The 72,089-nt window shown below is 39.6% G+C and overlaps 2 protein-coding genes across 2 annotated transcripts; one reads left to right on the top strand and one right to left on the bottom strand.

Moving 5' to 3' along the window:
• The first annotated feature begins 13,159 nt into the window (after positions 1-13,159).
• On the top strand, positions 13,160-19,108 carry LOC107816778 (ubiquitin-conjugating enzyme E2 2). The gene is made up of 6 exons (XM_016642523.2): positions 13,160-13,392; positions 14,015-14,148; positions 14,267-14,292; positions 14,760-14,849; positions 14,945-15,033; positions 18,741-19,108. The coding sequence occupies exons 1-6, from the start codon at positions 13,231-13,233 to the stop codon at positions 18,867-18,869; spliced, it is 630 nt and encodes a 209-aa protein (XP_016498009.1). The 5' UTR covers positions 13,160-13,230; the 3' UTR covers positions 18,870-19,108.
• An 841-nt stretch (positions 19,109-19,949) lies between these two features.
• LOC107816779 (uncharacterized) lies at positions 19,950-23,294 on the bottom strand. Its single transcript, XM_016642524.2, has 6 exons — positions 23,138-23,294; positions 22,933-23,050; positions 21,426-21,783; positions 20,589-21,057; positions 20,454-20,509; positions 19,950-20,316 (listed from the first exon to the last, which is right to left on the bottom strand). Exons 1-6 carry the CDS (start codon positions 23,160-23,162, stop codon positions 20,284-20,286), a joined length of 1,059 nt encoding a protein of 352 aa, XP_016498010.1. The 5' UTR covers positions 23,163-23,294; the 3' UTR covers positions 19,950-20,283.
• Positions 23,295-72,089: the final 48,795 nt, after the last annotated feature.

Genomic DNA, 72,089 nt, shown 5'->3' with positions numbered 1-72,089 from the left:
TAATTTTATAAAATATCTAATTTTGCAAAAAGACCATGGGTTCATGTGCCCCATATTTTAGCCTATAAATCCGCCCCTAACATTTCATTTTCAAATCCTATATGTTGCAGTTTAATTTTTAAATCACTATTGACGTAGCGAATAGTAAAGTGGAATTAAATTATGTAATGGAATATCAATCAATCAACTATCGTTTAACTTATACATAATATATACATAAAATTGAACCATACATACAACTAACTCTAATATGTTTTGTGATTCTCAATTTTCAAATGATAGATAATAAATACAACATCTAAATCTAGAAATGCAATAAAACTATAGATAATTAATTGTATTAGGTCTAAATTTTGATCGACGATTGACCAAGTATACATAATTACATGTATGCTTACTATGAACATACTAACACCACTTTCTCAGCTCAAATGCCAAGAATTTACAAGAAAATTGTTTACCCTCAAAATCGGATAACAATTAAATTTGTTAGTGGTTATAAGGACATGTGGATTAACATGATACAAAGCGATAAATTAGATTGCAATTTAAATAAATACCGATAGATTAACCATAAACCACGTGAGTTGGATGATTCTTAGGAAAGCAAGCCACCCTCGAATTGAATACACTTTATTTGACTCCAAAATATCAAAGAGTAAGAACTTAGAGAATGTATTGCTTATCAGTATATGTTACAATATGTTTAATAAATTGTCAAGTCCCCTTTATATATTAGGGGAGATCTACTTTTTAAGGTATTATTTTATTGTTCCATAAAAGGCAAAAGTCCTTGATTTGCTGACCGTTGGTTCCCTTTTTGAGTCGTTCCGTGATTTCTACCATAATAATTGGTATTACGGACCCTTGTCGGATGAGTTGGCAAATCTTTTTTTCGAGACCGCTAGAAACGGGGTCGGTTACGCCTTCGGTAGATTCGAGGGTAAATCCGATGGTCTCGATGGCTAGTTTTGATAATGCTTTGGGTCCGATCTCAAATATCATATTCCGATCTTTGCTGACAATGCTGGAAGTCAGATCGAAACTTTGATTTTTACCTGATTACAGATGTGACGATTCTGGCCTACCGTTTCAGATGCTCGATCGAATATTGAGCTCGATTTTACCCGTATACAAATAGTCCCCTTATTTTTTGGAGAGTAGGCGACAAGAAACGATATGAGCTCTTGATTCTCACTTCGATCAATCATGACGTAAGCGACAAAATGTAATTGAACGTCCCATCAGTTCAGTCTTCAAGGCATTAAATGTGTGTTAGTTAACGGTCAGCCATCTTGGGATGTGAACCGCCTTGATGTGAAACGCCGTTTGGAAAAACTATAAATACCCTTCAATCCATTTATTAGAACCTTTTCCATTCCAACTCTTGCTCTTGCATTTTAAGAAAACTTTATTATCCTCATCTTCTGGTTTTCTGGCTTGAAGCTTAAGAACTTCCTTCCTTTGTTAGTTCTTTGAAATTTCTTCATAAGTTACCTGCTAGTTACAACTCCTCTTTTACCAACATCTTCTTCTCTCCTCTATTTAGAAGAAATGGAAAAGACTTCAAAATCTGTTCCTCAAAAAGAAACCCCTTCTTCCTCGAAATCATCTGAAAATATTTCGTCTGCTGCTATTGAGGAACCAACACCGGAACCCCCTCTAAAGTCGTTTGTCCCTTCGAGGTGCCCAACCGAGGCCGACTTCAAGATAGATAAAAACCCCTTGGTACCAGGTCGGTGCGAGCCGGTCTCGATGTACATATATAATATTATTGCCAGCATCCTCGATAAGGTCAAAGAGGACTGCAACTGGAAGATAAACTCATAGTGGTCCCTACCCCCGAGGAATCGATCACCACCTACATAGAGGGTTTTTAAGTGTTTACACTTACCCTTTCACGTTGGGCCCTTTAGACCCAATTATCATAGCCTTTTGCAAAAGGTATGAAGTGACGCTCTGGCAGATCCATCCTTCGTTTTAGAGGATTGTTATTCTGCTTCGTTTCTTTGTGAGCAAGCTCGAGGGGTGTCTATTTACCATAGACCACCTCATGTGCCTGTATAGCCCTCGACTTTACCTAGGGGGATTAATCAAGCTCGCACATCGAGCCATTAAGGCCTTATTCTCGAGCATCAACGAGGATCGGGACCGGGGTTGGTTAGGCCGATTTGTTCGAGTGAGGACCTCAGACTTAATCCCGGCTGCGGATATGTCATTTCCTGAGAAATGAAACATGAAACGTAAGTGTAACTTCTCCTTCAAGATTTCTTTTATTGATTTTCTTTTCCCTCAATTCTCATCGATGTTATGTGATGATGCAGTTGTTGCCTAGATGTCGGATGTTGTTCCTCAACTCACCTTGAGTCGAGGACATTGTGACACAGAGACCTTATTTCGAGCGCTTATGTCATGAGCTCTCGAAGGGTCGATGGGAGGCCCGTAACCATGGTGAGATTTTTTTCTCTAAGCTATATTTGATCTTACTTTCACATCATCGATCTCTGAATCATTTTACTTTCTTTTTGCAGGTTTACCAAAAGATGTTGAAATGAGGCCTTCATCAGCCGATAACGACATATACGTCGACCCCCCTGCTCCAAAGCAGGATAAAGAGAAGAAAAGAAGAAAAGCTCTGAGTTCCTCGAGCCCTAAAAAAAAGAGACCGAGGAAGCAGCTGGCGCACAAACCTAAGAATGCCAGCGCCCGAGAACTCTCATCGGACTCACTCCATCAGTTGAGGGATGAGTCCGAAGAAGAAGAAGATTCTGAATTGGTGACCCGTGTGAGAAGCAGTTCCGAACTGCCTCAAGCCATGGAGGTCGTAGAAGAAGCAGTGGCTGAGGTCTCCAAACTAGGGAGGGTCGAGACCATTTTGCCCCGAGCTAGGGAGGTCGAAAAAGAGACTGTGACCGGTACTTCTCGGTCAGAAGGTAATGTGCCTATGGAGGCACTTGGGGTGATCAATCTCTCTGGATCGCATTGGTTTACCGATTCTATGATAAACGAAGCTCATACGTTGAAAGGTAACCTCGACGAAGGGGCCCAAGGAGCAGCTAATTCTTTCCATAATTTCTTCAATGGCCTGGATTCTACTACTTCGGAGAATGTCACCGGGTTGGGCGAATTACCAGTATAAAAGAAGATACCATCCCCGGGAACTGGCTGGTCTTCTTCAAGCCCAAAATTAGTGAATCAGTTCCTAGCTCCGAGTGTTGATCCTACTCGGAGACGAGCAATTTATATGTCTATTCTGGAGGACTCCCGAATTCTCTCTGCCTCAGTGGGGATTGCCAGTTACCTTTGGTGCTTAGTGACCGAAGATGATCAAGCTAGAATGACCGAGGTGGACGCGCCCTGCCTGTTCAATGAAGCTCAACAGGCGCTGAATCGGGTAATTTTGAATGTCCCTCCATTATGTACTTAGATTTAATCATGAATAATCGTAATATTTTCCTTTGTGCTTGCAGGCCTCGGTGCTTCATCACGAGACCTTTCTCTGATATCGATAGGATTTCAAGCGTCACGAGGCAGTGACTCGGGAGCTTGATGAGAAGAAGGATACTTACAAGCTTCTTAGTGAGAAGCTCCAGGCCGAGTTAGAAGCGGCTAGGAAGGAGCATGCCGATCTGGTCGAGCAGGTAAGACGAATATTCGAACTTAGTGGTGATGATTCAGACACATTGACTAACGACCCGAACCCACAGGTTCAAAAAAGACTTGACCAGATCGAGCAGCTCCAGGTAGAGGTGGACACGGTGAAGGTTGAGGCCAAAGAATGGAAGAAAAATATGGACCGCTTGGCCTCGAAAAAATAGACTGCCCGGGCATAGTTGGCTTCGGCTGAGGTTCAACTTCGGGCTATAAAGGAGAAAAACATAGAGCATGCCCAAAAGATCGAGGGGCTCGAATCTCAGTTGAACTCGGTTGTTTCTGATCAAGAGAATTTAGCCAAGGAGCTCGAGGCGGCCAAGTCAGAGGTTATTGTGGCTCAAGACTGAGGCTGATGAAAAAGTGGCCCAGTTCAAGGCCGATGTCGAGGCCATTCAGAAATAGGCGAGAAACATTGTGAAGCATGCGAGGTGGCAATCCGGGAGGCCATCGAGGGAGTCCATGCTCAGAGTTTTGACATATTGTCTAAAATAGACAATGCCAAGATATGTTAAGCCAAGGCCTGGAAGCTGGCTTATCCCGAGGAGGATTCCGAGGGGTCTGAAGAGTCCAGTGGGTCCGATGGTGGCGAAGACCCCGTAGGCGATGATGTAGCCCCCGATGAAGATTAGGCCATTTAGGACCTTTTTGCTTTTTGTACTATCTTTTTGTTGAGGCCGTTCGGCCTTTGTAAAATATATGTATCGGGGCTATTAAGCTCTTGTAAAGAAATTTTGATATATATATATATAAGGCTTTTCCCTTTCATCACTTTTGAATTTTTCCTTTGCTTTTTTATTTGTCTTCACAAAGGTCGAAATGCCTGAAATAATTAGGTTATGTTCGAAGGTTCTAACAAACCTTTCCTTTAACGTTACTTTGTGTTAAGGCATTGTAGGGATTCGGTGTTACCGAAAACTTTTCCCCAAAATAATTTAGGTTTATAACTTGCCGATGGTAGCCTTTAGAACCGGTTATAAATTTTTTTTGAAGGCCTTGTTTTGTTACGAGTCTCGGACGTATCCGAGCCGTGTTTATATGGCCGTAGCCCTTTTAGTTTGGGCAATGCCAAATAAGCTTCATTCACTCTAGTGTTGTTAACTCAGAACAACCTTGGCCTTTTAATTCGGGCAATGCCAAATAAGCTTCATGCCTTCGAGTGTTATTAATCCGAAACGGACTTAGCCTTTTAATTCGGGCAATGCCGAATAAGCTTCATGCCCTCAAGTGTTATTAACTCGGAATGACCTTAGCTTTCTAATTCGGGCAATGCCAAATAAGCTTCATGCCTTCGAGTTTTATTAACTCGGAATGGCCTTAGCCTTTTAATTCGGGAAATGCCAAAAAAGCTTCATGCCCTCGAGTTTTATTAACTCGGAATGGCCTTAGCCTTTTAATTCGGGCAATGCCAAATAAGATTCATGCCCTCGAGTGTTATTAACTCGGAATGGACTTAGCCTTTTAGTTCGGGCAATGCCAAATAATCTTTATGCCCTCGAGTGTTATTAACTCAGAATGGTCTTAGCCTTTTAATTCAGGCAATGCCAAATAAGCTTCATGCCATCGAGTGTTATTAACTCGAAATGGACTTAGCCTTTTAATTTAGGCAATGCCTACAGTCCCCGAGTGAAGTGAATGTTCGAACTTGGATTAAGGTGGCCCTTGAGCTCGATATCTTTAGCGGGTCGGGTGAAAGAAATTCCTTGAGAAATGCAAGAAATGTTTTTGAGGACAAGATGTTTATGTGCAAAGAAGAGTGTTCTTTTTTATTCTTGTGCATAATAGTTGTACATGTATACATGTTTTGTGCCAGGGCTCGAGCAATTTGAGCGGGCACAGCTCATTTGACCATTTGGCCCTTACAATAAATCCTATTGATCGAGACTCTTCAATCACGAAGTTTCTTCCCTTGCTAAATTCGATATCTGAGGATATTGCCCCCCAGTATTCGGGGTTGACCAAAGAGAGGCCTCGAATGTTGTTGTGATCATTGTCACCGATTCATAGCTGGCCTTTGATTATAAGTTAGCACGATTTACTTGTTATCTCATTAAAAACCTTGCCGGAAAATCCATTTGGGACAAAGCCAGTTTAAGGGAAAAAGAGTGCAATGCGTGCTTTCAGACCTAGGATCTCGTATCATCCCTTGTTGGTCATCTACAAGTGTTAGTTTGAAATGTAAAATAAAAGAAAGAACGGTGTTGTACCTTAGCAGTAATATCGCTTTAAGTGAGTTATATTACAGTTGTTCGGCAATTATTCGCCGTTCATTGTTTCGAGCTTGTAGGAACCTTTTCTGGTGATCTCGATAATTTGGTACGGTCCTTCCCAGTTTAGCCCCAATTTTCCTTCGTTCGGGTTTCGGGTGTTCAGTGTAATTTTTCTTAGTACTAAGTCCCGGTTATTGAAATATCGAAGGTTGGCCCTTCAATTATAATATCTCTCGATCTGCTGTTTTTGGATGGCCAACCGGACAAGGGTGGCTACGCGCCTTTTATCTAATAGTTCTAGGCTCGTACTCATAACCTCGTCATTCGATTCCTTTGTTGCATATCAGAATCTGATGCTCGATTCACCAACCTCGACCGGTATTAAAGCTTCGGTGCCATAAACCAAAGAAAATGGTGTGGATCTGGTACTGGACTTCAAGGTTGTACGGTATGCCCATAGGACCTCAGGTAACATTTCCTTCCATTTTCCTTTGGCGTCGATCAACCTCTTTCTGAGGTTTTGGATTATGGTTTTATTGGTGGATTCTGCTTGTCCGTTCCCACTAGGGTGGTAAGGAGTGGATGAGATCCTTTTGATCTTATGGTCTTCAAGAAACTTGCTTACTTTGCTGCCAATAAATTATTTTCCGTTGTTGCACATAATCTCAGCCAGTATTCCGAATCGACATATAATGTGGTCCTAGAAAAAATCAATGACTTCTTTTTCTCTGATCTTTTCATATGCCTGTGCTTTTACCCATTTAGAAAAATAGTCAGTGATAAATAAAAATAATTGAGCCTTACCGGGTGCCCGAAGAAGGGGGCCAATGATATCCATCCCCCATTTCATGAACGACCGTAGTGACAAGACCGAATGTAGCGGCTCTCCTGCTCGATGAATCATCAGAGCATGCCTTTGGCATCCATCGCATTTTCGAACGAACTCCTTCGCATCTCTATATCGATCCAGTAGTAATCGGCTCTGATTATTTTTTGAACCAGTGTTACGGCGCCCGAATGATTTCCACAGGTACCTTCATGGATTTCCCTCAAAATGTATTCGGTGTCTCCTGGTCCCAAATATATCGCGATCGGGCCATCGAATGTTCTTCTTACTGAGGTTCCATCCTCGGACAAACTAAACCGGGCTACCTTCGTTTGTAGAGCCCTCGATTTCTTTGGGTCTGAGGGCAGTTTTCCGGTCTTGAGATATTCCACGTACTTATTCCTCCATTCCCAAGTTAGGCTCGTTGAGTTGATCTTGGCGTGGCCTTGTTCCACCACCGATCTTATAAGTTGTACAATTTCTCCTGAGTTGATCTCGTTGTCTTCGACCGACGATCCCAAGTTAGAGAGGGCATCAACTTCACTGTTTTAATCCCAAGGTACATGTTGCAAAGTCCATTCTTTGAACCGATGTAATGTCACCTATAACTTGTCCAAGTATCTCTGCATTAGTTCTTCCCTGACCTCGAATGTCCTATTAACTTGGTTTACCATAAAGAGTGAGTCGCACTTGGCTTCGATCACCTCTGCCCCCAAGCTTTTGGCTAATTCAAGGCCTATAATCATGGCCTCATATTCGGCCTCGTTGTCAGTCAATTTCACAGTCTTAATAGATTACCTAATTATTTTACCTGTTGGTGGCTTTAGTACGATGCAAATACCGGACCCTTTTGCGTTTGAAGCGCCGTCCGTAAAGAGGGTCCAAATTCCCGAGGAAGTCCCCGAGTTAATCAATAACTCTCTTTAGACCTCGGGTATTAAGGTCGGCGTAAAGTCGGCCATGTAGTCAGCCAAAATTTGGGACTTAATGGCGTTCCGGGGCCGGTACTCAATATCGTAACCACTTATTTCCACGAACCATTTGGCCAATCGGCCCGAGAGTTTGGGCTTATGCATCACGTTCCTTAACATGTAAGTTGTTACGACACATATGGGGTGACATTGAAAGTATGGTTTTAGTTTTCTGGAGGCGCTTAGCAAGGCAAGCGCCAGTTTTTCTAGGTGAGGGTACCTAGTTTCGGCCTCACCTAAGGTCCTACTAACATAATAAATCGGAAATTGTGTACCTCGTTCCTCCCGAACTAGGACTCCACTTACCGCTATCTCCGAGACCGCTAAGTACAAGTACAGTTGTTCGTCTGTCTTTGGTGTGTGAAGCAATGGTGGGCTCGATAAGTATCTTTTGAGCTATTCCAGAGCTCGTTGACATTCAGGAGTCCATGAGAAGTTATTCTTCTTTTTCAACAGTGCGAAGAATTGGTGGCTCTTGTCGGACGACCTTGAAATAAATCGCCCCAGAGCGGCTATGCGCACGGTTAGCCTTTGCACGACCTTTACATTGTCTACGTCTGTGATATCTTCTATGGCTTTGATCTTGTCGGGGTTGATCTCGATTTCTCGGTTGGATACCATGAACCCGAGGAATTTACCCGATCCAACTCCGAACGCACATTTTTTCGGGTTCAGCTTCATATTGTACTTCTTCAATATGCTAAAGGTTTCCTGCAAATGTTTTAAATGGTCCTCTGCTCGCAGGGACTTAACCAACATATCGTCAATGTAAACTTCCATCAATTTTCCTATTTGTTCTTCGAACATCTGATTTACTAAGCGTTCGTACGTGGCACCAGCATTTTTTAATTCAAACGACATTACATTATAACAATATGTGCCATATTTAGTGATGAAGAAGGTTTTTTCCTAATCACCTGGGTCCATCCGTATTTGATTGTACCCGGAATAGGTATCGAAAAAACTGAGGATCTCGTGGCCGGCCGTGGTATCGATCATACAGTCGATGTTGGGCAAAGGCAAAGAGTCTTTGGGGCATGCTTTATTCAAATCTTTGTAATATACACACATTCTTAGTTTATTCCCTTTTTAGGGACTACCACTACGTTTGCTAACCAATCCGGGTATTTAACCTCCCGAATGGACCCTATTTTAAGGAATTTAGATACTTCGTCCTTGATGAAAGCATGTTTGACCTCGAACCGGGGCCTCCTCTTCTGCTTGACCGGATTGATTTTCGGGTCCAGGCTTAGTTTGTGAGTGGTTATCTATGGTGGGATCCCTGTCATATCAAGATGGGACCAAGCGAAACAATCTATATTAGTTATAAGAAATTGAATAAGTTTTTTCCTGAGCTCGGGAGTTAACCTCGTGCCCGGGTATACCTTCTGATCGGGTAGATGCTCGACCAATATAACCTATTCCAGCTCTTCGACCGTCGATTTGGTTGCGTCGGATCGGGGATTATAAAAGATCGGGGATAATCGTCTTCATAATACTTATCTAATTGGGTCGTGGCCAGTGTCGGTGACTGCTATTTGGCCTCTCGGTTTGCGCCCGAATTCGGTTCCTTCGATGTTGCGAGTATTGATATTGGAATCACTTCTTCGACTGCAAATACCTCTTTTGCGGCCGGTTGTTCCTCGAAGATTGTCTTAATCCCCTCTGGAGTTGGGAATTTTAACACTTGGTGAAGAGTTGAGGGCACTACCCTCATGTTGTGGATCCATGGCCTTCCTAGAAGGGCGTTGTACCTCATGTCTCCTTCGACCACATAAAAATTGGCCTCTCGTATGGTTCTGGTGATATTGACCGGTAACGTTATCTCCCCCTGAGTGGTTTCACATGCCATATTGAACCCGTTTAGAATTCGGACTATACTCATGATTTTGTCTTGTAGACCGAGTTGTTCCACGACCCTCGATCGAATGATGTTGGCCGAGATACCTGGATCAATCAACACATATTTAATTCGAAATTTATTTACGAGTACAGATATTAATAGTGCATCATTATGAGGTTGTATGATCCCTTCCACATCCTCGTCGCTGAAAGATAAAATTCCTTCTTGTACGTAGTCTCAAGTTCATTTTTCCCTAGTAATGGATACTTTGGTGAGTTTCAACATCTACCCTTGTGGGATATCGACTCCACCGATGATCATATTTATGACGTGTTGAGGTTCAATATCTTCTTGTTATGTCTGTTTGTTAGAATCCCTGTTCCTAACGTGGTTTTTGGCTCGGTCGCTTAAGAATTCTCGAAGGTGCCCATTGTTAAATAAAAGGGCTACTTCCTCTCTCAGTTATCGACAATCTTTCATTCTATGACCGTGAGTACCATGATATTTGCACATCTGGTTAGGGTCCCTTTGAGTTGGATCGAGCTGTAGAGGTCGAGGCCATTTGGTATCATTGATGCGCCCGATAGCTGATACGATGGCGGCAGCATCGACATTAAAGTTGTATTCCGATAGCCTCAACGCTTTTTTAGGCCCGATAGACCCGTCGAAGCTATTTTTGGTCATGAGCCCCCGGTTGCTTCGACCTTGATCATTTCTCCTTTTGTTTTCTATGGGGTTCCGCCCGGACCCACTGCTCCTCCGATCTCCATTATATGGTAAATATCGATCCTTATTTGATCTTTGTTCACGATCGATGTCTCTCTTGACTTTGTATAGGGTTCTGACGGGATATACAAACTCCGAGTGGGCCCCGAGTTAGTCATTTTCGACTCTGATTTTTGATTGATACCGGTTATGTACATCTGCCCAGGTAACGGCAGGGTATTCAATCAGATTCTGCTTCGGTTGGTGTGAAGCCACTGAGCTCCGAATATTGAGTCCCTGAGTGAAAGCTTAAACAGCCCATTCATCAGCGACTGGCGGCATATCCATTCATTCCATTTGGAAACGGGACACTAATTCTATGAGCATCTCGTTATCATTCTGTTTAACTTTGAAAAGGTCCGATTTCCTGGTTTCGACCTTGATGGCACCAACATGTGCTTTCACGAAGGAGTCTACATAACAAATGAATCAATAGAATTAGGAGGTAAGTTGTGATACCATGTCATAGCTCCCTTTGACAGGGTCTCCCCAAATTTTTTCAATAAAACCGACTCGATCTCGTCGTCTTCCAAGTCGTTCCCTTTGATGGCACACGTGTAAGAGGTTACATGCTCGTTTGGATCGGTCGTTTCGTTATACTTAGGTATTTCAGGTATACGGAATTTCTTGGGGATTGGATTTGGAGCCGCGCTCGGAGGAAAAAGTTTTTGCACGAACTTTTTGGAATCCAGTCCTTTTAATATCGGAGGAGCTCCTGAGATTAGATCTACCCTGGAATTGTAGGTTTCCACCTTTTTGTTGTTCGCTTCAATTTTCTTTTCCTCTGATTCTATCCGCTTTGTCAGCTCCTAGAGCATCTTTAAAATCTCGGGGTTAGTACTCGATTCTTTTTCACTTGACCTTACTACGACCGGTTCATTTCTGCGGGTGACTTCACGGGGCGGATCGGGTTCAACACTGCTCGACGTCTGGCTTTGGCTCTGCAACTGAGCTATCGCCACCTATTGAGCTTGCAGCATTTCGAAGATCATCCGTAGGCTGATCCCATTTTCTTTATTGTTTTGTGCGTTTCGAGCTACCGATCGGGACCCACTACTGATACTATTTTTGGGGTCGGTAGGCAAGTTGGCGTCGATAGCCACATGTGAATTAACATCAATCGGATCTGCGATCGAAATTCCTACGGGACCAGTGGGTAGACCTACGTTACCGGACGCTATGTTGTTATTCTCACCCTGATGACCGGACTCGTTGTCGATATGTAGGGGTGCTAATTGACAGTTTGACATTTTTAGCCTTAAATCAAAGATATTTCAAAGAGCAAATGTAAAGTAGTGTGTGTTATGAAGATTTGTATCAAATAACGACTATTATCCTTAGCCCCACGGTGGGCGCCAAACTGTTTACCCTCAAAATCGGATAACAATTGAATTTGTTAGTGGCTATAAGGATATATGGATTAACTTGATACAAAGCGATAAATTAGATTGCAATTGAAATAAATACCTATAGATTAACCCTAAACCACGTGAGTTGGATGATTTCGGCTTAGGAAAGCAGGCCACCCTTGAATTGAATGCACTTTATTTGACACCAAAATATCAAAGAGTAAGAACTTAGAGAATGTATTGCTTATCAGTATATGTTACAATGTCCTTCATGAATTGTCAAGTCCCCTTTATATATTGAGGGAGACCTACCCTTTGGGGTATTATTTAATTGTACCATAAAAAGGCAAAAGTCCTTGATTTGCTGACCGTTGATTCCCCTTTTGAACCGTTCCGTGATTTCTGCCATAATGAGTGGTTAATGGCGAGAATTACGGACCCTTGTTGGATGAGTTGGCAAAGCTTTTTTCGAGACCGCTAGAAACGGGACCGGTTACGCCTTCGGTTGATTCGAGGCTAAATCCGATGGTCTCGATGGCTAGTTTTGACAATGCTTTGGGTCCGATCTCAAATATCATATTCCGATCTTTGCTGACCATGCTGGAAGTCAGATCGAAACTTTGAACTTCGATTTTTACCTGATTACAGATGTGCCGATTCTGGCCTACCGTTTCAGATGCCCGATCGAACATTGAGCTCGATTTTACCCGTATACAAAAATCAATAGAATTCTTAATTTTAAAAATAAGCCGCGACCTAAAAACTTTTGTTTTGGTAATAACCATATGATATTCCAATTTTGTAATTATAGAGCCCGTTTGGACATAAAATTTGATGGAAGATTTTTCAAAAAAAAATTCACTTTTTTTCGAAATCAGCGTTTGTTCATAAAATTTTCAATTTTCACTTGAAGATGCATTTTAGAAATTTTCGAAAATTTAAAAAACTCCAAAAAGCTGTTTTTCAAAATTTTCACTCAAATTACTTACGAAACTTCAAAAACAACCAAAACTGAAATTTATGTCCAAATACAATTCTAAGTAGGCGTTTGGACATAGGAATTGTAAAATTCGAAAAAATGGTGAAAATATTTTTCAAGTGAAAATGGTATTTGAAATTTAGAGTTGTGTTTGGACATAAATTTCAGTTTGGGTTATTTTTGAAGTTTTGTGAGTGAAAATTTTGAAAAATATTTTTTTGCAGTTTTTTCAAATTTTCAAAAATTTTCAAAATGTATTTTCAAGTAAAAATTATAAATTTTATGACCAAACGCTGATTTCGGGAAAAAATTAAAATATTTTTGAAAAAATCTTCCATCAAATTTTATGTCCAAACGGGTAAATTTCAAATACAATTTTCACTTGAAATTTTTTTGGACCAAAAAAATCAGTTTTACGAATTTTACAATTCTTTTGTCCAAACGCCTGCTAAGATTGAGGGATCATTTCCAAATCACCGCTTGTGGCCCAAAAATTGGAACTAAACTGAAATATCTGAAAGAGGATACTGTGGTTAACATGCAAAGCCAAGTGGGATGATTCATGAATTTTTGCACTATAGTGAGATTCCCTGGTGGGACCCGCTGACCGGCTAAAGTGGGCCCGACACAAGGCTCATGGCGCACCTACATCTTCTCAATAATATATTCCTTTCTCTTTCTCTTTTCTCTCTCCTCTTCGGTTTGCGAACTCCAGGGGGCACCTCCGAGAACACGAAGCAGGAGTTCAACGCAGATCAAACCAAAACCCTAGCTCACCGCCTTGTTTCTTTCGTATTGGTATGCCCATAGATTTCTCAGTAAATACTGTTGTATAAGTGAAATTGTACCTAGCCCTAATTCTTGTGCGCTACAATTGGTTGTTGTAATTTATTTTGCTGGAATTATGAGCTCTTTAACTATAATTGAGGTGAGTAGAATTGGATCAATGAGTTACGCAAACTGAGAATTCGATAGATACTTGAGGATGAATTCGTGTTAAGTCATATAAATAGCCTTTACATACTTTTGACCCCAACGGTGGTGTTTAATAATGAATGTTTTAACTTAGGAGAAAAGGGAAAACTATGTTGAAGTCATAATTAAGTGAATAAAAGTGTGATCTCTCTAACGGCTTAAGTTTTTGGATGAGATGGTATCGAGCTTTGGTTCGAATCCTACGGCCACACTATCAAAACATTTCGGCCTATGAAAAAGAATTAGGCCCACACATGATAGGGCGTGTTTAAGGCATAATTAAGTATGTGCTCTCTACATTAGCTTAAGCTTTTAGATGAGATATGGTCACTCACTTTAACAAAATAGAGAAAGCTCAATAGTAGTTCTCTTTGGTTGGTATCTTACCTAAATGATACTCCTCTTTCTTCTTTTACTTTGTTAATTTTACCTTGTGAATTTGCAGGTGGTTACAATGTCGACTCCGGCTAGAAAGAGGTTGATGAGAGATTTCAAGAGGTTGCAGCAGGACCCTCCTGCTGGTATTAGTGGTGCACCTCAAGACAACAACATTATGCTTTGGAATGCCGTGATATTTGGGTGAGTCATATAATTAAAATGTGTCAAAGATGTGTTTGATGTCGGTTTGGGGAAGTTGTTTTCGTATGGTTTGAATAATCTACTTTCTGGTTTCTTTTCGTTTTGGTGTAACCTGCAGTCCTGATGACACTCCTTGGGATGGTGGTGAGTTATCCTTGCATTCGGTTGTTAGTGCAGAATGGAAGAAGAATGTTAAAGCGTAGTAGTTGGCGCACGTCTACTGTTTAATGCTTAGTTGTCTATACAATTCAATGTTTTTTTAATCATCTCAGCCGTTTCCTTTTCTTAATCCTTGTCCCTTCCCCGGACACAATGACGGAAAGAAAAATTCTGATGAAATGGCATCAATCATCAAAGGAGGTGATACGTATTCTAGTGTTGTAAATGCTTGAATCCTTTCTTTGTTCTCCCAGTCCAAGGCTCCAAGCATTCCCACTCATGTCTTTTCCATTTGCTTTTATTTTGTCGTGTATTACTCTATGCTTTCCGGTAGCTTTTGTTACTTTCCCATCTTTCCGACATAATATGAATTGTATTTATTTTTCAAAATTCTCTTTGTTCTGACATGAATTAGCTAGTTTGATTGTAACTGTACCATTTGAGAGCATCAGGTACGTTCAAGCTGACACTTCAATTCTCTGAGGATTACCCCAATAAGCCACCAACCGTGCGGTTTGTTTCTCGCATGTTTCATCCTAACAGTAAGTTGGAGTGGAAGATTTAATTTTTATTTGTTAAATCAGAGAATAGGGAAAGTCAATTTTAAGTCTGGGATTTACCTTTTGTTTTTTTCCAGTTTATGCAGATGGAAGTATATGTTTGGATATTCTTCAAAATCAATGGAGTCCAATATATGATGTTGCAGCTATACTTACATCCATTCAGGTATAGGGCTGTAATTGATTTTTAGATGTCACATTCTTTCAGTTAGCCATGTCTAGAAAAAACTAACAAGAAGTCTTGTTGCATAAGGATACAGTTGTTTTGCCCTGAGCTTTACTGTTAAAGCCGATGGTTGAAACCATCGCTATGTTATGAGAATTATGAGTTGCAAGCAGTAGCTTGATTCTATAGAGTCAGAGACATCATCCTTGTGACAGCTTGATTTCCCTTTGTTTTACTTTTGAGCTACATAGCTACATTTACATTCCATATTGCTCATTTTCCCTCTGATCTGTTGTTTATATATGGTGATGAAGCAATTGGTAAAAAAATCACATAGATTGTTTCTCAAGCATATTTACCTAGAACTGCAGGTTTTATAGTTCTAGATTGTCTAGAAATGTCTACAACACTGTCTAGTCAAAGAAAGTTTCTGGAAAATTTGATAATAGAAAAACACTTGTAACAGAAGCCAATGTGTGAATGTGTGTCTCTCTCTCTATGTATATATATAAAATCTATCAGGCCAATGTACAATTATTTACCTAACTTTTTCTTTTGTCCAATGCCAAAATTCCTTTCTAGTGGGCCACTGTCCAAAGGCTCAATCAGACAAAATAATTAGTCCAAATATCCATTATCACATGGTCAAGTACTTTTTCTGCTCCATGTGTTATCAATATGGAGTTTAGGCTCTCCATGTATTGAAAACTGGCGTTGAGGATTTCTTTTTCTTTTCTTCCTTTTAGTACCAGCTTGGTACCGAGTTTATAATAAATTAATATAAAAAAAATTTAATAATAATAATAATAATAATAATAGTTTGCATTGAGGAGATAGAATGAGAGTCTTGTTTCATAGTCTACATTGGAGTTTACGAGTCTCTCTATGAGCTGAAAAATTATATGAAGAGATGGAGGGTCAGAAGTGCTCCATGGAGTATGGGAGTTTGTTGATTTATCTTTTAAATTTTACCTTAGTGATTATAAATAGGCATTTAAAACCAAAGGGGACGTTGAAGAGTAGCACAGAGCGCTGACAGAATGGCATCCTTTTCTTTTTGGAGACTATTTAATCGTAGCATTCCCGTTTTTCCCCTGATGACATGACTTATTGGTGCTCATTTGATATACATTGTTCATTCCTTCAGGAAAGAGAAAATGAAAAGGCATTTGGAACTCTCACCACCACTTGTCTAAAAGAATACTTTTGCTACTTTGCATATATTTGGCTCACGTGTCAAAAGTTTTATATAATTTCAAAAATTCCAGTCAACCACATTCGCATACAAATGGAACGGAGGGAATAATAGTTTTTAAATAACATGCTTAAGAATATGAGTCTTTTGATGTCTTTGGTTAGTGGAAAGTAGTGGCAGATGGAGTTGTAATCTACGGCTTCCATTGAACCAAATATTTGTTATACGGAGCATAGATTTATATGAAAAACTACTAAATTTTTTAACGAATATTAAATTCTGAATCCATGGTTTTTAGAAGTACAATGAGTTCAATGCTAAGACAAGAGTGGGTTGCTCTAGTGGTGGGCATCCTCCACTTCCAACCAAGAGGTTGTGAGTTCGAATCACCCCAAGAGCAAAGTGGGGAGTTTTTGGAGGGAGAGAGCCGAGGGTCTATCGGAAACAACCTACCCTCCCCAGACCCCATTAGTGAGATTATACTGGGTTGTTGTTGTTGTTGTTGTTGTTGTTGTAATGAGTTCAATGCTAAGAACCTTAAAAGTTGAACCCATCAAGTTTAAATCTTGAATTGCCTATTCGGGAAGTGTCATTGGAATATGACTTGCAGTTGTTGTTTAATGCATATCACCTTCCTGATATTCAATCTTGTGTTAATTGATGCTTGTCATGTATATACTGAGAGTAATGCTTCATTATTGTCTCCGATTAACTATTGTTAAACTCATGGTAATGTTGGGTTTTGTGGCTTGTTACCTTGATTATCTAGGCATAAGAGAAATCTCTTAGAGCTGATATGTTTTCTCTGTCACTTGGAGAATAAAAACTTTCTAGGAGCTGTTATATTTGTCTTGATTAGAAAGGATAACATACTTAGTAAACATGCTTGATCCATTCATGTTGATGGAAATTGCACTGTTTGTGATCATATATAGTATTCATACCTTGAAATAGTGTCTTCTATGGTTCACTGTTAGTGTTTTCAATTGGAACTTGAATTATTAGAGCCATTCTATCCCCGATTATATTAGCAACATGGTCGCTATAAAGTCTTGTTTCTTTTCTAAAATGATTTTTCATAAATCTAAATTTTTCCAAATATTGTTCTTACTTTCAATAACGATGTCCAAGTGGAGAATGTTGGAATTGGACTGTACATTGATTGGTTTGTTGACAGAAAAGGGTAGTGGCTTGACCCAAGTCGTAAATAAGATATATAAAGCCTAATCATCTAATTGAGTTGTGTGTGTAGATAAGTGAGACCCAATTAATTATAGGCCTGAAGCTTCTCTATAAACACAGACCAACTTCCCTTCTTTAGTTATTGTAAGAAAAACCCTAAGCATATTTTCCTTTCTTTAATACGTAGTTAACGGGGTGTGATAACTCATCTCTATTAGGTCTCCCGGTATTGAGAGTACATGGTAATTAGAGATTGTGTACTTCACGCTTAATTGTCGATTGCCACAGCTGCTGGATCATGGAGCGAAACTGTATGTTTGTTTAACCTTAACTCGATATTACGCTCATATTTTGTGTCATTCACAGCTATGATCGCAAGTGAATTTCGTACAACTTATTATCAGGTGCAAGTAATATTCTGCATGAAGATGTTTACTCAATCCATAACTACTGGTGTTTAACTTTACATGAATTCCTCTCGCTACTCAAGACCCACCCAAAAAAAGAAGAGAAAAAACTTAGAATCGTGTACGATGTTGGTGCTTGAATATATTGCATGAAAAGTACATCCATTAATGAGGTGACCAATTTCTTGTGTGTATTTGGATGTTGACAAGGGTAAAGGTTTATCTTGGCCGAGTAAAAATGATATTAGATCCCTATCTTAATGTATTTGTGTGTGCATATGTCTCTCTGAGATTACTTGGAGTCGCAGTTCAAGGCATAGATCCCCAAGCAGAAGTAGAAATTTTTATTACGTGGATGATACGCATACCCTTAAGACTCTAGGCATATTGTCCTCCTACTTTGCCAGATTCTTGATGGAAGCTCTGTGTCAAACAATTATTGCTTCCTAACCTTAAGTGAAGAGTACGCACTTAAGGTTTTGCACTCCTTAGTTTTAAGCATTTTAACTCTGCTGTACTGCAGCAGGGAAATAGTGCTGTTGGTAGACCTCAATTTGCTTATAAGGATCTTGCTTGAAATTTGTTCATTAATTTGGACTATCCTTTGCTGGGTAGATGGAGAGGAGACAGGGTGGTAGTGGTGCTGGATTATACACATAGGATGGTCATTTCAGAGAGCAAAGTTGGTGAGAGGGCAAGATGATAATCCGTAAAAAGTGAGTCAAGAGAGTTAAGCTAAGCCGTTTAGTATATCCTACTGGGGACATACATACAGTGGAATATTAAAAGCTTGATTAAAACTATGGCTCTCTCGTACTTGGCCACAAATAAAAGAAATTTGAAAAATAGAAGAGTTACAAAAAATTAAAAAATTAAACCATGGGTTTCTTGTTTGCGAATGACTGACACTCTTATTGTTGCAGTCATTGCTGTGTGATCCTAACCCCAATTCACCTGCAAATTCGGAAGCAGCTCGGATGTTCAGTGAGAATAAAAGGGATTACAACCGCAGAGTTAGAGAAGTTGTGGAGCAGAGCTGGACTGCAGACTGATTCCAAGGAAGAAATACGTCATTGCTGACCGCAAATCAGGAGCACCATGGCTCATCTATGTTACAATTTACGGATTGAAACCTCTTATTTGAAGTTTTATTGGAACACATTTGTTTTGGCCCTAGTATTCTGGCTTGGTGCTGTTTGCCTTATCGTTTGCTTGCATTGCATTGACAAGCTCCTGTAAAATATGTGAATGTTCGTTCTGGTTTAAAAATGCAAGTAACTTTCTGTACGAAGGGAATTGGTTTTCATATCTTATTTTGTTATCCCTTAAATTTGAATAGTTTCAAGCCGTTTAGACTTGAATCAAGCTGCACTGGTGATCATCATAGAGTGAAGGAGACGACATTTTGTTGGTAATTAACCCAGCTATCAACTTCCACATTGCTTATAGTAATCTTTATAAAGTTGTTCAACTTATGAGCTATTGATTATACTTTAAGGGTTCGTTTGGTTTGAATACGGCTTATGTTGAGATTAGTTATCCTGGTATTATTTTTTATCCACTGTTTGGTATGTTAGTATTAAAAATGACAATTGCATAATTTCTAACAAGGCATAAGTTATCCCGACACTAATTACCCCACCCTATACAAGGTATAAGTTATCCCGGTACTAATTATAATCCCGGGATAACTTATCCCGGATTTGCTAACCAAACAAAGTAAGATAGTATTAAATTTTTATACCAGCACTATACCTTCTTCTTAGAAAGCTTTAATTAAACATGTAATGATCACGGTATTCTCAGTTTTTATATGGGTAAACACGTCCATTTCATTTTTCTTGGTAGGAGATCATAGAAAAGCGAAGTATGCACTTCACAATAGGAGCAGAGATGAATCCTATTCACTTGTCGAAGATGTGATATTTGATCTATCAAATATAGCAGCGAAAGATTTATGCTTGTAACGAGGCAATATCACTACAGTCGAGGGGCTTTGGGTAGCATGATTCAGAACCAGACACAAATTGCCTTAGTTGTTGCTAACATTACAAAGATGAAAACCACTCTATTTGGAAGAAAAGATTCAAACAATAGGAGTTAAAGATGCCAATGCCCCAGAGTTTCACATCTTGAATCAAAAGCTAATTCAATATACTGTGATTCAGATGACAATCATAATGTCTACACCGCAGGTAATAGGTTAACTACTTCCAAGTAGTATTCAACTGCAAGAGCATAGAAGCTGTTGAATAAAAAGAACACTGTACGACTAGCATGGATTCCAATGCGAAACTAGACAGCTGTATAATGACTTTGGTAAACTTAAAAAAGAAAGAAAAGAAAAGTAAAAGAAACAAACAAACACACCAAATACAATATTTTGGAATGCAGACTTCAGATCCAGACACTTGAATTTTGGCATCTGACATGATATACTAAAAGAAAAGCTTCCTGCTAAAAATTTCAGGTGCTAATCACTTCTGTTTGTGGAGCATCCTGCACAAGTGTTTTATACCAGTCAGTACAATTAAATGCAATAAAAAGATAGAAGTGAAGCAACTAGGATTAATCAATCCATGAAAAAAGCTTCTCTAGCTCGATCAAAATGAAGTTAAATCATATTTTGTCCGTACCAGATTTTCTTTATCTTCTTCGAGGACTTTCTCTGAAGTGCAGGCATTATCAGGCCCTGTAAAAGAAAAAATTAACAAACTTCTAGCTCAAACAGCTGAATGATTTTTAACCAAACAATGTATACTCATAACTACCTTCTCCTTGAGCAGATCTCCTTCCCTGTCTTTTCACCTTATCCTTATTTGGTTCTGGCTTAACAAGTTTTTGAAGTTTCTCTTTTGTGGTACGACTTCCAGCTTTTTGTGTAGATGTAGCAGTTGCAGCAATTTTGTTTACAGATTTCCGGGTCGTAGGTGTGCTTCCAATCTTTGAAGTTTTCTCCTTGATTGGTTCTTTAACTTGTTCAGTTTTAGTTGAATCTTTATTCAAGACTCTGGATAGCTTTCTCTGAGTGTTGGCAACAGAAGAAGAGCTATGTATGTCATCATTAGATGAACATGTCTCTTCTTTAGGCGCATGAGAGCAAGTCTCAGAGACTTGCAACTGCTGAGAATTTTGTAGAATGTTATAGCTATCAAACAATTGTTTCACTGGCTCCTCAAGTTCCACAAGGCTGTGTCGTTGCACATAAGATTTCAGCTCATCTCTCAAACGTTGAAAAGGCTGAAATTGAAGCAGAAAAAGAGGCAAATATTTTCAATCATATGGCTCAATTACCCAACTACAATAGCCAAATTGTTGCTGAAAACCGAACTTTTGTATGTGCCCACATTGCAATGCAAGGAAGGTGAACAATGAGCTTTTTAACTGAAATCAACTACTTGATTTTAAGATATAGTTTCTGCTAAAGCAAGGAAATGTGGACGAGATTAATGGAATAGCGAAGTCTGTAGCACTAGTCAATAACAAGTCTTCAAAGATCGTATTATGGTTGAAAGGCGGATCAACAAAGGTGACACAAGAATGTCCATTAGCTCATGATATCTTCAATGAAGTAACTTAGTCATGTGGAAGAAGATATAGTGTCATACCTCAGAGCCAGCCTCCAAAGCAAGTTTGAAAAAGCCAAGGGAAATTGCATGCTTAGCAGCAGATTCAGAAAGCTTAATCTGTGATAGCCAATAGGAAGCTGAGGATATAAGGTCATATTTCCTTGTAGTTGAGGACTTTGAAGCATTTGAAAGTGGTGTATCGGATTTTCCTTGGTTACTAGTAGATCTCTTTGCTCTAGTCTCAGAAATGGGAGTTATAGTGCCAAGTGGTCTAGAAGCCGGGCAGGCAATTGGCTTGGAAGGAACAGACAGCCTTCTTGGAGGCTTTGCAGATTTTTCCTTACCAGAGAGATGAAGAGCAGCAACACTCTTACTAACACTTGATGCAACTCTTCCCCTGGAATACAAATGAAACAGCTACTAATGTAAGTACAAACATCAGTGAAACACATAGTTAGGCTTAGACGCTAAAATAAGAATTAGGAATACTTGGAAGAGTTGCATCTTTGACAACCTTTGTCTGATTTAGCTCTCATTAGTTCTTTCTTTAGAATTTATTGAAGGCGGAGAACACAAAAGAAAAGAAAAATCACCATTCTTTTGCTAGTAAAAACTGTGTCTTTTAACATTAAAGTTAATAATTCTTCTCCAAGCTTGTACACATCATGATGCAGGATAACACTGACGTTAGATATCAGTAGAATATTCTGCAAGGAGAAAACCAATATTTTCTCTCTGGAATCAGAATTAATTTTATTGGAGGAGTTCTTTGATTCTACATTATAAACTGTATGCAGTTCACACAGAAACTGCCGCACTTTAAAAGTGAATGCTGAGTTAAAACAGCACAACAGCCAAGTGATAGGTAAGAAGACAGTACCATATTTCTGCTTTCTTTCAGTTTATACATAAAAACTAAATTTTCAATAACCTACTGATGTTATCTTAGGTACATCAACATTTCTAAGCATCTGCTGATTGTTTAAAGCCACATACTATTTAGGAATAAGTCTTCGTAGCAAGTTTCAGCAGCATTATAAAAGGGAAATTCAAAAAACAGGTGATCACGGTTGAAAACTCTTCACTGTATCATCCAGGGAGGACATATAGTGATGGATATACGTGAAAACTGCTGAAAGTATTCTAAATTTTTAGTTCAGAACCCATATTTTCGAAGAATTCGGAACATTGAACCTCCGATACGCCTCCGACATCATGTTACAGGCAAATCAGTCAACAAACTATCATTGGATCAAATAAGATTTCATCTCATTTGACATGGCAGAAGATCATATATGCAATTTCATTGAGCTTTTTTCTATTTCCAGATAGAGACAGTAGCAGATAATAAGTGATATCCTAATTGTTAAACCCGACAGAATTGGTAAAACACCAAGAAAAAAATCCAATCAACTATATATCTGCATTCAATTGCCCTTGCACATCGCAATTTCAAATCAAAATTCATCAACGTATAGATGCAACTATATATCTGCATTCAATTACATGAATATATATAGATTGAGGGAGAGAAAGAGAGAAAGACCTTGCAGAATTAGCTGAAGAGTTGGAGGAATCAGTCAGAGGCGGTTTCTCCTCCTTTGATTTAGATGCCGATCGCAACGGATATCGCAGAAGTTTCGACGTTGATCGCCTAGCATTGGCTGCACAAAAAAAATTCAAAACACATACAGATGCATAAAATCAAATTCTACCGATACGTAAACACAGAGAATTTAAGAGAGTGATACCAGAAACAGAGTATTGATCTTCCATGATGAATTCTAGGGTTTTTAGAAGATAGAAACAAATGATATGTGAAGATTGGATGAAATGAAAGTGAAGAAATTGTTGCTTATATACAGAGCGGGAAATGTGACAACTGCTTTAAAATCAAATCAAAAGTCGGGAATATTAGAACGGCTCCTTGGGTTGGGCCCAATACAGGTATGCAATTTTGGTTTTCAAATTTTGAACAATACCTTACCGTTAATGCAGATGTGTTATTTGACGGGCTGAGTTGGCAGATTCGACTCAAATCACTTAAGCCTTTATCACTTAACCATGATTTTTTTAAAATACTTTTTATTCTCATAGTCAATTAAACAATGCTTTATTCTCACGGACATATTATTCCATGTTGCTTTATGCTTGTTTTCTTTTTGACGGAACAATGATTTTTGGGTGCATTTGTTTGAGAATTTAACTTGCAAGTAATGGTGTTTCAACTTGCAAATCGACGTCTGTTTGTGAATTTGAAGACACAATTTGAACTTTAATTTTAAGCAAAAGTTGTGGTTTAAATGTGTATTGTACTATTCCTTCACCCCAAGTTATATATATTTTTTGTTCTTATATTTTCCATTTTTTTTTGAATAGCTAAAATGACTAGTTATTATGAAAATTAAAGTGGTTATATTGACGTAGAAATGCTCAATGAGAAATAAAAGTAACCGACGTGTCGTGATGAGAGGAGAAGACGTTGAAAACATACCTTGTATTAGTGACAAGAATAATAATCTATAACACTCCAATTTAATTGTTTTAGAAATTGCATGTTATACATATGCACCTATCTTCCCTCTCAACTGATAGTCTTTTACTGTTTTAGACAGCAGGAGACTAAGGACTACGAACATAAACGAATTTAAGTGTAGGTACATTCTAATATTATAGATCTTTAGTCAAATTTATGCGTCTTTTAATGTTTTTTTTTTTCCTGAGATGAATTAATAAATTGAGATACTGACAGAACAGGGAGCACCCATTAGCCCACTTGTATTCTTGCCTGGAAGAAAACATGCCATTCTCATTTAATTCGTGCCTACATTAATTATACCCTCATTAATTCCTTACCAGTTTCCACTTTGAGAAGGTACATCTCTAAATGGAGTATAGTGAACGAGAGGAGCACTTATGCACTGGTTTGCAAGGTCAATCATCTTTTTTTCGTTTCTTATGTTAGTATGATGACAGGTTTGTTCGTCACAAATCTTGCATGCAAAAAATAAATAACAACAAAATGAATGTGAGAACAATTATTTTATTAATTTTTATTTATAAGTACAACTCTGTCTATATCCCATGGTTCAAATCTCCGATTTGTTCACCTTGATTCGAGGGTTGATGAAGCATGTTCTCGAACGAAAAATGTACTTATGTTGATGTGTTGAATGGTCAGTAACTTTTGGCAGCACTTCGGATCATTCTTGAGGGAAAGACTTCTCGCAAACTCTCCTTCTTGCTCTGGATTTCTACAGGAAGATACGGAACACCTTTTGCTCTTTCTTTCCACCAGGAGATGCCTTCAAAAGGGAGTATGTGACCCTTTTATATAGGTACGGGATAGGATTTAGGTAGAGTAACATCCAACTAACTTTAGTGGACCTTTGGGCTTGAAGAACGTGGATAACGCTCGTCTTGTAAAGGCACACCATTAAATATCTAGCCCAAAATATAACTGGACTTAAATTAAGTCATTTGATTTTGACTTTAATAAATTCATATTTATTGACAAAAAATGTTGACTTGGGTACGTCTACGAATGCTGTATACGTGAAGATGAGACTTGAAGTATCTATGAGAAGAACACTTTTTTTCCTGCCCGTAAATAAAGAACTTAATTCTTTGGGGTGAAGTAGGTAATCAAATCCACCAAACAAGGCCTTCTGACTTTGCTTTCATTTTCTACTTTGGAGATTAATCAATGACATATTTGTATAAGGTAAAATATATTTATATTAAATGATTGCGTGAGAAAGTGATACGTGAAGCCGAAGACAGAAGGTAGCTGGATCCGGAGGCAACGATCCCGTTTGTTACCGGAGAAAATGATATTCATAAAGATAAAATACATGCTTGTCACTCGGTAGCATTTAATGAGGAATATTCTACAACATTAAGTACGCGGCCCATTACAAGGAATATGGCATTCACTCCTTGTCATTACACATTCTTCAATGGTCCTCATAATTGTCATTAAAGAGGGGCTTGATCCTAGGATCTTGTTCCCTAGGTTCAACTATAAATAGTGAGCTCTATTAACATTGTAAATGACACAAATTTTCTGACAAGCATACACTATATTCTATCAAAAGCTCAATAATATTTTACTTTCTTGCTTATTTATACTGCTCTCACTGTCCCCAGTAACTCTGTGCCCGGGATCAAGATATCTGTTGTTTCATTTCAATTTCAAGGCTAAGTCTTACATTTTTGTCTAATTCATCTATTATTTTAGGATCAAATTAATTCACTTATCTATAATCCGCTTATAAATTCAACTATACTGTTTTACGAGTAAACGGTTTGGCTCCCACCGTGGGGCTTAGACAACTGTGTAATTAAGTTGGTCCTTGCCTCTTTTACTAACGTGTTTGATTATTTGTTCTTAGCAAAAAATCATAGAAAATGACATATAATGGTGTTAACAACATGCACAACCTTGAGGCCTAAGGAAATCAGCCTCAGCATGAGGATTTAATCAGTGATATCCGCAGTGAGCGGAATGAGGCCACGCCGGTCCATGACAGACGGTACCCGCGACATTTTCGAGAGGCGACTCCTGACGATGCTGAAGAAGAGCACTTCGTCGAAGCAGTAAGGGTCTTGCAGGAGAACCAAGATGCCATTTTAGGCCATCTCACATGACAGGATAAGGTTATGATAGAGCTGAAACAGACATTATCGAGTGCTTCCAAATAACGCGAATGGATGAGGTCTAGTTCCTCCCGGTGTTCCCGCAAATCAAACAACACAAATGGTCGACAACAACGCCCCGAGGGGCGAGGTCGGCTTCGATGAGGCCGGGGGGAGCGGATCCGATCATAACAACGAGAGTGATCCCATCAAAATCAAACTCATGCGATTTATGAGGGAAGTGAACACCTGTATGGATCAGATTCCGGGCGCACCACCAATGCTGAAATGGCCGGACTCAAAAAAGTACACGCAATTGCCGTACAAATCAAGCATGACACCAGAATTGATCCCGAAACGGTTTAAAATGCCAGACGTGCCGAAATATGATGGGACTTCAGATCCTCAGGAGCATATCACCGCCTATACAACGACGGTGAAGGGGAACGATTTAGCTCCCCATAAGATTGAGTCAGTTTTGCTGAAGAAATTCAGGGAAACTCTTACGAAGGGAGCCCTGACATAGTATTCGCTTTTGCTCGAGCATTCCATAGACTCCTTTGAGATGCTCGCGGACTCTTTCGTCAAGGCCCATGCCGGGGCCAGAAAGGTACATGCCCGAAAGGCCGATATATTCAGGATTGCACAAGGAGAGTCCGAGTTGTTGCAAAAGTTTGTAACCAGGTTCCAGAAGGAAAGGATGTTGCCATCGGTCGTTCCAAACGAATGGGCGGCTGAAGCATTCACCAAAGGCCTGAATTCGAGAAGTTCCGATGCTTCCCCGAAGTTGAAATAAAGTTCGCTCGAGTTCCAGGCAATAATTTGGGCGAATATTCACAATTGGTACGAGTCAAATATAAGGATTGAGGATGATCAGCTTGGTTTTCCGGCGTCAGTTAAGGGTCGGGACCTGGAGAAGAATAAAGAGAAATCAAAAGACGATTTCGACACAGATCGACGGTCTTCGAGGAGTCAGTTTTTGACCTATGAATGTTCGAATGATGTGGCAGAGGTTTTCGATTAGCAGATAGGTTCGCTACCGATAGGAGAGTTGATCGCAACCGAATCAACAGGTCATTACAGAATAAGAAAATGTCAGGTTCTCGAGATTCTTCCTACCCCAAGCTTTTCGAATACAACTTTAACGTCAACGTAGTGGAGCTAGTGTCGGCTATGAGGAACATTAAAGAAGCACGGTTCCTGAAGCCAATGAGATCTGATCCTAGCCAGAGGGATCCTAATTTGTGGTGCAAATATCACGAGAAAAACGTTCATCGGACTGGGGACTACCGGCATCTGTATGAGGAGGTGGCGACATTGCTGAAAAATGGCCATCTCAAGGAATTTTAAGTGACCGGGCTACAATTAACTATGGTTGCAATCGTGATAATGTTGAACCTTCAAAAGCAGGAGAAGATCTCCCGCGCCTAAATCAACATAATTTTCAGGGGGAACGAGATTAACGGGGTCACATTCTCAGTGGCAAAAAAGATGAAGGTGTCGGTAACCTACATCAAGAGACTCTGAGAAGTCACTGAAGACGACATTACTTTCACGGAGGAAGATGTAGATGGATTGCTGCTACCGCACAACGATGCATTAGTAATCTCTCTTTAAACGTCTTAGATTTTAAAATTAAGTGTGTTCTGGTGGATCCAGGAAGCTCGGCCAATATTATACAATGAAGGGTATTGGAGCAACCCTAGCTCACCAAAAGCATCTTTCTGTCCACAAAACTCCTCGCCGGGTTCAACCTAGCAGGCATGACAACCCGAGGAGAGATCCTGCTTCCCATGAATGCTGAAGGGGTGATGAAGATGGCCCTTTTCGAGGTGGTGGATGGCGATATTAGGCTACAATATTATCCTGGGTAGACCGTGGTTGCACGAGATGAAGGCTGTGCCATCGACATATCACCAGCTGCTGAAATTCCCAACTCCTGAGGGAATTAAACAAATAAGAGGTGACCAACCGACAACAAGGGAGATGAATGCAATCTCAGTCTCCAGTAGCAAAGGGAAGGAGCATGCGACATAGCAATTACAAGAGTCGGTGCCTGTTCCTGAGTCAAGCGAAGTCAATTAGGGGGAAGAGGCATCCGAATCCTATTAGGTGCCAAGGTATTTCCAGGTACCAGAAGAGACGGATGCAACAAAGTCCACAGCGGAAGAACTTGAGCAAGTCGCATTATTCAAAAAGTTCTTGGAGAGGAAATTTCACTTGGGGACAGGACCGCACCCCGAACTCAGGTCTGGATTTATTGAATTTCTTAAGTTTAATGTCGATTGTTTTGCGTGGTCGCATGCGGATATGACAGGTATCCCGTCGGTAGCCGTACATAAGCTAAGTTTGGATCCTAGCATTTCTCCAGTAAGACAGAAAAAATGTCATATTGCCGAGGCCAGAAATAAATTCGTCAAAGAAGAGGTAACTTACCTACTTGATATCGGTTCAATCCGAGAGGTAAAGTATCCTGACTGGCTAGCTAATGTAGTAGTAGTTCCAAAGAAGAATAATAAATTTTGCATGTGCGTAGACTATAAGGACTTAAATAAGCCGTGCCCGAAAGACTCGTTCCCACTGCCAAACATTGATCAAATGATTGATGCAATAGCCGGGCACGAGTTTATGAGTTTCCTCGATACTTAATTCGGGTACAACCAAATTAAGATGAACCCGGAGGATCAGAAAAAAACTTTGTTCATAATGAACTTCGGCATATATTGCTATAATGTGATGCCCTTTGGGCTAAAGGAAGCCGGAGCCACTTATCAACGGCTCATGAACAAAATGTTTGAAAAGAAAATAGGGAAAACCATGGAAGTTTACATAGACGATATGCTTGTTAAGTCTTTGAACGCAGGTGATCATCTTAAACACTTGCAAAAAACTTTTGACATCCTAAGGAAGCATAACATGAAGCTTAACCCCGAGAAGTGTGCGTTCGGGGTCAGCTTCGGCCAGTTCCTGAGATTCCTCGTGTCACAAAGGGGGATTGAGGTTAACCCCGATAAAATCAAAGTCATCGAAGATATCTCGGATCAGCTATCAAGCGTAAAATAGGTCCAAAGGCTAACAGGGATATTGGTCGCTTTGAGAAGATTCATTTCCCGGTCTTCAGAGAAATGCCATCATTTCTTGTTGCTGCTCAAAAAGAAGAACAACTTCGAATGGACGCCTGAGTATCAACAAGTTTGTGGGATTTGAAAAGGTATTTATCAAGTTCTCTGTTACTATCAAAACTGGAGGAAGGCAAAAAATTATTAATCTACTTAGCAGTCTCGGAGGTAGCAGTAAGTGCTGTTTTAGTCTGTGAGGACGAAGGTATGCAATCTCCTATTTATTATGTTAGCAGAATTTTAACGGGAGTAGAAACTCGCTACCCGCATCTGGAAAAATTGGCCTTAGCCCTCGTAGTCGCCGCTCGAAAGCTAAGGCCTTATTTCTAATGTCACCCGATAGCTGTGATGACTACCTCTCCCATGCGGAATATCCTTCATAAACCCGAACTTTCAGGTAGGCTAGCTAAGTGGGCCGTCGAAATGAGTGATTTTGACATAGAATATAAACCTATGACTGCGATTAAGTCACAAGTTTTGGCAGATTTCAGTCTGGGATTGTTACCTTTGGCAACCAAAGAAGCAGTGATGGTGTCAGAATCGACATCATGAGTTTGGACCCTATTCACGGACGGAGCTTCCAATGTAAAGGGGTCCGGGCTCGACATAGTACTAACCACGCCTTTGGGAGAAACCCTAAGGTAGGCCATAAGAATGGTTCCTCTGACTAACAATGAAGCGGAGCATGAAGCTTTGATTGCAGGGCTCGAATTTTCCCAGGGGCTGGACTCCGAGGTCATAGAAATCAAATGCGACTCCCAGTTGGTGGTAAATAAGGTCTACGAGATCTTCGAAGCCAAGGAGGAACACATGAAACAATACGTAGTGAAGGTTCGGGATCTGCTTGCTCGGTTTCGGGAGTGGTCAAGCAGACGGACTAGTTAATCTTGGCTCGTCTACGGAAATGAAAGGGTCAGACTCTAGTACGATCGTACAACTTATGCACTCGATTCTGGACACAGATAGCTATTATGAGGTAAACACGGCTAATTTGGTTTGGGACTGGAGGAATGAGATCATTGATTATCTCGAGCACGGAAAGTTGCCTGAAGATCCCAAGGCATCTCGGGCGCTACGCACTAAGGCAGCACAATATAGTTTCAAAAGAGGTCAACTGTAAAAAAAATCTTTCCAAGGCCACGCTGTCCCGATATTTGGGAGCCTACGAAGCTAATTATGTTATGCGAGAAGTCCACGAAGGGATCTGGGGGAATCACTCGGGCGTAGATTCCTTAGTACTAAAATTAATAAGGGCATGATACTATTGGCCCCGGATGAAACAAGACGTCAAAGCTTATGTTCAAAAATGTGATAAATGTCAATGCTACACACCGTTGGTATATCAACCGACAGAGCCATTGCACTCCGTTTTGTCACCATGGCCGTTCATAAAGTGGGGGATGGATATCATCGAACCACTACCACCGACCCCTGGTAAGGTAATATTTCTTTTGATTTTGACTGACTATTTTTCTAAGTGGGTTAAAGCAGGTCCGTATCAGAAGATCGGTGAACGTGAAGTGATAGATTTCTTGTGGGAAAACATAATTTGCAAATTTGGGATGCCAAAAGAGATAGCCTGTGACAACATGCCACAATTTATTGGCGCAAAGGTCACAAAGTTCCTTAAAGACTTGAAAATCAAAAGGATCACTTCTTCACCCTATCATCCGAGCGCAAACGGCCAAGCAGAATCAACAAACAAAGTGATTATACAAAACCTCAAAAAGAGATTAGAAGCAGCTAAAGGCAAATGGTCCGAAGAATTGCCAGGTGTATTATGGGCGTACCGAACAACGTCCAAATCGAGCACATGAGAGATTCCTTTCTCCCTCGTGAACGGAGCAGAAGCCCTGATCCCGGTAGAAGTAGGGGAGCCTACCTTGAGATATTTCCGGGAGAATGAAGAAACAAACAATGAAATAATGTTGGTCAATTTGGAGCTGCTCGACGGACACAGGGACTTGGCGTATATAAGGATGGAAGCCCAAAAGTAGATAATAGAAAGATATTACAATGGAAGAGCCAACCTCCGTTATTTCAAAGTGGGAGATTTGGGTTTAAGGAAAGTGAGACAGAAAACCCGGGAGCTCAATACAGGGAAGTTAGGTCCAATATGGGAAGGCCCCTACTGGGTTTCAGCTGTCACCGGGAAAGGATCATAGAGTTAGAGAATCAAGATGGAGAAAAGTTTCCAAGCAACTGGAACGTGGCTCACCTCAAGAGATACTATTGCTGATGAACATCACCTATACTGAAAGTTTGTGCTATACTCTTTTTCCCTTTGTCCGATTTTTGTCCCAATTGGATTTTTTCTGGCAATGTTTTTAATGAGACAGAAACGGAAAGCATACTACGGTAGAAGTTTCAACAACAGCAATAAGACCTTTTTAATGACAAGGCACACAAGCGAAGAACCACTACAGAGCAGTTAGATAGTCTTTTGCTCGATAGCAAAGTTCCTACCTGGAAGTTAAGTTTTGTTGTCAAACAGAGATTACCCGATCATTCACAAGTGCAAGACACTGGGGGATTGTTAGATAATCTTTGGCTCGATAGCATAAATTCCTAAGGGGAAGTGAATTTTGTTACCGAACTGAAGATTATATAGAAATTCACTAGTGGAATCCTCGAAGGTGCAAAACTTCCAGTGTTCAAATTTGCATTCTTCGCATTCAAACACTGGGGGGAGGGGGGATGATATGAGTATATGGTAACAACAATTGTCACTTCGACCGGAATACGAAGCCCGGAAGCATAGTCGTATCATCGGGGTCGGGGACTGCATGGACAACCCCGTAGAAATAAGTTGTACAAGTTAGCCACAAGAAATGGCAATTTCATTTTAGCACAACGAATGCTTATGTACTTTTGAAAATGGAAGGAATAAACTAATCCTTTTATTTCTATCTTGTTTCTTGTCTGAATAATGAATTGATTTTATCATTTAAAAGTTAAACAAGTAATTCAAATGCTAGTGCCGTAATGAATATGAGACGTCCTCTTCAAGAGCACCGTAAACATAAGAGGGTCCTCTCTTATGAAAACCCTCACGTTAAAGGGTTGATTTCGGAAGAACTTATGCCCAGAATCCAAATTCTTTCGGGGGAAAATACACCCGAAGCCTTTCATGATTAGACACAAACAATAAAACTTGTGCAAACACTTAAACAAAAAAAGACGCAAAAGCAAACTTGCGCGAAAGATTAAACAAAAGTACGTAGAAAGAGAAACTTATACAATACTTGAACGAAAAAGTGTTTTTATTTACAATAAATGTTCCAAATGGAACAAGTACAAAAGTTTGAAAAGAAATCAAAAACTAAGTTGCTGCATCTCTGGAACCCGGAGGAAGAGAAGCATTTGCGCCCCTAGGAGAAGTGGGTAGATCCGCCGCCGGTTCGATATCTTGGCCTTCGTCATTTTGTCCTTCAGCATCATCGCCTTCCGGTTCCTCTCTAGTTCTCGAGAACTCATAACCGGAACCAGAAGAATCAGTAGCATCAAGCCTAGCCGGAAGATCCCTTTTAGCAGCTAACTCCAGCTCACGGGCTTTAGCGATTTCGGCACCAAAATCAATGACACCCGTTTTAGCCTCTTCCAAGTTTTTTCTCCTCATGTTGTATATAGCATATGTTTTTTCAACAATGAATGAAGCCGCTCGGAGGTTGAGTTCTTCTTTAAGCTGGTCAACCTCGGTAGAAAGATTTTCCCGTGCGGATCTAACGGACCGGAGGCTGACATCGAGATCACGGATAATAGAGCTGAAAAGTCAATTATGCGCAATGGTCTTTTTATGCTTCTCCTCCAACTGGGCATACTTTACCCCGGTAGTAGCAAGCTCTTCAGTTTTGCAGTTCAAAGCCATCTCCAAATTATTCAATCTTTCAACGGAGGCAGCCTCGTGATAAGATGCAACAAGAACAAAATTATGGACTTCAACCCATTTGGCCCTAACTTCTTTAAATTGAACCCTCAACGGGGCGACCTCTTGGCTGAGGGTCTCTAATTCTTGCTCGCTTTACTACAACCGAGCCTCCAACATAATGGCCTCAACAGCTCTAGCTTCCAATTTTGAGAGGCGAGCAGTAGCTTGGTTCCGCTCGACCAAAAGTTGATCCCGCTCGAAGGTAAGTTCCTCCTTATCCCGAATCATTTAGAGGCCCTCGAAAGCAAGAAAGTTGGCCTGCAAAACGAAAAGTGCAAATTCAAAATCCTACTATATCAAAGATAGAAGAGATAACGAAAAAAACGAAGAATATACCACTAATGCGTTGTGCATAGCATTGTTTAACAAACACTCTCCCGAGAGAGCTTGTATTTTTTCTCTATCTTTTTTCTGAAGCCAAAGGCTTTAGATAGTTTGCAAGTTCCACCAGCCGGGACAGCAGGTGGCATCCGGTAAAGACCGAAAGAGTAACACTCCTCCTCCTTTGCGTATATTCTGAGAGGGCAACATAATTTTGCCCCAAGCTCCCATGAACTGGAGACTGGGGGAGAGGGACATCCTCTTCTCGGCCAGTTGCGGCCGGTGAAAATAATGTAGCAGTTATTGGTGGCGAAGGAAGAATTGGTAAAGAAGGAGATGAAGCTAATGGTGAAGAAGGAGATGAAGCTAGTGGCTGTGACAAGCGCAGTGCTGGTTATTGGTTGCTATTCAACCGAAGATGGCAGGGACTCGGTACCGAGTCTCACGGTACCGGGCATGACGACTGGGATCCAGAAGCGGGAGTTGGTATTTTTCACAATAGAGCTAGGGTTAGCTCTTCTCCCATCTCCTGGCACAGACGGTGAAGACAAGCGACTGTCCTCCCCATAGAAGGACTTACTTTTGCCAAGCACACCTGGTAGCGGATGTAGAACTCTACGATGACGGAGTCAAGCTCTCCACTCAAAGAGAACGGTCCCAAAGTGAAGGGATACGTGTAAAAATATGTAAAACCCTTCTTGGGTAAGGTTATCTGCTCCGCCAGGTCAGGAGCGATGATATTTAAGTCCTGGAAATGGCAGTCTTCCTTCACAACAGGAATACTGGAAGGACGAATGGAATAAGTATATACGCTAATGGCCCACGTACGAGGGTGAGCGGAAGGATACTTCTCTTCAAAGTCTTTGGTAGTGACAAGACTCTTTGGGTTGATGGAGCTCACCATAGGAGGAGCAATATCATCACCCTTGCCTTTGTTCTTTGAAGAACTAGGGTTTCTGAAAGAAGAGGCCATTTTTATTAGAAATGAGGGAAGGTTTTTCTCTCAAGAAGAAGGTTAAAGAAAGGTTGAATACAAAGTACGAGTTGAGTAAAGAGAGTTTGAGAAAGTATAGAGAATTATGAAGTATAAATGAAGAAGTTTGATGCATATAAGTAAAGGTATATGCGGCTAAAATCGTGGCCATAATTACCTCGATAACCGATAAAAGTGATGCTAAATCATGGGATGACGCGTGTTCGGGGCATTAAATACGGAGAGACATGCGTCTAATCAACGGTCAAAAACTTTTCAGAGGGGGTTAGAGAGTTTTCCGCCAAAAAAGTACTTCTACCAACTTCCCGGTGACACAATGTTATGCCACCGGAAAGTAGGATAACTATCTATATAGGGTAAAATATGTTTATATTAAATGATCGCATGAGAAAGTGACACGTGGAGCCGAAGACAAAATATAGCTGAATCCGGAGGCAACGATATCGTCTGTTACCGGAGAGAATGATAATCATAAAGATGAAATAAATGCCTGCCACCCGGTAGCATTTAATGAGGAATATTCTACAGCATTAAGTATGCGGGCCCGTTATAAGGAATATGACATTCACTACGTGCCGTTACACATTCTTCAATGTCCCTCATAATTATCATTAAAGAGGGGCTTGATATTAGGACCTTATTCCCTAGGTGTAACTATAAATAGTGAACTTTATTATTATTGTAAAGGACACGAATTTTCTGACAAGCATGTATTATATTCTAAAAAAACTCAATAATATTTTACTTTCTTGCTTATTTATACTGCTCTCACTGCCCCCCGGTAACTCTGCGCTCGGATCAAGATATCTGCTATTTCATTTTAATTTCAAGGCTAAGTCTTACATTTTTGTCTAATTCATCTATTATTTTAGGATCAAATTAATTCACTTGTCTATAAACTATGTATAAATTCAATTGTACCATTTTACGGGTAAATAATATCCCTAGCGACACGTGAAATTCACCAAATAAAACTTATTTTAATTGAATTGGGAAACACTTGTGATGCCAAGTATATTGTACTTAAGCAATACTTTATTTAATTTGTAACCTTCGTAGTAAAATAATGTTCACCAAAGCATGGCCACATTGAACATTGTAAGACAATTCCATCGTAGATAAAATCTTATGCCAAAGCCACGTGACACTCATGCATGAAGCCTTTCCTTCTACCAGTTTAACTTGAATTCAAACACGTCTCAAAAGTTAGCTTCTAATGAATTTTTACAATTTAAAACTTTCAAGTCAAACAAAAATTTCCTTTCTTACTTTAAGGATTTTTTTCCACGGGGGAAGTTCTACCGCTTTAAACAATCTATATCAGGGACCTTTGTAGCCTTTACCTTGACATGTGAGAGCCGTGAAATTAGGGTTCCTTTAGAATTTGGATGTTGAAACCGCTGCTTGTACATCTGCAATGTAGAACATCTACTTCAAGATTCCGTCTTTTGCTATTGCAGGCTTTAATTTCTTTGCTACTTTATTACACACTGCTCTTTAAGGACGATGCAACTGCGTATCAATTGCTTATTGCGTTCTCACAATGCAACTTCGGTCTTTTCAATTGATGCTTTTACTTCTTTCTTCGCTTATTTTTTCCTCAAAAAAATTCAGTATTGTCTTTTTTTAATTACAGTACCAGTCAGCCAACTTTGCATGCCTGCAAAAATAATTCATATCTTGTTGCAGGAGACTTCAATTCATGAGCCGCTTGTTTCTATCGAAACTTAGATTCATAGGAGCGCAACATCTAAAAATCAAAGCGAAATAACTTCTGTATTAGCTGGAATTAATTTTTGAAGTTGATCTATACGTCTGGCACGCGCTGATCTTACAACTTTGTACACTCTCGACGAAAGATTTATATCTCGAGATAGGAGAGTCAAAATCACAAACCATTTACACTGTTAGAAAGAATACTCTGAGATATGCAACATATACAAATATCAAAGCTCCATCATTTTAATCCCATCACAATAATTTTTGAATCGAGACCTAAAATCGGAAGGATTATTCGGGCAGAATATACTTCTCCCTTTTTTACAGGTTTGGCGAAGATATACATGGCGAGTTATCCAATCCACATCAAGCGAAGAAGTGGATGATCAACACTCTCTTTTGTAGGTGAAGAGGTGCATGGAACATACGATCCATCAATATTGGCGGAGAAGTGCATGCCACAATGTTCACCATCCTTATTGAAGCATCATGTCATTAACGCCGGTACTTACTGCTGAGTTAAACCTCCATGCCGTTGGCACCACTCAAGTAAATAGAACTAAAACCTTCGTGCCGGTGTCACCAGGGCTCTAAAATCTTCTCTCTTTTGCTGATTTTTGAGAAAGTATTAGCGGTCTTGATATCCCTAAGAAGATTCACTAGAGATCCATATGATTGGAAACCAACCACTCGTCTATTTATTGCGGCTTGGAGAGAGAATCTCGTGGCGTATCCCAACCTTTTCATCTTGGAGAAGGGGACATTTAGAGCGACTCCTTTTCACCCTTGGCGAGAAAGCATGTGACGCATCCTATCCTTGCGGCTTGGCGAGGAAGAGGCTTAGAGTTGGAGTGACCATATTCTATCCTTGGCAAGTGAGCACGTGGCGTATCTAATCCTTGTGTCTTGTCGAGGAAGAGGCTTAGAGTTGGAGTGACTACATTTTATCATTGGCAAGTGAGCACGTGGCGCATCTCATCCTTGCGGCTTGTCGATAAAGAGACTTGGAGTTGGAGTGACTATGTTCTATCCTTGGCAAGTGAGCACGTGGTGCATCTCATCCTTGCGGTTTGTCAAGGAAGAGGCTTGTTGTTGGAGTAACAACGTTCCATCCTTGGCGCATGAGCATGTGGCGCATCTCATCTTTCAAGCTTGTAGCAGCGAATTATGTGGAGTGTCTCAACCTTCAATCTTTTGGCATGAAACCAAATCTTCCTTTAATTTGGCGTACGAGTACATAAAACATCCTTCTCACGACATGATATAGTGCTCCATATTTTGGATTATAGAGGAGCATCTCGTCCTTCAACCTTTGTTGGAAGAAGCAAGCACATGAAGCATATTTTATACAGCTGGATGAAACAAAACATGGTGCCTCATCCTTTATATAAGCTTTGATGTGGAGCAACTTCTTTTAAATTGGTGAAGAATTAAGTGAATGGCGCGTACATGGAGCCAACATTCTGGCTGTCGTGAAAAGGAATCAATTTTTACTATTTAACTGACCGAACTTAGAATAAACTCTAAGTTGCCTTCGTACCCAAGGATCAAGTCATTATATAGTTCAAAAAAAGTATAAGTTCTTTTTTTTATATGCAGTTTACACTCGTACAAACAAGGAGTGTTTCCAACATGTCGTTTAAGCTCATGCCCAAAGAGCATATCAATATGTAATTTAAGCTCTTGTGTCATGGAACATGCAGTTTAAGCCTGAGCGTTGAGAAGCGTAGCAACTTGCAGTTTAAGCTAGTGCATCAAGGAGCAGTTTTATAAAAAACTCCAATATTGTAGTTGTACTTCGCACTATTTGTGATGAAGCATTGTTTTACTTCGTCTTGGTATTAAATTTTATTATTCTTCGTGGTTGAAGATGATTTTCACTTGATCTTATGATAGGTTTTGCAAATTGATAATTTAAGCTCTTCCATACTTTTGACTTTTGCGAGCAACCAAAATCCAAAAGTCATCGCCCTTTGCTCTAGAATTGTCACTTCCCTCAAATTTGCCTTCAGAAGTCTCTTTCAAGGCATGCACTTCAATTGGCTCAAAGCTCCCAAACTAAGACATGATTGTTTTTTTTTTTTCTTTTTTGGTCTTTGGAGGCGGAATAAAGGGCCTAGTTTGTAGAGCTTCTAATGTTGAACCCTTTTATGGTCAAGTTTTACACTAACATGATTCATATCTACTGTGTCATTAGATGATGATTTCTCTATCTCTAACTAATATCATGATTTTCTCTTTTAAGGTGAAGCATTTATCTGTTGGCAACTGACAATGCAGTTGAATTTGCAATATTTAGGATCATCAACTATGTTAGCTTCTTTGGATCATTTTAACATAGGAAGCTCAATGGCCTCCTTGGCCAGCAACTCCTCAACAATTGCAGGGACCTCAAAGTCGAGGAAAGGATAAACCTTTGCGTCCAATTCCTTTAAGGTTGGATGAATCGTCTTTTCTTGTGGATGTTGACTTGCAATTTTTTGTTTCAACTTCTGCTTTGTGAACACTTTTGCAGAAGTTGCTCTCACCATCATGGCTTTTTAGTTTGATATCTTGGTGGTTGCTTAAATTCCTTCTCTTCCTTCTTTGGATCGAAGACAGACAAAGTCTTTCCATGGCTTGCAATGCTTAAGTCCATGTCATGTGCGCGTGTCACCAATTCTTCAAAAGTTCGTGGCTTTACATACAAATCTCGATAGCAGAAATTTCTGAGAGTCGATCTTTGCAGTCCAAGATCAAAGCTCACTAATGGTTGATGTAATCTACTATGGTTCATCTTTACCTTGTCTGGTATTGGTCAACTCTATCATGCTCATTGTACGGCGAGTGATGTAAAAATGATTGAAGAATTCACTTTGAAGTTGCTCCCAACAATCAATTGACCCAAGCTCCAAGTTTGTGAGCCAATCCAAAGCATTTTCTTTTAACAAACGATCAAATTGCTTTAATAGGAGGTTACAGTGTGTATCAACACTGCTACAAATTTCTACAAAATAGGCAATGTTTTATTTTAAATTTTCCTTTCCATCAAATTGTTGCAGCTTTGGTGGTTGATAGCTAGTTGGCATAGGTAACAATCAATTCGCTTGGTATACAATTTGGCGTAGTATAATGAGTTTTGCGATGATCTGCCATATTGAGGCTTTATAGTATTTGTTATCACGTCTTGTAGTTGTTGGACAGATAACTACAATAAATGAAAATATCAAATTGGTATATTATTCCATAAAGTGACACACACACATATATATATATATATATATATATATATATATATATATATATATATATATATATATATATATTCCTAAATAAGGAAAGAAATAAAAAGAAAATGCTAAAGATCTGCTATCAAATCCCCATACTTGATCTATCTATGTATAGTACAAGCAATTTGTCTACATTCATCCTTTATAACTTCATTCATTCTCTAATTAAGTTGAGTTCCATTTAACGCCTTTGTGAACAAATAAGCTAATTGCTTTCATGTCTTCACGTAACTAGTGAAAATTAAGTTTCTTGAATCGTCTCACAAATAAAGTAACAGTCGATTTCAATATGTTTTTTCTTTCATAATACACCAGAGTTGAGGCGATATGAAGAGAAGCTTGATTATCACACTAAAGTTTTGTTGGTGTAGTATGCTTTATCCCAAGTTCAGTGAGATGGTGATGTATCCATGTAATCTCACACGTAGTCTGTGTGTCACGACCCAAAATCTCAACCTATCGTGATGGCGCCTAACACATTACTAGAAAAGCCGACAATCACATAATAACTACGCATTTGAATTAAAACATGATTTAATAAGCTCAATAGTGGAAAATCTCATAAATATCTAATAAAAATGACTGTAACTCTACTGCAACTATCCCAAAATCCTAGTGTCACCGAGTACATGAGCTACTAAGTGTCAACATAGTATGAAACTCTAGTACAACTATCTTACAAAATAGAACAACATTGAATAGAAAGGAAAGGAAGGAGAGTCAAGGTCTGTGGGGGTCATAACATCTACCTCAAAGTCTTCGAACAGGTACTAGCACCACTTTAGCAATCACCGCGTCCATATGCACCTGGATCTGCATACGAAGTACAGAGTGTAGTATGTACAATCGACCCAATATACTCAATAAGTAACAAGAGTAATCTTGGGCTGAAAGTAGTGACGAGCTAAGAAGGATACATTCAGAATCAAAATAATGACAACACAAATATAACAAATAGAATGACAATAATAACTTAGAGAAACTTCCATATTCAGCTCGTTCACAGTACAAAAATTTAGACATGTTTTTAAGTTCAACAATTTAAGCCTAACACTGATAAAATATACCAAGTACAACTAGCATGAGGAATGTTACATCTCTATGCCTACATGTCAAATATGCCTGTCATAAGTAAGGTATTACGGTGATGTTTCCAGGTACTCACACTCTCAGAGTTCTCAATCTATCTATCTCAAATTCTCACTCATTACACACAATCACTCAGTACTGTACGGATGCCTGGCATCAATGCCTCTCACCAAAGAACGTGTATATAAATCATTTTGCATTCGATCACTGCTGGTATGTCAGACTCCGGATGGGAGGATCCTGCCAAAGCGCTAATATAAATCCTATAAGGCCTGCTACGACGTGTAGCCTGATCCACAATAATAAATAAGCTAATAAGGTCTGCTGTGGCGCGCAACCCAATCCACAATAACACTCACAAATACGGGTCTCAGGCCCAATTCAGTCATCAATCCATCCAGTCTCATGGGCTCACAAGTATCATACTACTCAGCCCAAATAATGATAACATGATGTAATAGTGAATGAAAACAGAGACTAAGATATGATATGCAAATGAATAAACATGACTGAGTGCATAATTTCAGTTAAGAAAATAACTCAACAGTAGAAATAACCTCAGTGGGTCCCAACAGAATAAACACAAAGCCTAAACATAATTTCTAACATAAATTACAGCTCCATTACTCTAACACGTAGGAATTACACGGATAAAATAAGACTAGATAACTACACAACACCACAGAATCAACCGAGTCATAATTACCATGGTGCAAGCCCACACGCATGTCATCTAGCATGTGCGTCACCCCAATACCAACAATATACCACGTATTCCAGGGATTCATACTTTCAGTACCAAGTTTAGAAGTGTTACTTAGCTCAAAGTGCACAACTCAATGCTCCAACAAACCCTTGCATCGCGAATCAGCATCTGAACGACTCGAATCACAAACAACTTAATATAATCAATACAATCTATATGAATCGATTCCATATGATAAAGCTAAGTTCTTTAACCAAATTCAAAAAAGTCAACTTAAAAAGTCAACCCCGAGACCACGCCTCGGAATCTGACAAAATTTACAAATTCGGAACACTTATTCAATAACAAATTGAACCATACCAAAATCATTCAATTCTGACCACAAATCAAACCTCAAATCTCCGAATCTTACTCTCCAATACATAAACCACAAATCTCCCAAATTTCACCTCAAATACATATAATCTAGGTGTAAAAATCAATGGGTATTCAATATTAATGGACGAAAGTAATCAAAAGTTGCTTACCTCTTGAATTATGGTGAAATCCCTCTCAAAGATCGCCCCTAGCCGAGTTCCACAAGTCCAAAAATGAGGAAAGGACTCAAACCCTCGATTATATCATTCTATCCAGGCATCTCGCACATGCGGACACATAAGCCGCACTTGCGGTTTTGCTTTTGCGGAAAATACACCGCTTCTGCGAAGCCCACTTATGTCCCGACCAGTTGCTTCTGCGGCCCTTTCCCCACTTCTGTTGGTCCTTTTCTGTGGAGTCATCTCCATTTCTGCGACAAAAGCCTCCAAGGTCAACATCCGCTTATACGACCAGCTGCCCGTACCTACGAGCTCGCAGGTGCAGAATTTTCCTCGCACCTGTGTAACCACCTAACTCAACTCAGGGCCACTTCTGCGACCCCATGGCCGCTTCTGCGGTTCCGCACCTGCTGCCAAAGCCTCGCAGGTGCGGTTGCACCAGAACTGAATATACCAGAAATTCCTTAAGTCAAATTCTCAATCCGATTTGAATCTGAATCACTCCCGAGGCTGCCGGAACACCATCCAAACATACCAACACATCCTAAATCATTATATGAGCTTAGTCGAAGCCTCAAATTACGTTAAAAAAATATCAAAAATACAAATTGCATTCAATTCAAACCTATTGAAACTAATAAATTTCCAACTTCTAAAATCCATGCCGAAACCTATCAAATCAATTCCGATTAACCTCAAATCACAATAAGTAAATAACACAACGGACCTACTCCAACTTCCGCAACCAAAATCCAAGTCCGGTATCAATAAAGTCAACTCTTAGTCAAACTTCTCAACTTTTTAACTTTTGCCAATTCAAGCCAAAACGACCTATGGACCTCAAAATCAATATCCGGACATAATCCTAAGTCCAAAATTATCATACAAAGATATCGAAACTATCAAAACTCTATTCCTGAGTCATTTACATATAAGTCAACATCCGGTCAACTCTTTCAATTTAAGCCTCCAACCTTGGGACTAAGTGTCCCAATTCATTTCAAAATATCTCCGGAACTAAACTAACCACCCCGGCAAGTCACATAACCACAAATGAACATAGAATAAGCAATAAATAGAGGAACAATGACTCTATTTTAAGCCATAGAAGGATTTCTTTAAATAACATACTCTTTCATATTCCCCTCTAAGCAGTAAAACTATGTGGTTGTTTCATGTACACTTTTTCATAGAGATTATCATGAAGGAATGTATTTTTGATATCCAAAAATGATGCAAAGGCCAATTCTCATAAGTAACTAGAGAAACAAATAAGCAAAAAAAAAGTGAGTTTAGCAATCAGAGAGAAAGTGTCTGAATAATCCACCATGTACGTCTGTGAATACCCTGTAACAATAAGTCTGGCTTTAAGTCTTGCCACATAACCATCTGGATTAAATTTAACTGCAAAGAACCACTTGCATCCTACTGATTTCTTTCTTTTGGGTAAATTCACTAGGTCCCAAGTATGATTTTTATCTAAAGCATGTTCTCCTCCAACATTACATCATACCATCTAGGGTGATTCAAGGCCTATTTGACTGTTTTAGGGATGGAGATGGAGTATAAAGAGGCAATCAAAGAACTAGGTGCGGAAGTTAGGTGTTCACAAAAAACAAAATTAGCAATGGAACATGTGAATTTGTAATGATGTTTACCTTTGCGAATGGCAATAGGAAGCTCAAGATCTTTTGAAGGATTAGACGGATGAGGATTCGATGACGAAGCAACTGGCGTAGGACATGTATCATTGGTCTCTCATCTCCTAGAGTATACTTGAACAATTGGCGGTGTTGTCGGCGCAGATAGATCAACTTCAGAAGGCACAATGCTCGTTTGATGCTCAATAAAAGAACTGGGGAATGTAGGAGAAACATCATCTGATTGTTCTATCAAAGCATTGGTGACTTGATAGACTAACGCATCATCTCTCCCCCCTCCCTTAACTTTTAGAAATAGGAGGCGCATAGAGAAGTGGTGCAGTCTCCGAGAATGCTACATTAATTGACACTAGATATTTTCCAAGGTCAGCAGAGTAGCAACAATATCCCTTATAAAGTCGAGATATCCCAAGAAAATACATTTCAAGGCCTTGGGATCCAACTTGGTAATAGATGGTCGAACATCTGGAACATAATATGTGCTTCTAAACACCTTCTGTTCTACAGGGAACAATGGCTTATTCGGGAAAAGAACACTATAGTGTATGCCATCACTAAGCATTGTAGGTGGCATATGATTAATTATGAAATAAGTTGTAGAGACTGCATTTGCCCAAAATTATTTAGGGACCTTCATCTGGAACAAAAGTTACCGCTCTATCTCAAGTAGATACCTACTTTTTCGCTCAGCAAATCCATTTTGAGAAGGTGTATCAACACAAGATGACTGGTGAATAATCCCATGTTGTCTCATGTAATACTGATTAATACTGACATATACTCTTTAGCATTATCACTCCTTATTATGCATATAGTAGTATGAAATTGAGTCTTAGTTTCAGTATAAAAAGCATAAAAGTGACAAAACATTTCATTTCGATTTTTCATAAAATAAATTCGAGTCATCCAATAAAAATCTTCGACAAAAGTAACAAAATACTTAACCCCATATTTGGACACAACTGGACATGGTCCCCATATATTAGAATAAACTTACTCAAAAGGAGATTCTTCTCGTTTATTAACTATAGGACCTAATGAGCTATGATGATATTTTGCGAACTCCTATGACTCAGACTCCAACAAACCAACACTATGGAAATGAGGACAGAGCTTCTTCAAAATAGGCAGAGAAGGATATTATAATCGATAATGTTCTTTAAATGGAGATATGGCACTAGAGCATTGGCCTATGCCGAGGCACCTATTTATCAAGGATATAGAAATTATTAGATACATGTCATTTACCAATAATCTGCTTCGTCACAAGTCCTGAAACAAACAATGATCAGGGAGAATAAGGAAAAAAAAATTAGATCTTTAGTAAGTCTACTTACAGTATTTAAATTAAAGGCAAATTTTGGTAGACTTAATACAGATGACAGGGTAATAGGGGGTTGATTTAACTGTTCCAGATGCCATAGGATTGTAGGTTGATCCATCGACCATGGTTACAAGAGATGGTAGTTTTTGAGGACGAAAGCTGGCAAAAGAACTAGGATTATATGTCATATGATTTGTGCTACCAAAATCAACCACCCATTTGTTTAAGGCAGATAAAAGATACAACTTTACCTAATTCAGCACCAACAACTGAAATGGATTCCTTAATGATTCCTAAAATTGAGAAAATTTAGCAAATTCCTCAGCCGAGACAAGAACTGTTCTATCAGAAGATGGATAGGAGCAGTTGCAACATTAGCCTTTGCTCGAGTATCATTTTAATTATGATTTTGTAATTTCTTACTGTTACACTTACAGTGGCATGACTTATGAAAATAAAGACACACATTTTCACTGGATTCCATAGTTTTATTTGTTTCACCCTTGAAATATGATCTTCTTCCTAAATCATTTCCTCCTCCTTTAGAAACAAGGACATTCTGTTGAATGGATGACATATTATCCCTGAGTATTACCCTATTAAAGACATCCTTAAGAGATGTAATTTCAGAGTTAGACATGATTTAAGATTTAGCTGTCACAAATTCAGAATGGAGACCAGCTAAAATATTATTGTAGCCATCTGTTCTCTCTAAGTCCGTTGCACCTTGGGAGCATCTAATTTTTGCCTCACATAGAAAAATACTCCTAAAAATACTCTAAAATAGTTTTAATTGCCTTTACGAAGTTTTAGGAATTTTCTTTATTTTATTTTTACTTGGTTTGGCATTTATTTGCATTTTTGCATATTTAATAGCATTTCAAGTCATGAAAATAACGAAAATATTTTATATTTTACTCTTTGAATTTTTAGGTCTTTGATTGCATTTTAGTTGCATTTTTGAAATGCCAAAATCATAAAAAATAATACTACATTAGTCATTTTCTTTGCATGTTTAAATTAATTAGCTTAAATTGATTCACAATTTAAATTAGTTGATAAGTGATTTAGTAATGCAAAATAAGAGTAATTAAGAATTCAAGTAAGGTGGCTAAATTAAGGAAAAAGGAAACAACAAAAAAAAGGGGCTGCGATTTTCAGGCCCAATTTCAATCCATTACTAACGACACCGTTTTAGACCCTTTCAATCTTAACCGTTCATTTTTCACATATCCAACAGACAGGAACTAAGCTCCTTGTCCCTTAAAACTGTCTGAGATAGAGACCCCCCATACTCATCTCCCAGGCCTCTCAAACCCTTTCCCTTTTACCCTAATCGTCTGCAAAATCGCCCTATGGCGGCGGTACAACTCCAAATGAATCCAAATCACCACCCTACAACCTCCAGCACCCCCTCAACTCTAATCCACTTTCAATTTCCCTAAAAGCCCCATCAAATTGGTCGAATCGTAGATCTAAGAAGGTCGAAAAATCCTAAATATGTCATTTTCTAATTTCTTCTCAATCTCGGCCCATTTGAACTCGAAACCTACATCAATTAATTGCTCTTGATGAGATCAAAAGATTGATGTTAGTCTTAGTTCATCTCACGGCCGCCGAAATTTATTCTGCCTGTCGGAGTTTGGTATATCCTCAGTTTTCTTCTGACCTGCGTCTATATGGCATCGATCGGTAACCTTTCAACCTTTTCTTTGTTTCAGATTAATTGTTCTTGGTTGACTTCAAATGAATCCCTATTTTTATATTTTTGTAGATATTTCGCATATTATTTTTTGCATGATTAGGTTGACAGTTTTAATTGCATAATAGTTAGCTTGTAGGCTAGTCGATCCTGAATTAGTTAGTCACCATGTTTGAATTAGGGTTTATTGGTTAAATTTTTTGATATTTTGCACATTATTTGCTCTGTTTTGATTTCCAATCTGGTCGAATCTATTGTGTTTAGTTGTTTGTAATTAACAAAAGTCTAAGGGGGGTTAAATGAGATAGAAAATTAGGAAATCTTTTGTTTGAGCTGCTGAGAAAGTGTTAGAAGGGATTAAAATGCAAATTAGTTAAAACTTGGGGTTGAGAAGAGGTAAATATAAAAGTAAAAGGGATTTAAAAGAAAGGAAAGAATATTTGAAAATAACAGCGGTACCAAATTTTGTTAGAAAAGAAGCTGAAAAATAGGAAGAATATTTGAAAAGTTGGACAACTGTCCATTTTTGTTAAGAAAAGATGATATTTTCCTAATTTTTAGGAGGCTGACAGAATTCTCCTAGGCCCTCTCTCATTCTCTCATAGAGTACACCCTCATATTCTTTTTAAGAGACCCCATGCATTTTTACCAGGACAGATATCACAATACTGATTTTCATTAGCCCACTCTCCTCTCAACAGATCTCTGCATTATTTTTTAGAAGAAAAACACATATGAATTCTGCATTCTTCATAGATATACACTCACTCACGTAGTTTCAAGAAGTTTTGGTTTTCTTCATCAACTTTGGTCTTCTCAAGATAATTTTGAACTGATGTCGAGTTTCATTCTGGGATTTCATTGCTGATTTTCTGTTTACTTGCTGTTGCTTTCTGAGTCTGCTGAGCTTAATCTCCAGTTTTTAGCCTTTATTTGGCCATTTGTTGACTATTTCTTGCTTATAGGTATGTAAAGTTCCATCTGTAAACTTTTGTTAGAGTATAGAAATGAAAACTTGATATATTGATTCCCTGACCATGTCTACTTCTATATGTTCCTGTTGTTTGAATGTGAAATCTGTTTCATCTTTGTTTCTCGATGAGTAGCTGATTACATTTGTTTGTTTGAGCTGAATAGTTAAGCTATGATTACTCACTAATTGGACTAGTTGATACTAATTACTCACTCACCATGTTGTAAAATCACTGTTAGTCAGGCACTAATGTTAGCTATAAAGTTTCGAATTGAATATGCCTACTGCCATCGTTTCTTTACACATATGAGGGTGACAGTTGCATCATGGGTTTCAATTTGAAGTCAAAAGCATGTAAAGTTTATGGTTTAATGATTCGAAGCTTATATGTTGTAATATTATTTAGGCCTAGAAAATAAAATATTTTTGGTTCATGAAATGTCTATTAGTACGAGTGAGAATTTGAACTATTTTCTTTTGTTCTTTTCAGTACTGTAGGATTTAGCTTGAAAATTCATGTATTAATGTTTAAGAAAGTCTGTAATTAATTTTGTTATTCGTGATATTTGCTAATTATATTAAAAAACCCATGTTGATTGATTGGGCTCAACAAAGAGTCAGCCCATCCAATAGAGCCACAAGCTAGCCCCATGTCCTATCCATTTTATAAAAATGTCACCTTTTTTAAAAGACACGTTAGCTTCAGTAGGCCAGAATCGGTTGAATCACTTTAAGGCTTTGAACATGTTATTAAGTCAAAGTAATTTCAATCCCTTACTCTCTAGTATTTGTAGCTGCCCCTTTATGAATTGCCGAAACTTTGGATACTTGTAGTATACAAGCTTCACCACTTATTAGCTAAGGCTTACTCCATTTTTCACAAATAAATCCTATAATGTTGCCTCTTTATGCTAACTCCAAATCTAGTGAAGTGATCAATTTTTCTTTCTTGTTTTAAAAATACCGTAGTTTTCTTTAGGCACGCTTTTAATTTACTACTGTGATTGTTTACACGTTTCCGTGACATAATTATGATTCCCAAAATAAATCAAGGTACGCGTTCGCGTGACTTTGGCCAGACAATCCTTAAGAATAATAAAGCGTGATTAATCGTGTACACGTACGCGTGACATGATTTTAGCACCCCAAATAAAATGGATTCACGCATACGTGATCCGTTTCAAAGATAAATCTATAACGCCATAATTTAAAAACGGTAAAAGGTAAAATGCATGTAGGTTTAAAAATACGTAATTAAATAATTAATTAAGCCATGTATGATTAAAGTGGCCGTATTAAAATTACGGAATCCGAGAGTGCCTCACCCCTTCCCCCGGTTTAACAGAATTTCTTACCCGGTCTTCTGGTTTTCACGGACTTAAACAGAGTCAATTTTCTTGATTTGGGATTTTAAAATAAACCGGTGACTTGGGACACCATAAAAATTATTCTAAGTGGCGACTCTAATCAAATAAATAATCTCATTTCGAATAATTTCACTTTAATTGAAAAAACCCTTTATCCCCTCATCCCTCGGGAAAAAGGAGGTGTGACAGCTCTGGTGACTCTGCTGGAAAAACGAACCCAGAACTTCTGGTTCGGGGTTCAGAATTCGAGCTTGTAATGTGATCTATACTTGGCTTTCTCTATTGTTGATAATTCTGTGTTTGTGGGCCTAATGTGCTAATTGCCGCTCATTTACCGCTTTGATATTATTTGAACTGGATTAAAGTGTCTTCTTACGCCTCCCTTCTGAGTCTTCTAAAAATATGGTGCACACGTACGCATGGCCCACTTTTCTGTTAGAGGTTGTACCAAATAGAACAAGGCTGGATAAACAACTAGGCCGGGTAGACTTTCGTGATCCTGGTACATTGCCCCCAACTCGGCTCAAGCTATCTGCTGGGGTAAGCCATGTCTAGAACACACCCCCAGGATTTTAAACCTAGAATAACATAGCCTCATGCCGGATCCCTAGTAGGAACGTTTGTTTGCATCACGTGCATTTGATTTTGGGGACTCAATACATGGGTTGGGTCCGTTTAGGACAGATGTACCAAAAAAATAAAAAACCATCCTGATGCATCTTACGTGCTATTTGTGCATTTATTTATTTCGGCTTGCATGTTGATCGGCTTCTAGAATAGGGGAAGAAAATAAAAAAAAAACCAAGAGTGAGGTAGGAAATAAAAAATTCACCTCGGTTCTGAAAAATCCAGCTATTTGAAAAATCCTGAAACTCTGCCGAAATTTTGAAAAAAAATGGAAAAAGAATGAGTCAATATCTTCAAAAAGCATATTTTTCTGTTGTGTCAAAACTGACCGAACTACGCAGGTCTGATTCTCACCGGATGTGAGATACGTAGGCAATCTCCATGGGGCTCGGCCTCATTTTTGTAAAAAATAACAAAAATAATAAAATGTGTCCAGTGTTTTGGTCAAATGAGTAAGTCGACCCAGCTTCGGTTGCGTCCCGAGCTGAATCCATCGGAATAGCCTTAGAACATTTTCAAAATTGTCAAAGGGCTTTTCTCACAAGAACGGACATGTCTGTCAATAAGGCATAAATGCCCTTCCCCAGCATCAAAACCTTCCTTGAAAGTGTGAAGGGGCCATTATTGCAAAATAACCATCCTTGCTTTAGGGCTTATATTGCATAAATAGCCACCATCCCTTGGGTTTTTTTCTTAGAAAATTGAAAGGTTGATTTGCAAAAAGAGTCCATTGGTTTGTCTGTTGAACTAGTGTCAACCCTAACCCTAACCTTCCACAGGTACAAAATGAGCACTGTCTAAAACCCGCCATTAACGGTTGTAGAGCAGGCTCCATTACAGCTTCAGATGTGGTGGTATAACTTAGGGAAAGATGGCCAGGATTGGGTAACGGAGTATTTGGGCGCCCTTACAGATATTATGAAAGTTAAACCGTGGGATGATTTGATTGAGGCCCTAATGACCTTCTGGATCCCGTTCACAATGTCTTCCGCTTCTCGGACTTTGAGCTTACTCCCACTTTAGAAGAAATAGCTGGATATTCTGGTTTCGGCCAGGACTTGAGAAATCAGCAACTTATATTCCCAAGGACTCTCTCTGTGCACCGATTCTTTGATCTTCTGAATATCATTAAACAAATCAGGAAAAACAATATAAACAGAGGATGTTGTTCTTTCTATTTCTTATACTCCAGGTTTGGGCACTCAAATGGTTTCAAAATGCATGAAAAGGGCCTAAACAATAAGCAGAATAAGGACACATGGTAAATTCATTGTCGCTTTGCTTTCATAGTGGCGTTTCTGGGAATTATGGTCTTCCCAAATAAAGAGCGGACAATTGATATCCGCATGGCCAGAATTGCACAAGTCCTTACTACCAAAGTGAATCACACGTTTGCTCCTATTATACTGTCAGACATTTATCGGGAATTGACGTTGTGTAAATCCGGGGCAAAGTTCTTTGAATGGTGCAATATTTTGTTGCAAATATGGTTGATTGAGCATCTCCGTCATCACCCCAAATTCATGAGTTATGGCCCAAGCAAGAACAACTTCATCGAAAGTTACGAGGAAAGGGTGAAGGATTACAATTCTCCAGAAGGGGTGAAGGATTACAATTCTCCAGAAGGGGTTAAAGCATGGATATCCCATCTAAGATCTTTAAACACAAGTCAAATTGAATGGACTTTGGGATGGCTCCCAGCGAGGGAAGTGATACACATGTCAGCTTTGAAAATATATCTATTGCTGATGGGATTAAGAAGTGTCCAGTCGTATGCACCGCAAAGAGTTCTAAGACAGCTGGGAAGGTATCAAGTGGTGCCCGAGGATGAAGATTTGGGTGTCCAAGTCATTGAGCTACACCTAGAAGCTCTATTACCCGAGACTTTAATCTAACAAGTTTGGAATGGCTGCCGCTATTTGAAAGATGATACCCAGGTGCCAGATCCCGCAAGAGGTGAAGTAGACACATGCTATGCTATGTGGTTCGAGAAAAGGTCTCGCATTGATGATGAGCCCGAGCCCGAAAGGCCCGCCAAAAGGCCTCATGTTCAGGCTTTTTATGATAAAATCCGAGAGCGGTTGGTCTGGGGAGAAAAGGAGAAGGGATATTAAGCAACCATTCACGCCTTAGAAGAAAAGTTGAGAAACCTCAAGTTTGAGAATGACTTACAGGCGCAAGAGGCTGAAGGTGAAAAGAGAAGTCTGACCCATGAGAACGAGGCACTCCGAGCCCAACTCCGGAAAATGAGGATAGCCTCTGAAACGCTTGTGAGGAGTGAGAGAGATGAAACAATCATGAGCAACTTGAGATGGAAAGTGCATGACTATGCGGCCGACCTGACAAAGGCTGAGAAAGATTTGGTAAAAGCCCATGCAAGGATAATCCAACTAGGGAAAAATGCAAAAGAACAGACAAGGATAGCCCGCCAGGTAAAGCAAATTTATGACAGAGAAGTCGCGATCTTAAGGAAAGAGTTGGCCGTTGTTGAAAACAAAATGGGTCAACAAGTGAAAGACTTAAGGGCATAGAGGGATCATTGTTATGCCTTGATCAACAAATTGGAAGAAAGCGTACTGATCTTGCAAAACCAAAACAACGAGGCTATGCAAATAGTGGAAGTTCGGGAACAACAGATCGGGCGATTTCTCCAAGAGAAAGGCTCTATCAAGCTCAGAATTAAGGAAATAGCTGACTACGTGGCAATGAAATGCCATGAGTGTGAAAATATGACTCGAGCTATGTTCTTTACTTCGGTACTATCTTTCGCTCTCCAGGTCATGGCCGACCTCGAGCTCCTTCAGGAAGAGCTTACAAGAAGGCCTGTACCGAAACCAGCTAAAGCCACTCGGGCTCCCGGAATAACATTTGAGGCTCATCTATGTTCTTGATTTTTCACTCTTTGAGCCTGTATTTTACTTTTTTCTCAAGTCTGTTTGTTGTTTTATTTTGAGTTTGTATGTTTTCCATTTCAGTTATCAATATCTTCGAGTCTTTGTAATGGAATAAACCAAAAAGATTTTTATTAACGAAATATTGAAAACCCCCAAAAGAATTCTTTGCTTTTATTTTGTATTTATTCCTCTGAACTACGAAATAATCTGATTCATGCGGCGTCATGATACGTAGGCAATCCCCATAGATTCGATCATAGCCATAATTAATCATAGTGAAAATCAACCAATAAAAAGAAAATTGAGAGACAATAAGTGAAAGAAAAAGAAGAAATGTGTGGTAAAAAAACAACAAAAGAGAAAACCAGGAATGACAAAACAAAAGATAAAAAGAGAGTGGAAAGGAAAGAAAAGAATTACAGAGTAAAAAAGAGATAGTGAAAGCCGGGATGAAACACGCAACCATTGCAAAAATATTGTAGAAGCATTTAACTGTTCAGGTGCATTGCATCCCCAATGTGCGATTCCTTATCTGTTAAATGTCTCAAAACTGACAAGGGTATTGTGTATGCGAATATAGCTAGGTTTTGTTCAGGTGGTTAGTTTTGTCGGTAATCTGGCTTCTCACCCCTATTTTACAAGATCCAAAGGAAGGGTTCCAATGGCCTCACAAAGCAATCTCCGTATCATTAATACTGAGGATAGCCCTCAACTGGCTATTTCACAACCTGGACGGCAACTGTCGAAGAAAACAAGATGCTGCGTCTCCGCATGCTGGAAATATGGGACGCCTGGTCCAACGGTAGGGAACCGCCAAGCGCAGTTCCTAGGTTCCCCAAGCTGGTCCCAAGGACGAGTGGAACCACTATCCCTATGACTAACCCATTTATCCCATTTGGGTACCCTTCTATATCATCCAACTTTACCGGTATGCCTTAAGTGGTCCACCCCCAGGCACTCTTTTTCGGAGCATCTTCAACGTTATTCTCTGCACCATTGATCTTCACCATGGCACAACCAACTGTGCCTAGGCCATGCTTTGAACCCTCAATATTCACCTTCCAAGGTACGCAATTTTAACCTAATATGACTCATGTTACTCTGGACTAGTACACCAGAAGCCACAATATGAATCTCTGATTGAGCAAGAAAGAACAGTTAGAAACCTCGAGCAGGAAGAAAGAGCTCAGAAGATGAGAAGCTTGGAACAGAGCTTGAAAAAGATGCAAAGCCTGAGTGGCCAAAAAAGTGTTTCCTATTCAGATTTGTGCATATTCCCCAATGTTCATTTACCTAATGGTTTCAAAATGCCAAAGTTAGAGAAGTATGATGGGCACGGGGACCCAATCGCCCTTTTAAAGAGATACTGCAATCAACTGAGAGGGGCTGGTGGAAAGGAAGAGCTTCTGATGGACTACTTCGGAGAAAGTTTAACAGGAATTGCCTCGGAGTGGTACATGGATCAAGAAATTTCCCACTGGCACATATGGGATAATTTGGCCCGAGATTTTGTCAGACAATTCAGTATAATGTGGACATCGCTCCCGACAGAAATTCCTTGTCAAATTTGAAGAAAAAAATCACGGAAAATTTCTGCGAGTATGCTATCAAATGGCGCGAACAGGCCGCCAGAGTAAAACCACCCATTGACGAACAAGAAATGGTTACAGTCTTCCTGCAAGCCCAAGAGGCTGATTACTTCCAGAATATGATGTCCGCTATGGGCAAGACATTTGCTGAGGCATCAAGATCGGGGAGATGGTAGAGAACGGTCTGAAAACTGGCCGGATATTGAGTCAAACCGCTTTGAAAGCTACATCACAAGCCATCCATAATGGCTTAGGGGGTTTGGCTAATCGCAAAAAGAGAGAAGAGGGAGCCATGATGGCTTCGGGTTCAAGAGGATCTCGCCGAGCATTTGACCATTCTTATATGCCACAAAGAACCCCACAACACTATTACCCACATCAAGATGCAACTTATGCTGTGGCACCGCCCCACTATGCGATGATGAATGCCCAACCTTACACACGGCCTCGGCAGTATTACAACCAAACCCGAGCTCTACCTCCCAGAAATAACCATCCCTACCAAGCTAAATATAATCCCCGTCCACCACAAAACACACACCAATATAATCCACTCCCTCGTGAGCCTCCTAGGAGAAGCAATTTCACCCCTATTGGTGAATCTTACTCCAATCTACTTTAGAAATTAATCCAACTAGGTCTATTGCAACCGGTGCCTCCCAATCGGAAAAATCCCGAGTCTCCATTATACAGGGCCGGTATCAGGTGTGCATACCATTCAAGAATGGAAGGCCATGACATAGAAGATTGTTGGGCCCTCAAAAGGGCGGTCAAAAACCTGGTCGAAGAAAAATGAATCGTGCTGAGGGACGAGGAGATCCCAAATGTGACCAACAATCCATTACCGACCCACAATAATGGGCCGGTCATTGTAATTATTTGTGATGACAAAGAGTTTGATCCAGCATTGAAGGCCATTGTTGCCATCACTAATTTAGAGGCAAGACCTAAATCGGAGGTGAAACCGGCCGAAACATAAAAGAAAGTTGCTCCGGTTCCTCAAGCTGTTGAAACAAAAACTGGGGCGGCACCTGCCAAGAACGTGGTTCTCTATGTTCCTAAGACCCCGAGAAAAGAACAACTTATCCTTAACACTCCCAAGAAATTCGAGAAAAGGAAGACGGCATTGAGTGTGTCAAGATTGTATGTGCCAAAGGGGACCTATGTGACACGGGGGCCGATAATTTCACCAAGGCTGACTGAGCCTGTGGTTATCAGCCTCGCACCACAGAGTCCTATGAAATATCCCACTACAATGCCCTAGAACTACAACAGAACCGTGGTTACATACAAAGGGAAAGAGGTTATGGGAGAATTGAACGAGATGAATCAGTCTGGGAAGTACCACACCCCAGAAGAGCTAAAAAAGTCCAAACTGAACAGGGATAAACAGATGCCATCCAAGAAGCCTGTAAGCAATGAGGATGCAGAAGCATTTTTTAGAAAGATGAAAACTTCAGAATATTCAATAGTTGACCAACTCCGGAAGACTCCTTCCTAGGTCTCACTCTTATCTCTGCTGCTGAGTTAGGATGAACACCAGAAAGTGCTCCTAAAAACACTGAATAAAGCATACATCCCGATTGATACTTCTGTCGAACAATTGGAAAGAATGGCCAAAAGGTTCTTTGAGGTCAATAGGATTTCCTTCAGCCACAATGATTTTCCCTCAGAGGGAGCCACCCACAACAAAGCCCTCTACTTGACTGTCAAATGTGAGGGTTATTATGTGAAAAGAATGAAGTTAGATGGCAGGTCCGGGGTCGATATTTGCCCTCTCTCAACACTCTAGAGAATGGAGATTGGAACAGAAAGAATCCGAGCTAACGACGTCTGCGTACGAGCTTTTGATGGTGTCAAGATAGACACAATAGGAGAAATTGATCTGATTCTGACCATTGGCCCCGTGGATTTTGAGGTGACCTTCCAGGTTTTGGATATGGAAACCTCATACAATTTCCTGCTGGGTAGACCATGGATTCATGCTGCCGGAGCTGTTCCCTCCACTCTTCACCAAATGGACAAGTTTGAATATGAAAATCAAGAGATTGTTGTCCATGAAGAAGATGATCAATCCATATACCGGGAACCTTCAGTCCCATGTCTTGAAGCTAGGGAAGGCAGCAAGCATATTGTATACCAAGCTTTTGAAATTGTGGTCACCGACCAATTTGAAGAAGGGGCCCCATTACCTCAACCTTGCTTGTCTAATGCTTCGGTCATGGTCGCCACCCAAATAATTCGAAATGGGTACAAGCCCGGAAAAGGGGCTCGAGGTATCTCTACAAGGCATCACTGAGCCTATTACCCTAATCGCCAATGAGAAGTGTTTTGGTGTGGGCTTCCGAGCTACAGAGGCTGATAGAACATGGGCTAACAAGTAGAAATAAAATGGGTGGGTCTTGTCCTAGCCCATTCCACATCTCGCCCAATCATTTGTCAAACCAAAGTATGTGGAAGAAGAAGAGGAGGCTTTCACGGCTGAAGAAGTCAATGATATTTGCGAAGCCTTGAAAAAAATGTTGTATGAGTCCAACATAGTCCAGCCAGGGGAAGGCACGAGCAGTGAGGTGAAGTATATGGGGCCAAACTTGAAGCTTCAGAATTGGGAGGCTACCCCATTCCCCGTCAAGCGGGAGTCTCGGTAGTTCAGTCTTGCCATCTCTTCTACATTACGAGTTATTTCAGGGTGTAACTCGAATATTTTACTTTATTGTCTTTTAATTCTGATGTAAACCCGCATATCTTCAATTCAATGAAATTTAATCAATATTTCATCATCCATAAATGTCTCTTTTCTTTTGTTCTGATTTTGCTATTTTTCTCATCTTTTTCTTTTTAGTTCTTATAATGCGGACTTAAATAACATGACATACTTACGGACTTCATGCCCAAATCCTAAAATGTTGTCTAACTTTGAAATAATGAATCAAGAGCCAAAATATGATGAAGATGAGGCTTTTAGGAAAATAAATCGAGAATTGGAACAATTTTAGAATAAGCCTATGCCAAACTTAATTGAAACCGATCCAGTTAATTTGGGTAGTTCAGAAGAGATCCGAGAAACCATGATAATCATTCATGCTGATGAAATACTTGAGATGCCTTGATCCAACTTTTGTTTGAATTCAAAAACGTGTTTGCATGGCCTTATGATGACATGCCAGGACTAAGCGTTGATTTGGTGGTATATAAATTGCCTAACTATCCTGGTTATCCACCCTTCCAACAAAAGCAAAGAAAGTTCAAAACCGACATTAGCGATAAAATCAAGGAAGAAGTCATGAAACAACTGAAAGCTGGTGTGATTCGAGTGGTCTGATACACCACGTGGCTGGATAATGTGGTTCTAGTTCCAAAGAAAGATGGAAAAACCCGGGTGTGTGTTGATTACCCGAATTTGAACAAGGCAAGTCCCAAGGACAACTTTCCACTGCCAAACATCCACATTCTTGTTGACAACTGTGCTAAACATGAGATACAGTCTTTCGTGGATTGTTATGCTGGGTATCATCAGGTTCTGATGGATGAAGAAGATGTAGAAAAGACTGCTTTCACCACACCTTGGGTCACTTACTGTTACATGGCCATGCTATTTGGTTTGAAAAATACCGGAGCAACCTACATAAGAGCTATGACTGCCATCTTCCATGACATGATGCACCGGGATATTGAGATATATGTGGATGATATGATCATTAAATCCAGAACGCAAGAAGACCATGTGCGAGATCTGAGGAAGTTCTTTGAGCGGCTGCGCATATATGATTTGAAATTGAACCCAGCTAAATGTGCATTCGGAGTTCCATCTGGGAAACTTCTAAGGTTTATAGTCAGTCGGAGGGGTATCGAATTAGATCCAACAAAAATAAAGTCTATTCGGGATTTGCCTCCTCCAAGGACCAAGAAAGAGGTCATGAGTCTGCTAGGGAGGTTGAATTACATCAGCAGATTCATCGCTCAGCTTACTACCACTTGTGAGCCCATATTCAAACTATTAAAGAAAGATGTGACAATCAAATGGACAGATGAGTATCAAGAAGCTGTTGATAAAATCAAAGAATATCTGTCAAATTCGCCAGTGTTAGTTCCACTCGAGCCGAGAAGACCTTTGTTCTTATATCTAACAATCCTGGAAAATTCTTTCGGCTGTGTCCTGGGGAAACACGATGTGACCGGGAAGAGAGAACACGCCATATATTATCTGAGCAAGAAGTTCACCAGTTATGAAGACAAGTACACTTTGTTGGAAAGAAATTGTTGCGCCCTAACTTGGTCACCCTAAAGCTCAGACACTACTTGCTGGCCTACACAACATATCTCATAACCAGGATGGATCCTTTGAAGTATATATTCTAGAAGCCGATACCCACGGGAAGGTTAGCAAAATGGCAAATTCTGCTCACCGAGTTTAATATTGTCTATGTCACTCGCACAACGGCGATGAAAGCCCAAGACTTAGCAGATCATCTAGCTGAGAACCCAGTCGATGATGAATACTAACCGTTAAGCACTTATTTTCCAGACGAGGAGCTGAACTCAATTGAAGTAGTTCCAGAGAACACCAATGCCTGCAAAATGTTCTTTGATGGGGTTGTAAATGCAAAAGGTGTCGGGATCGGAGCAATTCTGATTTTGCTCACAAGTTAACACTATCCGGCCACAGCCCGAATTCGGTTCTTCTGTACAAACAACATCGCCGAATATGAAGCTTGCATTATGGGCATGAATATGGCAGTTGATCTGGATGTAGATGAATTATTAATCATGGGGGATTCTGATTTGATCATTCGGCAAGCCCCTGGTGAGTGGGAAACTCGAGATATCAAACTCATCTCATACAGGCAACATGGGGAAGATCTCAACAAAGGGTTCAAGTCCGTCGAGTTCAGGTATATTCCTCGATTCCACAATGAGGTAGCTGATGCACTAGCTACTTTGGCCTCAATGCTGCTATACCCGGGTAATGTTCATATTGACCCGCTGGAAATCCAGGTTTAAGAAAGACATGGTTATTGTAACGCGATTGAAATGGAGACAAACGTCTAGCCATGGTATCATGATATCAAAAAAAATTTGAAAACAAAAGAATATCCCAAACAGGCCAATGGAGATCAAAAGAGAACTATCAGAAGGCTTGCAAGTAGTTTCTTTTTGAGTGGAGAAGTCCTATACAAAAGAACCCCGGATCTGAATCTCTTGAGGTGCGTAGATTCTCGAGAAGCTAAAAGGATCATGAATGAAGTGCACTTAGGAGTATGTGGGCCTCACATGAACGGGTATGTCCTTGCAAAGGAAATCCTTCGGGCAGGTTATTTCTGGATGACTATGGAAAAATATTGTTTTAGTTTCGTCCAAAAATTCCATCAGTGCCAGATACACGGTGACCTAATTCATGCACCGCCTTCAGAGTTACACCCTATGTCAGCACCTTGGCCATTCGTTGCCTGGGGCATGGATGTTATTGGGCCAATCGAGCCGAAAGATTCAAATGGGCACATATTTATCTTGGTAGCCATTGATTATTTCACTAAGTGGGTCGAAACAGTCACTTTCAAAGCCGTCACTAAGAAAGCAGTGGTGGACTTCGTGCATTCCAACATTATTTGTCGTTTTGGTATTCCTACAACTATCATTACAGATAATGCTGCAAATCTGAATAGCCACTTGATAAGGGAGGTATGCGAACAATTTAAAATTATGCATCATTAATTCTACCCCTTATCGGCCCAAAGCTAATGACGTTGTTGAAACGGCGAACAAGAACATCAAGAAGATCCTCAGGAAAATGGTTCAGGGTTCAGGAATCTCAGGAAAATGTGCACATCTGTTGGGGCCACCCCCTGCTTATTGGTTTATGGAACTGAAGCTGTTATACCAGCAGAAGATGAAATTCCCTCTCTTCGGATTATTGTTGAAGCCAAGATCGAGGATGATGAATGGGTCAAAACCTGGTTGGAGCAATTGACTATGATTGATGAAAAGTGGATGGCTGCAGTTTGCCACTGGCAGTTGTACCAACAAAGAATGGCCCGTGCCTGCAACAAGAAAGTGTGGCCCAGAAAATTCGAAGTGGGGCAACTCGTTCTGAGACGTATTCTCCCGCATCATAAAGAAGCCAAAGGAAAATTTGCTCCAAATTGGAAAGGTCCATACATTATAAGAAGAATGTTTCTGAAGGGAGCGCTGTATTTGGGAGACATCAAAAGAAATGACCCCGAGACATCTGTCAATGCAGATGCGGTCAAAAGGTATTACATTTGACCCCTTTTTCACTGCTTTAACATGCTCTGATTGGGATGACGAATACTTTCTTTTTCGCTACCCAAATACGATCAACCCTTTGCAAACCCGTTGAGCCGGTTCCCTTTCTTTGATTACCCTCTTTGGAACCTAAAAGTTTGTTACGACCCAAAATTCCACCACAAGCGTCGTGATGGCACCTAGTCTCTAAGACTAGGTAAGTCGATTTCAATTACCTTTTGAAGCCATTTTTTTTTGAAACTAACTGCGGAAATAATTACAATATACAACCTCCCAAGACTGGTAGTACTGAGTCACGAACTCTAACTGAATACATAGAATGATCACGAGGACCGAATATACAATATTGTTTGATTACAAATTAACAGTACAATGAAATGAAAAGAATCCAAGGGACTGCGACGACCAAGCAGCTCTACCTTGAATCCTTATGATCGCGCTTTAACTCTGCTCAAGTCCGATATCTCCAATACCTGGCTCTGCACAAAAATGTGCAGAAGTGTAGTATGAGTACACCACGGTCGGTGCCCAGTAAGTATCAAGACTAAACTCAATGGAGTAGAGATGAGGTACAGTCAAGACACTCACTAGTCTAATAACCTGTATAATATAATATACAAAATACTAGGAAACAGATAGCAATAAGGGTAGGATAAAACAACATGTGGTATGCGCAGCAAGACAACAAGAATACCATAAATATCACTCAACAATTAATAAATACAGGTACGCCCAATTAATTCAAGCTTTTCAAATAAATATCCTTCACATATAATTCTTCCAAATAACTCTCTTTCAAATGTAGTTTTTCTCAAATAATTATTTTTCAAATATAATTCTTTCAATAAATCTTTTCAAATATAATTTTCTCAAATAAATATCTTTCAAAAACAATTCTTTCATATAATTCTTTTTGAATAAAAATCCTTCCAAATAAATATTTTGAATATAATTCTTTCAATTAAGAAGTCACCATGTGACACCTCATTTCCTAATCATAAAAATACGGGTCTCAGCCCATTTTCATATTTTTCGTAAACACGGGTCTCAGCCCATTTTCATATTTCCACGGCACCTCGTGCCCATAATTAAATCATCATATTTTCCCGGCACCTCGTGCCCTCATTTCATATCACAACTGCACGGACAATTCACGTGCCAATTATCATTATTATTTCATCACAGCACCTCGTGCCCACATTTTATATCACAACTGCACGGACAATTCAAGTGCCAAATATCCTTATTATTTACTCACGGCACCTCGTGCCTATATTTCATTTTATAATCCGCCTGGCAATGGCCACATGCTCTCAATTTCAACATAAATCAGATTATTATCAATTTACCAACAACAAGACAAATTGCACAAGGTATAAAAACAAACACAAGAGAAATCACAACTTCACATGAAAATTATTAACACCACAACCCCACATCATCACATATCGTCCCGGATAATAGCCACCTTTATCGCTCCTATTGCCACCCTTATCACTCCTATAGCCGCCCTTATCGCTCCGTCCAGATAATATCAATAGCCACCCTTATCGCTCCTATTGCCACCCTTATCGCTCCTATAGCTACCCTTATCGCTCCGCCCAGACAATATTCCAACAAACATAACAACAGTGAAATGCCACCTTTATACCCACATAATATCAACGGTGAAATGCCACCCTTATCCCCCCAAAATAACAACTCACACAACACAACAATTTACACGGGAAATTAACATGGCAACATAATAAAATCAATTCATATCACAATTTTCCCAATGGCCACAACCAAATTCCAAAGATATAACAAAATTAATTAATTTCACAACAAATATTAAACCAACAATACTCACAAAATTTCATAAATATTTCAAGTAACAATCATATCAAATTATCATATAAAAACAAATTCAACAATAAGGATTTAGGCATGACAAACAGATAATTTAATAATTTTTCATAATTTCTCAATTTACTACACAATAATGCCTAAGACTTTGATTCAATGAATTTTTGCACGTATAAGCCCGAGTACGTACTCGTCACCTCGCGTACACGGCTTTTCACCTTTCACAAATGGCACATAAGACTCAATGCCTAAGGGGTAATTCCCCCACTCGAGGTTAAGCATGACACTTACCTTTTTGAAGTTATGCCGATATTTCAAAATCGCCTTCTTGCTTCAATTGACCTCCGGACCGCTCAAATCTATCCAAATTAATTGTAAAACTTCATTAAAATTCATCGGAAATAATTCCGGGTAATAATACGTCGACTTCAAAATTTATTGCAAAAAGACAACAAAAGTCAACGCGGGGCCCGCCTCTCGGAACCCGACATAATTTTCACGAAATCTGATCACCCATTCCGATAAGAGTTCAACTATACTAAAATTATCAAATTCCGATGTCAAATGGACCTTCAAATCTTAAATTTGTGGTTTATGAGGTTTTTATAATTTTTCCCTAAATTTTCATCTCAAAGTACTAACTAAATGATGAAATCAGTGATATATTCATGTATATTAACCAAATCCGAGTTAAAATCACTTACCCCGATGAATTTCTTGAAAAACCTACGAAAAATCATCTCCAACCGAGCTCCCAAAGTCCAAAAATGAAATAATAACCTAAACCTTGGATATATAGTGCACCTCTCGGATTCTCAATACGCTGACCACGCATTTCCACCACCCCCGCGAACGCCTCGCCGCGGTCCGCGGAATTCCCACCGCGGCCGCGAAAGTTTTGGTGGCTGCACTGCCAGGCTTTAGTATTTTGGCCATAACTTTCTCTACAGATGTCCAAATGATGACTTCTTTATCTTTTTGGAAACTAGACCAAAGGACGACAACTTTCGTTTCTTCATCATCTCAAAATTCGTTGTAGATAAAAAGATATAGGCTTCCGAAATCGGACCAACGGACTGCAGAACTTTGTGGAGCGCGGCCGCGGACAGAATTGCGTGGTCCGCAAAAATTTGAGCGCGGTCGTGCCCCTCCTTCGCCTCAGCGCCACAATTTTCGTGGTCCGCGTCCCTCCTTCACCTCAGCTCCCAAAAATGCGCGGTCCGCGTCCCCGAAAGTGCCAGAACAATATTAGAGTGCCAAAATGTACGGACTCGCTCAAAACTCATCTCGAAACTCATCCGGAACCTCCCGGACACAAACCATATATGCATTTCAATCACAAAATACGCTACGGACCTGTTTGCCCACTCAAAACACTGAAAAGAGGTCGTCTTGACCCGATATTGACCATGGCCATACTCCTAAATTTCTTAACTTACAAATCTCTCAACTTCTATGTTTTGTGCCGAAACATATCAAATCAATCCGGAATGACTTCAAATTTTTCACACAAGTCATAATTGACGTAAGGGAGCTATTCCCATTTTCGGAATCGAAATCCGACCTCGTTATCAAAAATTCGCCCTTTGGTAGGATTTTTCCAAAAATCTTCTATTTTTCAACTTTCGCCAAAATGCGTCGAATTGTCCTACGGACTTCCAAATCCAAATCCGAATATACGCCTAAATCCGAAATCATCATACGAAGCTATTTCCATCCTCGAAATTCTATTGTCGTTTGCTCAAAAGTCAACTCTCCGGTCAACTCTTTCCATTTAAGCTTCTAAATAAGAATTGCTCTTTTAATTAAATTCCGAATCTTCAGTAAATCAAACTCGACCACACCCGCGGGTCATAATACATATTACAAAGCTGATCGAGACCTTAAGTCACCGAACGGGGCGTAAATTCTTAAAACGATAAGTCAGGTCATTACATTCTCCACCTCTTAGACAAACGTTCGTCCTTGAACGTTCTAAGAATTATTCGGAGGTTACCAAATTGATGATTTTACTTTTACACATATACTCACGTTTGATCCCCCGTTACTGCATTTGAGATAAGCCCGACAACACCGTCTCATTTGAGATTTTTTTTATCCATATTTGTAAACTTCAAGATCAATTTCTTACATTCCAACATTTTCAAAAGTCCTGATTTTTTTTTACAACGACGCACGATATTAGTCTCAGCTGGCTATATCAACTCGTGCCTACTCACACATCATTGTTTCTTGATAGTGTTGAAATACTTCAAAACTTTCTCTGGGGTGTTACATTCTTCCCCGCTTAGGATCATTCGCCCCCAAACACATAACATACTTATCTCTTTCTTTGAAAATTTACTAACTCCCAAATTTTTACTAACTCCCAAATTTTTTAGAAATTTCGATAGAGTCTCCCCTATAATTGGGCCTAACCACCTGCCATAGTAACACCAAAACAACTCCTAACAACACATCCACAACCCAACAAAACACCACAATGTATATATCAACAACACAATGATATCAGGACATGAAGCACATCATATGTATGCTCATCACCGCATCTCTGGTCTTAAAAGCCGTTCACAATTAATTCTGGCATCATCAATTAATCTCATATTAACCACCACCTCATTTCAAATTTTTACAATACTGACAACAGAATGTGAGGCATGAAGACCTCATGATTACTTACTCGGATAAATGAGTCACATTTAACGCCACCTAGGCACTCGTTTCATATGCTAAAACTCAATGTTTACAACATGAAGATGGCTGATTATGAACATAAAATATAGAAGAATTATCAAATAAGCCTAACAAGCATGACTCCCTATTAATATTATTGTACAAATTAAATTTCACTAAGGGAGAATTTTAAACTTATACATATTTCACCACAAGGACCTCGTCCTTACATAACTTTCACCGCGGCTTGTAGCCCGGTTTAAATATTTCACACCATGTAAAAATGCGAGGATCTCGTCCTCAACTCCGAATCACAAGTATGTTGCACATTGTGCCAAATGAAATTTTCAATTTCCTTTCTTTCTTCTTTTCAATATATTTCATAAATAATTTTCACAACATATAATGAACCCTCATACCGGTAGGGCGTATAATTCATAAAAAATGGAATCAATTATTCCGAAACACATTAAACCCACTGTAATGAATAATAAAAACTACTTTTGGACTTATAGCCCTCAATGATGTACAAAAATAACTGACAGACACGGGCTCACACCTTCAAATCTCCCAACAGGGATAAACATATAAGTGGGTCACAAATTTATGAAGCTCACCCATAAGCGGAGCATAATAGGAGGACTCACCTCAATATTCAGATCCGAATCAAATTAAGGGAAAATATTCTTTTATAACAATTCGGGATAGTACCTGTAACGACACCATCTGGTGTATCGGCCTCAGCCAAAACATAGCGATTATATCAACGGGTCAGGCCTCCACCTCTTAGGCGCCCACTACCCGCATGTCCTCCACCCCTAGCTGACTGTGCATGTGGAGTATTAATTAGAATAAAGCTCGTAGCTGGAGTGCTCTGATGAAATCCACCCCTCCCAAGTCTGAGACAATCTCTCATGATGTGCCTAGTATCACCACACTCATAACAACCCCTCCGAGGTCGCGGATGCTCGTACTGACTCTGTGCCGGATAATTGGAATAACCACTGTAAGAATCTCGTATCGGTGGTGCACTGTAAACTGGAGCACTCCGAGTAATCTGATGTGCAGACTGAGTTGACCGACTGCTCGAGCCTCCGCTATAATGGGTCCTAGCTGAAGAGTAAAATCCACTGAACCCTCCAGATCTTTGAGACCTTTTGGCCTCCTTAGACTCTCTTTCCTCGCCTAAAACACCCTCAATCTTCCTTGCAATCTCCACTACTTGTTGAAATGGAGTATCAGTTTGCAATTCTCGAGCCATGCATATTTTAATATCATTATCGAGCCCCTCAATGAATCTTCGGACCCATTCTCTGATTGTAGGAACTAAGATAGGTGCATGACGGGCTAACTCACTGAACCTAATAGCATATTCTGACACTGTCATAGTGCCCTGACGCAACCGTTCAAACTTTGTGCGCCACGCATCTCGGAAAGTCTAGGGAACAAATTCTTTGAAGAACATTTCCGAAAATTGAGCCCAAGTTGGTGGTGTTGCATCGGCTGGTCTACCTTTTTCATAGATTTGCCACCACCGATATGCTGCGCCTGATAGTTGAAATGAAGTAAAGTCAACTCCGCTCACCTCCACAATACTTATGGTGCGGAGAATACAGTGACAATTTTCCAGAAATCCTTGGGCATCCTCTGTAGTTATGCCACTGAAAGTAGATGGATCATATTTCTTAAACATTTCAAGTCTCTTTTGTTCCTCTTCTAATGCCTCTAGCCCGACCTCAGGCCGAACCGGAATAACATGTTGTACCGGTGCTACACCCGGAACATGACCAACGTGAACCTGCTACTCTGGAGTTGTGGTAGTAGTCGGAGCTACTCCCCCAATCTACGGATTATTTGGTTCAATAGAAATCAATCCCGCATGGGTTAATGTACCAAACATACTCAAGAACTGTGCCAAAGTCTCCTAAAGTCCGGGAGTAACAACAGGTGCTTTTGGTACCTTTCCCCCAACTAGAGCTACTGGTGGCTCCTCAACTATTGCTCTGACAGGTGGTCCAGTCGCAGCACGTGCCCTTCTTCGACCTCTACCTCGACCCCGGCCTCTTACAGCCCTAGCAGTATGTGCGGATGCCTGCTCAGCTAACCTAGTAGCACGTGTCCTCACCATCTGTGAGAGAATGGAGATACAAAGGTTCAAATTCAAAATTCAACAAATTCCGCACGATAGGAATAAAAGAAATGGAAATTTCCTAACAGTCTTGTTGCCTCTCAAAGAATAAGTACAGACGTCTCCGTATCGATCCGCAAGACTCTATTAGACTCGTTTGTGACTCGTAGAACCTATGAACCTAGAGCTCTGATACCAACTTGTCACGACCCAAAATCCCACCACAGGCGTCGTGATGTCACCTAGTCTCTAAGACTAGATAAGCCGATTTCAATTAATTTTTGAAGCCATTTGTTTTTTGAAACTAACTGTGGAAATAATTACAATATACAACCTCCCAAGACAGGTAGTACTGATTCATGAACTCTAACTGAATACATGGAATGATAACGAGAATCGAATATACAATATTGTTTGATTACAAATTAATAGTACAATGAAATAAAAAGACTCCAAGGGACTGGGACGGCCAAGCAGCTCTACCTTGAATCCTTACGATCACGCTTTAACTCTGCTCAAGTCCGATATCTCCAATACCTAGTTTTGCAAAAAATGTGCAGAAGTGTAGTATGAGTACACCACGGTCGGTACCCAGTAAGTATCAAGACTAACCTCAATGGACTAGACACGAGGTACAGTCAAGACACTCACTAGTCTAATAACCTGTGCAATATAATATACAAAATACTAGGAAACAAATAGCAATAAGGGCAGGATAAAACAACCAGTGATATGCGCAGCAAGACAACAAGAATACCATAAATATCACTCAACAATTAATAAACATATGTACGCCCAATTAATTCAAGCTTTTCAAATAAATATTCTTCACATATAATTCTTCCAAATAACTCTCTTTCAAATGTAGTTTTTCTCAAATAATTATTTTTCAAATATAATTCTTTCAATATATCTTTTCAAATATAATTTCCTCAAATAAATATCTTTCAAATACAATTCTTTCATATAATTTTTTTTGAATAAAAATCCTTCCAAATAAATATTTTGAATATAATTCTTTCAATTAAGAAGTCACAATGTGACACCTCATTTCATAATCATAAAAATACGAGCCTCAGCCCATTTTCATATTTTTCGTAAATACGGGTCTCAGCCCATTTTCATATTTCCACGGCACCTCGTGCTCATAATTAAATCATCATATTTCTCCGGCACCTCGTGCCCTCATTTCATATCACAACTGCACGGACAATTCACGTGCCAATTATCATTATCATTTTATCACAGCACCTCGTACCCATATTTCGTATCACAACTGTACGAACAATTCATGTGCCAAATATCCTCATTATTTATTCACGACACCTCGTGCCCACATTTCATTTTATAATCCGCCTGGCAATGGCCACATGCTCTCAATTTCAACATAAATCAGATTATTATCAATTTACCAACAACAAGACAAATTGCACAAGGTATAAAAATAAACACAAGGGAAATCACAACTTCACATGAAAATTATCAACACCACAACTCCACATCATCACATATCGTCCCGGACAATAGCCACCTTTATCGCTCCTATTGCCACCCTTATCACTCCTATAGCCGCCCTTATCGCTCCGTCCAGACAATATCAATAGCCACCCTTATCGCTCCTATTGCCACCCTTATCGCTCCTATAGCTATCCTTATCGCTCCGCCCAGACAATATTCCAACAAATATAACAACAGTGAAATGCCACCTTTATACCCACATAATATCAACGGTGAAATGCCACCCTTATCTCCCCAAAATAACAACTCACACAACACAATAATTTACACGGGAAATTAACATGGCAACATAATAAAATCAATTCATATCACAATTTGCCCAATGGCCACAACCAAATTCCAAAGATATAACAAAATCAATTAATTTCACAACAAATATTAAACCAACAATACTCACGAAATTTCATAAATATTTCAAGTAACAATCACATCAAATTATTATATAAAAACAAATTCAACAATAAGGATTTAGGCATGGCAAACAAATAATTTAATAATTTTTCATAATTTCTCAATTTACTACACAATAATGCCTAAGACTTTGATTCAATGAATTTTTGCACGTATAAGCCCGAGTACGTACTCGTCACCTCACGTACACGGCTTTTCACCTTTCATAAATGGCACATAAGACTCAATGCCTAAGGGGTAATTCTCCCACTCGAGGTTAAGCAAGACACTTACCTTTTTGAAGTTATGCCGATATTCCAAAATCGCCTTCTTGCTTCAATTGACCTCCGAACCGCTCAAATCTATCTAAATTAATTGTATAACTTCATTAAAATTCCACGAAAATAATTCCGGATAATAATACGTCGACTTCAAAATTTATTATAAAATGTCAACAAAAGTCAACGCGGGGCCCGCCTCTCGAAACCCGATATAATTTTCACGAAATCTGATCACCCATTCCGATACGAGTTCAACTATACTAAAATTATCAAATTCCGATGTCAAATGGACCTTCAAATCTTAAATTTGTGGTTTATGAAGTTTCTACAATTTTTTCCCAAATTTTCATCTCAAAGTACTAACTAAATGATGAAATCAGTGATATATTCATGTATATTAACCAAATCCGAGTTAAAATCACTTACCTCGATGAATTTCTTGAAAAATCCACGAAAAATCGTCTCCAACCGAGCTCCCAAAGTCCAAAAATAAAATAATAACCTAAACCTTGGATATATAGTGCACCTCTCGGATTATCAATATGCTAACCGTGCATTTCCACCGCCCCCGCGAATGCCTCATCGCGGTCCGCGGAATTCCCACCGCGGCCGCGAAAGTTTTGGTGGCTGCACTGCTAGGCTTTAGTATTTTGGTTATAACTTTCTCTACCAATATTCAAATGATGCCTTCCTTAACTTTCCGGAAACTAGACACGAAGGGCTACAACTTTTGTTTTTGAATCATCTCAAAATTCCTTGTAGATTAAAAGATATAGGCTTTCGAAGTTAGACCAACGGACTGCAGAACTTCCTAGAGCGCTGCCGCGGACAGAATTGCGCGATCTGCGAAAATTTGAGCGCGGCAGCGAAATTCTGCTGCTGTCCGCGCCCCTCCTTCACCGCAGCACCCCAATTTTCATGGTCCGCATCCCTCCTTCGCCTCAGCGCCCAAAAATACGCGGTCCGCATCCCCGAAAATGCCAGAACAATATTAGAGTGCCGAAATGTTCGGACTCGCTCAAAACTCATCTCGAAACTCATCTGAAACCTCCCGGACACAAACCATATATAAATTTCAATCATAAAATACGCTACGGACTTGTTTGCGCACTTAAAACACTGAAAATAGGTCGTCTTTACCCGATATTGACCATGGCCAAACTCCTAAATTTCTTAACTTACAAATCTCTCAACTTTTATGTTTTGTGCCGAAACGTATCAAATCAATCCGGAATGACTTCAAATTTTTCACACAAGTCATAATTGACGTAAGGGAGCTATTCCCATTTCCGGAATCGAAATCCGACTTCGTTATAAAAAATTCACCCTTCAGTAGGATTTTTCCAAAAATCTTCTATTTTTCAACTTTCGCCAAAATGCGTCGAATTGTCCTACGGACTTCCAAATCCAAATCTGAACATACGCCTAAGTACGAAATCATCATACGAAGCTATTGCCATCCTCAAAATTCTATTCCGGGGTCGTTTTCTCAAAAGTCAACTCTCCGGTCAACTCTTTCCATTTAAGCTTCTAAATAAGAATCGCTCTTTTAATTAAATTCCGAATCTTCAGTAAATCAAACTCGACTATACCCGTGGGTCATAATACATATTCAAAGCTGATCGAGACCTTAAGTCACCGAACGGGGCGTAAATTCTTAAAATGACAAGTCGGGTTGTTGCAAAGTTATTATTTTTAAAAAAAAGGTTCATTGAACTATGTTCGACTTGATTCCGAAGGGATACGTAGACAGCCTCTCTCTGGGGTTCAGCCACACCAAAATAAAAATTTACATTCCCCCAAAAGTTAAAACTGGGGCAGATGTTACAATGGTTCGGCGATGATTTCGTCTGAAAGGTTCCAAAGTTGTAATTCAATTTAAATCCTGTTTACCCAAATCCTTTTCAAGTTCTTCCGATCAATCAACAATAATGTTCAATAATTGGAGGATACAGTCACTTGGATCTGATGCAACCAAAATGAGAGAAATAAAATGAGAGAGTCTTATTGGTTAAAACCCTCACTTGCACCATAGGGCGATGGCGAGCAGAGAAAATAAAAATGAGAGTCTTGATAGTGAAAACTCACAAAGGGAACTATAAGGCGATGGTGAGAAGAGAAATGACAGAGGTTAGCTGGTGAAAACCCGCAAAGGGCACTACTGATCGAAAAGAGGATCTTCACAGCCATAGGCATCGACACAATCCTGGGCAAGGTTTCTCGATTTCGAGGAAAAAATTGTAATGAATTGTTGAGAGTCGGACGGTTTACACAGATCAGGAATCCAGTCCAAAAGGTATGTCATGTTCATTGAAGTCTGCATGTACTCCAGATAAGTCCTTCTTTCCTTTCCCCGAAAAGGGATACCTCTTGTCAAAATTCATTTTCCATTCCATTGTTTGTTTTTCTTTGAATCTCTTTCGGTCTAACTCTGTTCCAAAACTAAGGCGAAGAAGTGATGACAAGTCTGATTTACAAGGCTTTTATTTGATACAAGCTAATATTCAAGAGACACCCAGCCTTGGCAAGGGCATCAAATCAACCCCGACTGGCCATGGTGGCTGATGCTTTGAAATCAAAACTTTCGAAAGGAGGAAATCAAATTGAAAGTGCCTACAAGGGCAAAATATAGTTTAAAAGGTTAAGTCTCACGCGACCAACTGTCATGTAAAAGTTTGAAAAGCCAAAGGCTCTCTGGGGCCAGAAGTGCAAGTGGTATTCAGGAAATAACTAGTGGTAGGCTGAAATCATCATCAAAAGAAGATGGGCCAAGTTCAAGTGGCTTAAACACTCAAGGCCGCAAAACCAACCACCGTTTCAAACTAACAATTGTTCTTTGTTTGAAAAAACAGAAAACAAGTGCAATCCAAAAGCAACCTTGCAAGAAGCAGGCGCAACCAAAAAGAAACCACGCGGAGACTAAAATAGCTCTGCAACAACAACAACTCCAAAAGGAAAGTCTTCTCCAAATTCTTTCCCGCATTTTACTTATTCTCTTAAAAAAAATATAAAAAAAAATAAAGAAAAAGAAATAATTTTCAAAATCATTGTAGCATAGGGTCTCCCACTCCCTAGCTGCGTTTTCCAACATAGGGTCTCCACTTCCTAGTTAATTTTATTTTAGACATAGGGTCTATACTCCCTA

The sequence above is a fragment of the Nicotiana tabacum genome, chromosome 22, assembly GCF_000715075.1.
Source record: "Nicotiana tabacum cultivar K326 chromosome 22, ASM71507v2, whole genome shotgun sequence".
Classification (NCBI taxonomy): Eukaryota; Viridiplantae; Streptophyta; class Magnoliopsida; order Solanales; family Solanaceae; genus Nicotiana; species Nicotiana tabacum.
This window is presented reverse-complemented; position numbering and strand designations above follow the sequence as displayed.

Coding starts and splice junctions, on each gene's coding strand:
- LOC107816778 (XM_016642523.2), top strand. CDS start 13,231: ATGGCGCACCTACATCTTCTCAATAATATATTCCTTTCTCTTTCTCTT. Junction 13,393..14,014: donor GCCTTGTTTCTTTCGTATTG/GTATGCCCATAG, acceptor GTGAATTTGCAG/GTGGTTACAATGTCGACTCC. Junction 14,149..14,266: donor TGGAATGCCGTGATATTTGG/GTGAGTCATATA, acceptor TGTAACCTGCAG/TCCTGATGACACTCCTTGGG.
- LOC107816779 (XM_016642524.2), bottom strand. CDS start 23,162: ATGGAAGATCAATACTCTGTTTCTG. Junction 21,784..22,932: donor TCTTCAGCTAATTCTGCAAG/GTCTTTCTCTCT, acceptor TTTGTATTCCAG/GGGAAGAGTTGCATCAAGTG. Junction 21,058..21,425: donor CTTTGGAGGCTGGCTCTGAG/GTATGACACTAT, acceptor CTTCAATTTCAG/CCTTTTCAACGTTTGAGAGA.